Source organism: Bombus huntii, chromosome 4 (assembly GCF_024542735.1).
Source record: "Bombus huntii isolate Logan2020A chromosome 4, iyBomHunt1.1, whole genome shotgun sequence".
NCBI classification, from domain to species: Eukaryota; Metazoa; Arthropoda; class Insecta; order Hymenoptera; family Apidae; genus Bombus; species Bombus huntii.
The window spans coordinates 1,855,306-1,916,914 of NC_066241.1; the positions used below are offsets into that span (position 1 = coordinate 1,855,306).

Below are 61,609 nucleotides of genomic sequence, written 5' to 3' on the forward strand. Positions count from 1 at the left end.
TCAGATGCCCGCTCGGAATCCTGCTAATCCCGGGAGCGACTATCGATAACCAAGTTATATTTCGCGTGTCAACTCCCAGTTTCCTTTTGGACCTCATTCATCTCATGACATCGGTCATTGCGGAACAATATCTCTAGACAGCTCTCGCTGATATTTAATTAGATTCTTACACATGCAAAAATATTAATAAACATTGATAAACTGTAAAAGATGGTGACAAATATTCGTTATGTGTTAATTTATGTATAATTTGGAAATATGCAATACGTAATTTATATAAGTATAATTTATATACATGTATGCATATATGTATAATAAGAATGTGCAAGGGACAGGTAATAATTAACACAAATTATTATCACTGTCCTACAGCCAATCGCCGTTCCGATCGCTATTATGTGTCTCTTATAATGTTTCTGACGCTAATTACGAACCTGCAAATCGTTCTTCTCCGACACATCTAGATTTTGGGACATGTGATTTTGAAAGAAATCGAATGATATCACGCGATAAAGCGGACTTTTGTCTTGAAGAAACATTCAGAGAAAGTTGCGTCACAGATTTTTTCGTCAAACTAGAAAGTAAAATATCTCCGCGAACAGTGAAATGCTGAGAATGGTATTCAAAAGCAAACTTAGCCACTCAATGTTCCGTTTAGCACCAAATAGTTTCGATGGTATATTTATTATTATTATATTACTTATGGCTATATTTCTATTATTTAATTACCAGCTTGTAAACTGACATTTTTATTAGAAAATAGTTTACAAATAATGCATAGCACAGTAACGGATTAACTAGCAAAATATACAACGCAGTAAAAATCGAAACATTTCTGTTAAATTAAAATAACTATAATCGAGTTACAAGATCCTCGAAATGTTAATTATCTTTGTGTAATAAAAACGAGCCATTCGTGTATATACTTACGTAGACGCACATTTTCGTAAATTTAAATATAAATGAACACAACTCGTAACAGCGAATAATTGGACACCTACCAAATGAGACAAGACAACGTAAACTCCAAACTAGAATATCGATTCCACGTAGTGCAATCCGTTCCGAAAGGATTTAGTGCAGCACCGTTTATTAGCTTCTCCTTATCTATTGGTGTTCATTCATTTAGATTGGAAATGCTGAACGCGCTAGCCGAGTATAAATTACGATAGCTATCTGCTACCTTGTCACTATACGTAGTACTCGGAGACCCAGTCGGAGCCCTACTAACCCCAGCAGCAAACTTTATCATGTGAGAATTTGTTATACGACGCTCGATTTGCATACCAAGGCTTGTATTATTGTAATCCTGGAGTCATTATTTAGGAAATTGCTTTTTCCTCTATAGAATTGCAACTGCTCCCTTCTTGCTCACTCCTTTTTCGTCATAGTCATTATACTGTATTCGCTAATTTACAAATATAGAATTTATTCATTTTGTGTTATATAAGCACGTCTCGCTTTGCTAATATCATTATTGACATATCTTTCATTATTAAACGTATGTAATTGTATTTTATTCGTCACATTGCATCAAATGCAATTTTAGATACGCGTTGTGTATACTTAAGAGAGGTTTGTATTCTAATCATATACAGGGCATTGAATTGCTAACTAGCATTTGCTTTCTTGAACAGAAAAGAAAAAAGAGGAAAAAATCATTATTTTTTTATAACCAACACGACATGTACACTTTCTCCATTCGAAATAATTTCTTTATCTTTTAAATATTTATATTTGATTTGTGTCCAACAACGATGCTTTTCCTGAAAATGATACCTATTTACTTTTTGTTGATACATATCGATATTTTCATTTGCTTTGAATGTTAAATCATTCACTTCATCTCCTTGTTAGTGAACATTATTGTTATATACTAATAAATAATAGTAAATGGTAATTAATAAACAGCTAATAAGTAATAGTTCCAAAACTTCTATAAAACTTAATCAAATGATTCGTGTATATCATCTATCGTAAAATTGTATTGATATTGATTTATGTTTAAATAGCATGCCAATGATAAGTACAAACAGAAGTGTAATTTTTGCATTTAAAAAAATTCAGCGTTCGGGGCACGAAAAATGATGTAAAAGAAATGTAATAGTGAAATACGTAAAAAATGCTGGCAAATTGATTTCGTTGATTACACCGACAGGTTAACCGTTCTATCAGACTCAATGAAATAATCTTTTTGTCGACCTTTAGCGCCATCTTTTTCGTCCATAATTAATGCGAAACATTAATAACAATAATGTTCGGCAACGACAGGAACTATCCAGCAAATTTAATTTTTTTGCACCACGCTGTGCCGTCATCTCAACATCGGAGAACTGAATAATTTATAAAATCTGCACGGAGGTCTATGGCCCGGTTCAGAAGTTGAAACGATGCCGCTTTAAGCCTCGAGGGCTTCGGCCTTTATAATTAGGCAACGAAACGAATTGTGCTTGACGTCCATATCGACTACCTAACCCAAACCTGACTAACGAGCTTTCGTTTCCTTCCTACACACGTAGACAGGTATACACGCCTGACTACTAATAAATCTTCTAACCGTATCTTCGTCATTATCGGCAAATGTTTCACTTGAATAGAATCACGTGGTCGCGAGTTTCGTACACATTTGTTAAAGTCACTTCGTTGATTTATATTTCTTTAGTGGTCGTTGCAACGAGTATTATTTGATAAAACAAATCGTTATTTCAATCGTTATTTGGATCAATATCAAATGTAACGTTTCTGACAATTGCGTTTCATAAGAGAAGCAAACAACGTTTCGAAATTATACATGACTTAACTGCGTTTCTTTATGCGAGTAAATGAAAAAAAGCTATCCATTAAACGTTAAACGTTAAAAACATCTACAACGAAAGTAATATCGCGCTATTCAAATTTTTTAATGGAATATTCGGTTTGTTAGAGTAATTACATATAGTACCCTTATCACTTATATTACAAAGTTTAAAACTACTTTGCAGAAGATAGAATGGCATCGTTATTACTTTCAACTTGTAATAAATTATAGCATATTATTGGCACTTTCGCGTTTACGTAATGCTTTCAGTATACCGATCGCAGCAGTTATTACATACGTATCTCGAAAAGTATTACCTTTTATCTGAACGTTACATAACGCAAACATTTTACTTTCTAATCTTATTAATCAGCTCGATACTCGGTAGAAATATACGAAGTATAATAATTAGACGACGTTTGAAAGTGACGACATCAATTTCAAGAGATTACGTGGAATTGAGAACGATGGAGGAACAAAAACTCTTCAAATAAAGTATTTTGCACGCCAAACGTATTGTTCGATTTCCGATAGACAATACAGCACGAACCGCAAAGCGTCCAACAAGGGAAGAGAAAATCGTGCGATTATTATTTGCAAAAGATATATAAACCAGTGGTAAGCAGTAATGCGGGAGAGTTGTTACTGACAGCAAACATGGCCGCCACCGCGGGAGCCTCGGGCTAGCTTAACAACTTCTCTCTTACTGGCGATGCAGCACCTTTTTGTGAATCGCTCGAGCATTATTAATCGCTTGATGTGAATTTCAAACTTATTACGCCGGCTGACATGACAGACACGGCCCGAGGCACCTTATCTCTCTGTTCCTCACCCACGAGCACATCATGAACCTGCCTTCCCTTGCTTCTACTATTTCATTTGATGTCCGAACCAGGTGCTTGTCCAATTGTACGCTCACTCGTTTGCTTATACCGCTTCGAACAAGTTATATCGTTCGGTGCTGCTTTACCGATACCATAACTTTTTCTGAAAATTACCACTTTGGTCGAGGGAAATAACCTACGTCGGCTGATTCCAGAAAGCCACGAAAAGGTGTATGGGAACATCTGCGAGGTGCGAATAAAATGCGTTTCCGTACGAATACTATCACGGTAATTAATCGTTATCGATACTCTCATATGAGTGCTGATTACACGATGTAACGTAAAATTAATGTTCACACATTGTAAACTTCCTTTTATAAAATGATCGCAACAGCGTTAACTGAACATGTAGGTTATTGTTTCCTGATTCACTGCCTCGTGACAAGAATCCATCTATCACTTTCGGGGTTTAATCATTAGCTAAACACGATACTCACGATAATCGACTAGCATTAATATTAAAGTCGTCTTGCGCTATTTTGTTTTCTTTCGGGGGGGAGGTGGAGTTTGCATTGTCACGGATTTACCGACAACGCAGTAGAAACTTAGCCTTGCCTACGACAGATGGCAATGCAAGTAAAGAAGACAGCATTCTGAAAAAATACCATTAACTACACGTAAAATAAAAAATACAAATCTACAGATTGTTGGGTAAATTTTTATTAGTAAGCTAAGTTATAGTAAAACTTTTCAACTACATTAGAAGATTATAAATACAATTCTCCATCTTAAAATTTCAGGAATTTATTTAGTCTGCTACAACGTAAATCTTCGTGAAATTATAAAATACAAAAAATCTATAAATAATTTTACTTTCAGTAATTCCACTTGAGTATTCAAATTTAGTAAAATATTATTATTCATTATAATAGACGTTATATTTTTTTTAACTTTCTCCTAGGAGTTTGAGTTGAAATATTTTCTGTACTATTAATTATATCGAGAAATGTTTCAAATAAAGGTTGAATGGTTTGAAGGGGGACATATGCTGATGTTATTGGTTTTTTCTATATGTGAGAGTATAAAGTTCATGTGAGGGTCTATTATATTTTTTAAAGCAGAATCATATATCTTTGTAATACATAAAAACTATTAACCTATTAATATCGAGAAGCTACAAGTTTAGTAGAAATTTTAATTTTTACTTTGTAAAACTTCGTATGAAAGACGAGGTACAAAAGTACAAAAGTAGTACCTTACGTCTTTCGTATTTGATTTTTATCTGAAACATCTTCCGACATAATTGATAGTATCGAAAATATTTCAGCTTTAACTCTTAAGTAACTCACTCTTTATAATATACTTAGCATATAGCACATATAGTAGTATAGCACAAAGTATAATACACGTAATAAAATTACAAAGACCTTCAAGTAAGCCTAGAATAACGCTACAAATAACGTTCCATTAGCGAGAGATAGAAATAATGAATTTTTAAAGGCTAGTAACTCTTCAATATAAAATTTCATATGCACGCTCATAAAATGTTATAGTAGGATTAAGTTATTGACAACACGTTTTATAGCGTTGTTGAAGAGAGTAAATCGTTGGACGATAAGACGAACAACACGAATCAATAGCGTTGAAGGAAATTGGAAAGAGAAATCATTAGGCTAAATCGAACTGCCAAGACAAGCGAGAAGTCATACGGCTAACTGGAGCTGCCACGACTCGACAGGACAAAGCAGGATACGAGAGGAGAGTAGGGGACATCCCAAGAGACGTGTTCGTAGCAAACGCCCACGAACGGTGACAGCCAGCGAAGATTTATGACGCTATAAAATATCATTTGTATTTGATGTCAGAGCGAGGGCTTGATTAATGCACTGCCGGGCGCACAATGAATAACTGACGTGTTGTTATAGTAACATCAATCTGAAAGAAGCGCGGGGTGAGTCGGTACCGTGTTGATAAATTGTGTAGATTGGAGTTGCTGTTGCTGAGATACGATCAGTGAACCTTCTACGATTCAATCATTAATGCTCTTTCCCTTGATAGAATCGTCGTGCATTTGGTAAATTGATCGCGTAACAGTGGTTCTTATTGAGTTATACAGAGTTATCGAAATCAAAATATGTACGTACATAGTCGTCCTAACGTTCGGTGGCATCCGTTATACGAACTATATATTCGTTTCAGACTTGAGGATCGCAAGTTATTCGCGACTGGCCGTAAGAATGGCGTAACTTTTTCTACAAGGAATCCAGATGTGGAACATCTATAAAGTTCCTCAACATTTGCGATGTCCATAGCATTATATAACTGATCAATAACTTTGAAGCGTGACTAGCGTAAAACGAAAGCGAAAGCGTATTTAAAAAATATCATCGGTAATATTTCTATTTCATAATTGAATGGCGTATCATTCGAGCCGACATCCCGACAAAATTATGGATTACCGATTGGTTTACTGCGGTATGTATTGATCACGAGAACAGCATGAAAGTGTCGCGAAGTTTACGATATTACCGAGACAGGGGACTGCATTCAGGTTGCCCCTTATAACACAATCATTAATCACTTACCAACAATGATTTTATTCGCGGCAAGCGGTCCGGGTGTAACGTACCATGACGCACCCCGAACGTTGGGGACGATACATCACCGCGATATGTAATATTGCTCTCGGCTCCACAAAGAAAGAGAACAGAAGAGAGCTGTCCTGGCTCGACGTAGAGCCATCGACCGATCGCCCCATCGCATCGCCCTGAGCGATGTCAATCGATCTTCCCGCGCGCGCCACTTTCAAACCGTGAAAACACTCTTGCCACGGAACGCCAACAAGAAACTATCAACCGTGAAAGAAGATTGATTTCTTGCGTGTATTGTATTGCCGTGATTTATGCATTTCCTATCCACGACATGTTGCCACGCATATCCAACATCGATAGTGATTTTTAAGTGAGAAAGAGAATGTCACGCAACACAGATAAAAATTGCAATTTCTCTAGCTTTTATACAAAATGGCCAATGTAACTGCAATGCCTTTTCTACAAGATTTAGGTAACGGAAATATACTTTAAGAAACGTGGAATTCTTTTAAGCGAGAAGTCTAAGTACGTAGTTGAAACTCTGCACAGTTTCGCATGTAAGAAAAGTTATTTATAATTCATATAACTTTTTAACGTAAGAAATCCAGCCGTAGAAGCTTATGACAGTAATGGAAATCATCGCATAAATTCGCTTCTTAATTCTACTTATCCATGCAAATGTCATAAGTCGAATCGAGTAATCAAACAGCAAAGACTCCACGTTTCTACGTTTCCCATATTCGAATCGTGAAAATATTAAAAAGCTAATGTCAGGCGATAAGCATAGCCCATGAAGAGATGAAAGTAGTCGGGAGTTACTTTATCGTATATGGGCTGATTATATACGTGAATATTTCACCAGTGATGATCTGGGAGTGGGGTGAACGAGGTTAGGTGGAGGGGCCATGCGCGAGGGGTACAAGCCGATGGGGAAAATGACGGTAGGGAGAGGACGAGGATTTACGCGTGCAAGCCTGAACGCCCTTTATACGTCGTCGACGCCGTAATATATGACACCTATAGATCACAATTACGTGTAATGGCGCTCACTCTTGTATTCATGGCGATATTATTTCTGGTTGCCTTCCACGGTCGTCGTCGACTGTACCCTCTCCCCATCTTGTTCGTACGAGACTTCGGTCCGTATGCTAAGCAGCCGGTAATTCTAGTTTGATTTACTTTCCCGTCCACCCCAAAACTTTGCAGCGAACGGCCTCAGCGCACTTCCAACCCCGCCGGGAAAGTGATTACGCTGAATTGGACGATAAGTCTTTTATGACCTTTCTTCCTTACCAGTCGCACAGTAGCGAAACTTACACGTTCCCAGATACGTGCGCAACGATTATTTTATCAAACGTCCTTTTTTCTCTACAGTGAATTTATTTTCATCTCATCCCTCAGAACTAGAAGAATTTTTTAAGGAGTAATATTTTTGACCCCTGTTTGCTTGATATAAAAATGCCATTTTGTATAAATGTTATATCTGTAAAAGACATTACAATGGTGTTATTGGTGTACAGCAACATTAATTAACAAGTATTTTAAGAAATAATTTACAAAACATAATTTATATCTAACAGTATACAATCGATACAATGTATACACAATTTACATATACGTATACATACAAAAATTTGAACGTACATATTTATATATAGACGTACATACATATGTAGCCCACTTTGGATACCACATTTTACAAAGAAGTTTGAATATCATTAATAAAAATTACATTCATGTTAATAGAATTATTTGCATATATGTTTTCTGTATGTAATTATCATATAACTTCTTACGGAGCTTTAACAATTGCGACATAATGAAATCGTTTTATTTGTTATTTAGTTGGACTTTGTATTTCTTATATTTAAAATGAAAACTTATTTCAAATACTTACACAAAAATTAATATTTACCACGAAACTTCATGTTGCATTTGATCGAAAATATCAAAGTTGGCTATTCATATAAGAAATAATTTTCGTAAATGAAAGTCTTTATAATCTCGATAAAAGTAGTAACTCCGATCTATACCGGCTACAAAATTACAACGTACAATTTGTAAATAGTCCATTTTCATTATGATTAATTGTAAACAGATAAACGTATAAGATTGCTTCATAGTAAAATATGAATATTTTACAAGACATATCTAACGTGTAGAGGTAAAAGAACTGGTAACAGGTAACCTTGGATGTCATATTACACATGATCTCAAACTTATCTTATGCATCGAATAGAATCATCCAGCAAGTAGTTAAGGTAGTGAGCGAAATCGCGAAATAGGATCAAATTTCTAAACTTCGATTATTTGATATTGATAGTGATCGTGTATTAGGCATTGCACGAGAAATGAGAAGTGATGCAGCCAAAGCCCTATGGACACAGGTAACATAACTGCGAATATGTTAACGCAACGAAACGTTGCGTTAAAGATCGTTATCCATTACACGCAACGGATGTTCATCGAACATTATGACAGCCAATGAATATTTGTCCCCTTCGTTGTAATTCACAGAGATATTCCGTGATACCGAAATGAAATTCACTGAACAGAAACTGAATTTTATTCAACAAAGAACGTAGTACGACACGGGCGCTTAACAATCCTCCGGCCGTTATTTAGAACAAAATTAAATTTAAATAGGGTTCCAGTGTTATGAGAGTAGCGTTTGTAATTTTTGCTTATTGATTTAAATTTTATTTGCCATTGCGAACAATTGCATTACACTTCATACTTCCACACATTTCCCTTCGGTCAATATTTATAATATATCGATAGCGGTATTAATTAAGACGATTGTAATTAACGAATTGACAAATTGAACGAAACATAAAAATGGTATATGAAAAATTCTATTCAAAAAGTGGTATTGGACAAACGCACGTGCATGTGTATAACATAAAGCGTTCTAAGCCATCACGGAAGACGAGGGTTCACTCGTGAATCACTGCGCGAGTGCATTAAGTGGCAAGGTAATTGAGTGAAGCGCCGTGTGTCGCGGTGCTTCCGCAACGGCTACTCGAAACTCGCGTTTACGGGGCTGCGTTTCAACCAGCACCAATGGCGCTACTTGTCGCCGTCGGCAGTGACACGTGTGCGCGTGCGAATAATAACCACGTACACGTTCATACAGTCCGGAGATAACTATTGTCCTGGTCTCGGGGTGTAATGCCCTATTGTGAATTGGTCACAGTGACGTATCGCCTGTCGTCAGGAAAACGACGGTTAGTTTATTTCATTTCAAATAGTCACTCGTTCTATTCGTATTCATGACCGATGCACAATCAGAAATTCGAACTTGAATCTCATCCGTCGTAACTTTGCATCGATACTTTAAATCTAGAAGAAAAACGTTAACTGTGAAAGCCTAAAATTCTATATACTTTTTATATATCGTTAATCATTATCTTGCTTACACATTATTATACTACGTTAATCATAATTAAGAGTAGATAATATATAAGAAATTATGTTATATATAAGGAATTATGTAAACGAAGAATCAAGTAATTTATGTGCTGAAGAATACACGATTTCGATGAATCGTTTGATTAAACGTCCATTAATTTCAAATTGTATGCAGTAAATGTGATTTTAGTGCTAATCGAAAACACCTGTTTACGGTATAGGTATTTAAAAATATTCGTATTACGCAACGATTGTGAAAAAGATGAATAAATAATTCCAATGTACAACAGATTTTATATTCTTGATACTGCGCCATTCGTGGAACACTTATTTTCGTAATATTTGATAGTTTGTAATCACCTACTAATAGATCCGTATGATACTTGCGTGATGTTTCTGTAAAATTGTGAATCATATCCATAATCTAGAATTTTATAAATAACCAGAGCTCACACTTCGTTTTTCTAAATAGCAAAAAACTGCGATTTATTTCATTTAAGTACATATTTCTAATATAAATTTTGTTTCGCTGATATAGTATCGCGATTTCGATATCAATATTTAATCGACAATACTTGTGTCATTTCATATATTCTATATAATAATCAACGTGCAATAAAAAGCAACTGTATATCGTGTTTTATTGAAGATAAATACATCGTTTAAGATTATTGGCAATAACTTCGGTCAAATCAAATCAGCTCATATTACATATTGATTTAATAAATGATGTTTGAACGGAAACTGTATTTCTTTAATTTGGAAAGTACAGCTACATATTATCTTTAAATATCAATTTTGAATATTGCAGACATACGAGTATGTAACTTTTTATTTTCTTTATTTGACTGAAACCGAAACATTTTATCAATTCATTTCATCAATTACATAGCTTATTTTGAAAAGTACTATTTCTAAACTAAAAAGTATCAAGTACGCGTAATTATTGTTCAAATATTACATTGAAAATAGCAGGCAACGCAAAGTAAGATATGTATAAAATTATAAGAATCAATCTCTGTAAACTGTTAACGAAATATATGTTCCAATGTGGACACTAAAAGCATATTTACCATTGCACGTGATTACCAGTGATATTTATGTTTGCCGTTAACATTTGTTGCGTACTGCAAAACATTTCAGGTTTATTACACAGCCAGGCGTGCGTTGAAAGTGATATTGCCGGAAGTTCAGGCAGGTTAAACGGGCCTTAATTGTTACATCGGAGAAGGTACTATGAAAAAAGGACGGTAGGAAGAAAAAAGGTATAAACTTGACGCGTTTCTACGCGTTATGTAGATCTAGCGGTACGTGCGGGCGCACAAACGAATCACTCACGTTTCCTGTAAATTGCGGATTCATGGTTTATCGGCGCACAGCCGAAACGTTTTACTGCTCGGCGATGCGCGATAACGCCGTGCTGACAGCGGAATGTCCCGACCAAAATGAATCCAGCGAGTACACGCGAGACGCATATGCGGGAAACGTATTCCCCTGTGTTTTGTTTTTCGCGGCCGTGCCTGGAATATCGGATATAGCCAGTGGCGTAGGGCAAAAGGAGACCAACGTGCCTGGAGAATTTGCGCTGCACCCCCAGAAACAGCAGAAACGTCTCTGCTGACAGTGTACCGGCGCGTTCGTTATCGTGACATTCCTACTAATGTAACTGTGTAACCTACGACGTATGAAGATAGACGGGTATGCATGCCGTGTTAAATATTCTTTCTGCGGGCATGCCGTTGCAGCGTACCGTGTTAAATATTCTTGCATATTCCGTAGACACGTTGCGACGACACGCACGCATGTTACTCTTAATACAACGTTATGGAGAAACGACGCTCCGCGATTTTATCTTCATTGAATGTAATGGTCTAAATGCTGCAAGAATCTTTGTTCTTTTTACTTCTATACAGACATAAATAGATTTCTTTCGGAGGATCCATTTTCCATAAAAGAGGACGATTTCTCCACGATACTTTGACTAGATTGAAGGTACGGATCAAACTAACAAACGGATACGTCTGCTCTGTTTTTGTAGATTAATATTCAAACTGTAACAAAAAGATGTAAATATTAAATATATCGTATGGCAGTAAACCGTAACAGTAATTATTATTTATTCTTCACAAAGTGCTCAAAATATATTATTATGTGATTACTGTTCAACTCAATCACATTGACAAATTCCAGCATTATGAACATTTATACAGCTATTCTTTCACTGCAGAAATTGATTACATTCTTTTTGCACAACGGAAATTATTTTGGTAATTATCTAGAAATTCAGTCTCCTTACTTGGGTATTCTTGAAATATATTGTCAAGGTCATCATTCTGAACAATTTTTTTTTGTAACAACCGCTCAGCTTTGCTTTTCAAGTTATAAAACAATTTGTGTTTGATATTACATACTATTATTTAACGATTTATTTTATAATTTTTTGTCCTGTAAACAATTTTTGAGTGACGGTAGATATATTGATACTTATATATTGATATTTTTGAGCAATTGAAGATCAGAATAAAATGCAACATACCACATATTAATCGATTCATAGGAAATTATTTTACACTATTCTACCCTAAGTCATAACCCACTGGTTTTTCTTTGTTATTTACATGATATTAAAATGCGGCCACCTATGAAATGTAATCGTAATCTACATTCAATTGAAAATATTTTGGAAATTAAGTTCAAGCGGCGGTTATTTGTATAAGAAAAAATTGTTCAAAATGATGATCTTGACAACTTATTTTAGGAGTACCGAAATCGGCAAGAGCCGACGAAGACGAAACTCCTAAATAATTATTTTTTATACATGAATTTCTTTATTTCTAGTGGAAATAAATTTAATTGTAATAAAAACAAAGATCAATGTAGGTACACAAAATATTTTTGACTTACTTTTTGGAATAAAAGCGCTAACACGTCATTGGAAACGAATATTTTCAATTTATGTACTCTGTATATTAAATATTACTGCATATGTATTCTAGATTTTGATTACTACTCTATCTGACTACACGAATTATAAACAATTTCCTGTTATTAATTACACCAAGGATAATTATGAAAATTTATTGAATTAAATTTGCATATGGAAAACAATTTAAATACCAAAAGACGTAACTGATACATATCTAACATCTAAAAAGGGAAAAGAACGGAGAAAATTCTCTTGTATATCATTGAAGTCGTGCTTTAAAATTTCGTTATTTTATTTACATTTCAATAATTAATTTAAGCCATATCCCTTTATTAACCGATACGCTATTTATCAAAGCACCAATAGATTCCAAATCAAAATCTCCGATTGTGATATAAGACAGGTGCTCATTAGTAATAAATCAATGAGATATTAATAATATACATTATATCGATAAATTATAGTTTCGGTCCTCACTGTTTTAATACAAAAGAAATTAATATATACGTATTAAATTATACGTATTTCAAAGTGTACATGTCAGTGGGGCATTAAAAATATACTGTCATTTATCATGGAACACACCACCGTCTAGCGAAATATAAATTACAATTTCCCTCCTAACCGGATTTACAGTATTTTGTTTGATTCACACGTAGTGGTCATTAATTTAATATCCAATTAAGCTTGTACTGGTTTCATTGAACGCGTACCGTGACCCATTAAGTGTAATTGCCTGATATTTATTTGAACGATATTGACAAATGCTCACGAATTTAGAAAGTACGATATGAATAATGTTAAATTGCCTTTGTTAGCAATAGTTTCATTTTTACATGCCTTCAAGAAAGTATCAATATAGAAAATATTCTATTCTCTCTTGATCATTGATAATGAACGGTAATTATACAGTATTTTCAGTTAATCATTGATTATGAACGGTATTTAAGAATGTGTATGTATATATAAATATCTAGGATAGGTATCTACACTTAGAAATATCTATTTTAAAAGATATCGCAAAAGGATATAATAGCTAAAGAAAAACGCAAAAAATATCTATTTATGATCTTGTTCCACTTACGAATATTTCCTACTTTTATGATAAAAAGATATACAATCTCCCAGGTAAGAAACTACTGTAATTTTATTGCCTGACAAGAAAGTCGAATGATTGTTTCACGATTGTTTTGAAATTTATTGGCATACACACCTCTCGTTAACGAATACTAATAAACTTTCCGTTTCTCAATAATCAACCCATAAATTAGAAATGAAAATTATAGCAGAACCATGACGAAGTAAAAAACAAGTGGGTCGGCTCTATCTAACACTGATAATTGCATTGTCGCATTAATATCTACGTATCTAACATAATGCAGTTTCGAGTCTGAAGACAAACGATCCAATCTGTTAAGAGTGTGCCACCCCTTGATGTGTACGCTTTCAAACCACAGTTATAATATATTCCCCGAGGTCAAAATTTATTATCCACTAAAATACCTGTATTGCTGCAAGAAAGCGGCTGTTGACTAGAAAAAGCCACTGTTATTAATTCGCATTAACTTAATAGCTATAAGAGAGAAAAGGAGAGGGCGAAGGAAGAGGGGCGGGAGGAAAGAGGAGTGTAGACAGAAAGAGAGAGAGTGCGAGGCCGTAGGGGGGAATAAGGTCACGCCAGAAAGTGAGTAATGAAGGCGGTTTATCTCCGAGGAGTAACTAGCGGTGTTCGTGTAATGGGGGCATTCATCAACGCGATCTCACATCGCCTTTCCGTTCGCGTTTCAGAGTCTCATGACGATTTGCACTACGAACGGACGGTGAGAAACGGAGCTGAAACGATTTCTTTCTGCGCGCGTCTTGGAAAACCCGTTGCCACTTTGCCACGTAAGATTAATGTCGTCGAAGCGGAGTTTTCGGCACCATTAATTTTTCTGGCACATTTATTAATTTTCCGTACTCGGCAGTCGTTCAGCACAGAGTTTAAGATCTTGACGTTAAGCTGACGAGCAATCGTCTTTCTTATTCCTATTTCCTTTTGCATCTTTCTTTCAACGTTTTTTTATTCCAACACACGTATAGTCATAAGATTGGATCATGTACTGTGTGATATACGATTACAATTAAAAGTTACATTATTTCTTCAAAATTTATCGTAGGTAATGAAATAAGAAAGTTTATAATTTTGCTTAATTTATCTTTCTTACATATTCGTTATCACTTAATCGTTTTTTATTCTATTGTAATCGTGTGTTTAAACGGTTCAAATTTATTTTATCGATCATGCAGAATCTATGAAATTTTACGTTGTACGTTTAATCGTAGAACGCACATTGTTGTATATGATACAACGCGGCACTGCCACTATGTGACATCAGGAGGATAACGGCAACAATAACAATAACAACAACAGCGAAGCATCAACGACGAACACGATATACACGCGCTGAACACGCAACAAGCACAGCGGGCAGCCATATTATTACCGTCTTTTCGCAGTCCGCGCCTCTGTAATTATGATTTTATTTTTATGGACATAAATTATACAGGCTGCCTAGCTGTGTCATTATACGGCATTTTAATTCAAGGTTGTAGACATAATGGTAACCCGCACCACGGACTCGCTGCTCACCTGCCCAGTGAAGAGAGGAGAAGAAGGAAGAAACGTGCACGTCAGGGGTAAGGAGGGAACCTCGCTAGTGGGGAGACGGCCACTTTGCCTCTTGTTACCTGTACGCTCCTGCGTTTATTTTTCTGCTTCCTTTGCACTCTCATTTCCTTGCTTTCCGAGCTGACGATCAATCTACATAACGCTCGACCTTTTTTCAATTTGAATTATTGCTCGCGAATATGTTCTACGAAGTGGAAATACGTCATCTGCGTTCGTTTATTTTATATAAGATAAGATTGAAGTTCTACCGTTAACGGAAAAAGACTTTCTGCTTTCGCCACTGATACATCGTATTATATATATACATCTATATTATTCCACATATATAAATCTTTTATAAAATTTCAGAAAAATTCAACAAGGAGTAGCTTGCAAACAATATGTTTGTTACTTTATAATAGAACTTGGTAAAAAATTAGAATAAACATATCGTTTTCTTCTCCTATAAAATTAGTTAAAGGTAAAAAATGTTAATAATGCAAACAAATCATTGTAAACTAATTACAATATTTTACTCACGTCAAAATGGTAATAGATAACTTGTGTAATATAAAATTATACTAAATCGTGTATCTTCTAGTTTATCCAACTAAATTATGGCTTTAAGTATATATCATATGTTCGTGTTTAACACTTTAATTAATATAAGATGAACTATTTTTTAGTTTCTTTTTGTTTAATGAACGTGATGAGTATTAAATTTGCTTTATCTACATAAAGATCGGAAGGATATTTATCATACTAAAACACATAACTACATAAAGTAAAAAATAACTGAGTAAATTATGATATCTAATAGTAATCTCGCATAATACCTAAAAGAAAGTATAAATCTATTTTTAACGAAAACCAAAACACGAGTGGAAGGAAAGATGGTATCGTTTCGTATGGCCTGCATGTTTATCTCTATAATATGCGAGTTTTTTGTACTTCCGTTTCCTTGTAATTCTAACAAGCGTGATCACGGACTGATTAAATCGTGTGACGCTTTGCCCACGTACGTAATTATATAACTTTTTAGTGAACATTGATTAATTATTCTCACTCGCGTCATTAAGGGAACTTCCGTCAGAGTCACTAAAAAAGTTTGCGCAAACATTCTACTCCGTTAAATTTGTGGAATTATGAGATCTTATTTTTTAATGACATTAGCAGATATTACGAATAATCTCAGAAATTTTTCGTAATATTAATTTGCAATGGTATGAGATTACTCATAACTTATCTATATAATTCAAAATGAAAGAAATAACATTTGTAACTTATAAACGGCTTGCTTATAATACAGATTATATTATTCGTAAGTACAGAAAATTGCAAGAATTATACAAAATGTAGCAATCCGAATCCATTTTGTAAATATTTAAATACTTCGCATTTAATTTTTAACTGTACAATACATATTACGTTTTCATCGATATCCCGAACATCTCTTGCCTAAGAGTTTATTCAGCGCCATACACGTGAATGATATTCCTCAAATATTGTATGACTGTAATTTAAGTGCAATTTTAAAAGGCAGTACAGTGCTTCAAGGTCCTGGTGATTACGTAGAATAATTATGTAGCGGTCCGTTGTTACGTTATTACGGCCGCTGGAATTATACTTAATTTGTAGTCATAAGTATACCCTACTTTGGTTTACTTTTGACAGTAATTCGTACTTTCTTGGAACTGCCGCTCCTATTCTGAACAATGACGCCTCCCTAAGAATCCGGTAATTCATTTCGTACGATTGCGTCAAGAACTTTTACCGCTTGTCTCGTAGACTATAATGCTTCGAATCCTATAGGTAGAATTTGAAAACTTAACTTTATTCTTTTAATTACTAAATATCTTGAAGTATTAAATTCGGTAACGTAAGTAAATAAAAACTCAAACAAAAATATTACTTTTTTAAAGTGTTTGTAACGACGAATAGCAAAATCATACACAATAATTTGATGACATTGACATATAACTGGGTAATGAACTAGTTTTAATTACGCATTTTAGGGAAAGTATTGAATTCAGTGTCACTCTTGTTTTCCATGAATTCAGGAAAGAAACATATTATTCACATATTTGCGTCATTTTAGTGTTAAATATACTTCTCTCGTATTTACAAAATTATGAAACTATGAAACGACTTCCATTTTAAGACGATTAAAATTAGTGTACAAAACGAAAAGGTTAGCATTTATAATTTCAATTTGTTTTATAGAATTTGATCAATGATGCATCACTACTCAACAAAAATAAGACGATATTTTATTTGAAGGACGATACAATTTTGTTTCAAACAGATATGTACATATATAAATCGCTTATAACACATAAACGGTGAAATGTCACTGGAAACAAACATTAGAATGATAGATATTTTCGAAAATTCGTAAACAAATGCTGACATAAAAAAAGAAGAAAGAAAGAAAACAGAGGAAGTGGGAAGAAGAAAGAAAAGAAAATTGGCTAGAGCGACTATTATTGATAAAACTAAAGTGAAAGGGTAAGGACCAGTGACTCTTGTTCTTTCAAAAATGATCATCGATCCTGTCAGTTGAGATAGAACAAAATCGGGGGTTCGTTCGCTTTTTGTCGATGAATGGGACAAGGATCAACACGTACGGTAGTCGGTAATACTCGATGTTGCGAACGCTCGGCAGAGTGGCAAGCTGTCAGCCCGCCGCCGTGCTGTCAGTCTCCTGTCTGGTTGCTGTCTATCTGTCATTCACTCACTCAACCCACTCATTCGGACAACCCATCTCCCGGACTTTTTTGGCGTTCTCCTACCTCTTTTTTTTAATCTCTCTTTTTCGTGACTGATGTTCAAACTCGTTGGCCCCGTTACAACGCCGCCCGTACGCATCTGCCTGCGAAAATATTTTTTCGGCTCGTGCTAAGCCAACCTCCAACGATATCCAGCCGCGTTGTCCTGCGAAAAATTCATTCCAGATGCGCGACGCACTCACTGTGGTCCGAAATTGTTTTCGCTACTCTGCCAAACCAATAATCATCCTGTCATATTAATTAGCATTGAATATTTTTAAAAGATCAATAAGATGAAATAAAATCGGTCACAAAATTGTAAAAGATTTTCAGGATTTAGTATTTAAACGAATTAATCGAATTTTTCGTTCCTTATTCATTTATTTGTAGTTCGTATCAAAAAAAAAAAAAAAACGGGATCATTTTCGTTAAAGTAAGAGTTGGAGTTTTTATCAAAAGAGATCAAGGAGAACAGATGTAATTAAATTAAACAGTTAACACTTCCTAATTCTGATCCTGATTTAGTTGATACTACGTCCGTAATTCTTGCCGATTTTTAGGTTATACAAGTCATTTGAATGTAATTATTTTTCAATTTAGAACATATGAAGGCACAATAACATATGAATTAATATCGTAATTACATTTCTCAATATTTATTGCAGTGGTAAATGTATCTGGACGTTCGTCATCATCGATTACGTAAATTAAACGGAAAACGGAACTGGCTTTTGTCTAGCAGGAAGAAATATGAAAATTTTGCGACACAATGCAACGATACACAGAATCTCGACCCCTTCACACACTTACAGACGGTTTGGATATAAATCACGCGGATTTACGGCCTCAGTTAAAAAGGGTAACGCAATATTTATAGTCATCTCGCACAGTTACATATAACAAATTGAACTTTTATATAAACGCGCTCACGTCCAAAGGCCTTATGGCAGGCACAGATTTTAATTATCGATATCGATTTATTGCCAATACATATTAATGCAGCAGCAAGCTACCTCACATACGGGTGTTTATTCATATTGATGGAACCAGATTGAAACATAAACCGGATATGCAAACAACTACAGGTTTAATCGTTCGATAGTGCTCGATAAAAAAAGTAATTTTACACACGAATTGACGCAAAAATTATTATTCTACATCATTCGCTTTCTACTTATTATTAAATTATTCCAAACCAAGTATACACAATATGAGATTGTGGAATTCCAGAAAAACAAAAAATACTGATAATTGGTTTCGCGAGGAAATAATTAAATTTGCTTGATATTTGAATATATAAATCAATATGCAAATATACATTTGTGCTCTTTGTGAAACTCTAAAGTGAGAGTAAAAGATACGAAGAAAATTATATTCAATGAGATAAAAACATATTATAAGAAAAGGCATAACCATAAAATCGTACACAATGTATCATATTACATATCATAAAAACAATATTGAAAGAACGAAAACCAATAAATCACTATAAATAATTATTTTATTAGGAATATCTTCGTTTAACCAAATCTTCTTTCAACAAAAGTCTGTACTTTTTTATTATATTTGTACTATGTTATTATATTTCTAATAACAGTGTTGGGAGCATGTTATAGAAGAGGTAATGAGTTTCAGCTTGGTACTGTACAAATTCGTAATTGTATAAAACAGGAAATCTCAGGCGCGTTAATTAATCTCTTGTTTAATTAACCAACGCGGATGGAGGTATCTAACAATGAGAGCAGTAAGTCATTTCAGCACAAGGAAAATCATGTAGCGAAACTGAATTATACCAATTTACACACGCGAAATAGTCATTAAAACATGATCCGGATGTTGAATGCACAGGACTGAAAAATACATGTATTGTAGATAATAAAACACGGTGCATTTGAGGACATTGACGAAGTCTCAATGATAGCTGGAAACAGACGCTACAAAGAAAAAGATACGAAGAAGCGGAACTCGTAACGACTAACGATTCCGTCCATTTTCTTTTATAACCTTCATTACAGCACAAAAATCAACCATTTTCAGTGCCTGCTGAATCTTTGACACGTACTTACACGACAAACTGTTTATCTTTAGATTGTTTCTTACTTCTCTCTTTGTACATGATATTAAATAGAACTTAAGAGGTTTAATTTATGTCTCGTATATTATTACTTGATAATGGTTATTATCTTTGTTTTCGATGCTGTAGCTATGTTTATTACCACCGTTATAAATGACATAAAATAACATAAAGCAAACTATATTAAAGTAGACGTAAAGTTGACATAATTTTTGTATAAGGGGCAAATGACGCAATCTTTGATTAGATTGCTTCATGAGTTTCATCAGTTTTGAAAAAAAAGTTTAATTATCTATAATTTGTTTACCTAATTATCGTACTCGTAATTAGATCTACGCATATAAATAAAAAAAAATCCGTATACAAAATGTCAATAAAAAGTATCTACATAAGAAAATAGATTTTCATTAATTTTATTAATGTAGAATGAGGAAATACTCCACAGGAATATGCAATTATTATAAAAGAGAAATCGTTCATAAAATTTAATGACTTACATCATAACATTGGAATAATCATACACAAAACATTTGTCTATCTACAAATTAAATAACTTACAGTCCCAAGTAAAAATTGTTAAACATAAAGTTTGATAGAATAATGATCGCTAGATTAATATTATGTTAAAATTTAGTAGAATAATTAAATCTGACTGTAGTTCTTAATGGCCTAGGCGTTGAGTACACTAATTTTTTTGTAAGATTTGACAGAATTATTTATCAGTCTTGCGTAATTATCAGTTTTAACGAGTTCATATTTTTCAGAAATGCTTCATAACCTCTTTCTTGTTTCTGCCAAAAAATGTTTTATTGAATCTTCTGTTAAATATTTGAAAACTGATTAAGAATAGAGTTTATACATTTGGAAACATAATACTATTTTCCTTTTCCTACTATTTGTATAATAGTGTCATATACCCCTATTAAAGTTTCTTCCATTTCTTCTTTCAAATAACTGAATTGAATGATTTAAAAAATTCAATATACAACAAACGAAAAGAGAATATTTATTACATATTTAGATCAATAGTATACGTATAGTAAATGCTTTCAGCTGCAATAAAGGAAGCAGACATGGCAGAGTAAATCAGTGAGAGATCGCGAAATACATACCACCATCGCTGCAACAGGGCGTGAAAAGAGCTTTACCAAATCTCTGGCAGAATTCCCAAGGAAGTCTGAAGGAGAATGATCCGTAGTAGTACAACCTTGAAAGCAGTAAAGTGGTCGAGTAATACCAAGAAAGTAAAATAACTACTTAGTTGAGTAATAAATCGATTTTCGCAAAGGACAAAATTAATTTTATGTTTTTAGTCAATGTAATAACTTTATTTGAATAATATTTGATTAAAGATAATTTGAAATAACATAGAATCTTCATATATCGAAAATTAATAAATTGTTCGGAAATAATTAATTATGATACAAACTATTGTTTTATATTGTTATTGATATTAAAAAGTACATAATTATTAAAATAAATTAACAGTTTCTGTATGTGTGAAACATATCGTATATTGTTGATTTTTAAGCTTGCTTAAAAAGCTGATATCTATGGTAATACATGGATTATTATCTTAGCTTGAATAGATATGAAATTGATATTGACTAATATGGAATATACCTACATATTTATCGTTGGACGCATTATTGTGATGTTGCTCAAAATAGAAAATGGATGTCCTCTATGAACCGAAAGGCAAGCATTGACTGTCAAGAAGTCAAGTGCAGACACTTTCGGCATACTTATACGGTAGGATGCAGCGAATCCCTTCGAAGTGCCATCAATTTCTCGGTTTCCCGGTAGCTAGGTAGACGAACTCGGCTGAGTAAATCGCAGCGTATCATCGTCTCTGCAACAGGGCGTGAAAGGGGCTTTACCGAATCTCTGGCAGCATTCCCGGAAAAGTCTGAAGGAAAAAGGCTCGCGGAAGGACGCGGCAGCGGGTGAGGCGAGTGAACAGAAGCAAAGGAAGGAAGATGACTGCTCGGTTGAGTAATGGATCAATTTATTTGCTGGCTGTAGGTACCTACCGGGGGTAGTAGATACGTATATAGGCGGCGTATAACAGGCCAGAGAAATGGCTACGTTGGATCCCCCGTGTGTCGGGTAGAAAGATGTGCTGCGGGATGCGGGCCGCTAGGAGACGATTTTCCTATCTCTTTCCGACCCTCACTTCTCAGCATCTTCTTCTTCCGTTCCTACTGCCGTCACCTTTTCCTCTCGCCCCTCTACCACCTATTCCTTCTCTTCGTCTTCTTTCTCCAACGCGTTGCTCAGCAGTCTCTTTCGCCAAGAAGATCGTATTTATTTCCACGGTGGTGAGAATGGATAGCGTTCCCGTGATCTATGTCTCGGCGCAGACACATCTCATTTACTCTGCGAAGCATAATTCCTTAACACTTTTTTGGGGAAAAGCGCTCATATATCTTGGTTACGCCACCAAGTCACGCGAACTCCAACGCCTGGCACACTCGTACCAGCAATTCCGACTCTTGCTGTATCTTTCTCCGATATTTTATATTCGCCGTTCCTCTTTGGATTTGCTCGGCTCTCGGTTTGATTTAGGCTTTACGCTGTACCGTTTTGGAACCACCGTTTCGTTGTTCCTTAGCGGCTAGAACGAACTGTGGCACCGTTAAAAGGTGTAACGCTTGTCATCCCATGATCTTTTTACCGTAACGTCGCTCTTTTGTCTCTCGAGATACATTAACCATACATTATGCTTAATATAAATATCCAATATCCGATTTCGATATTTCTTGCTTGATCCAATGATTCATGGCTTACCCAGTTTCTGTACGCTGTTCACAAATAAGGAATCTCACAGATAAAGTGACACGCGATACGTTATATTCATGAACAGGTTTTCGTGTTTATAGTTGCAATCTTCCTTTTCCATGTACTAAGATAAATGGCTGTTTCTGATATCGATATATAATTTGCGTAACCAGGAAGCTGATGCACGATATTCGTGCGAAAACCCGTATACATATTAAACTCGTTGACATATATCGTTTCGTAATACATAATGGAAAAAATGGAAAAATCATTTATCATATAAGAAATTTTTACCGCAATTTTATTCATTGTGTTTGAAAGAATTTGTTTCTATTCTAAATGGTGTTTTTAAATTTTCGTATGACTATAAAATATTCTAGCGCTAAATAGCGTAGTATACAAAATAATAACTTTTATTTGCCAAAACGAATATAAAAATTACTTCTTTAAACACTTACTGAAAATTAACATGAATCCTCTGCTTTGCATATAAAGTACCTACTATAATCTTAAGGCATCATACGGGATTTGCAAATTACAATTAGTTATATGGTAAATTTGTCGCATTAAGCTGACCATGATTGCTATTTAACTGCCAAGCATGACTATTCATTTTTTTAATTGCAAACATTCGTGCATAAAGTGCAAAATGTGACGATTCATATACAGATATTAAAAAAACTTTCTTCAACGTTTTGTAATAGTCTAACTGCGTTTCCAATGAAATCATATGCACCGTATTAAAAATAAATAATTACAACTAAATGCCAAGCCAATCAACTTTTTGTTGATTATAAGTAGTAGCAAATAATACGTGTGGGTACGGAGTTCCTAATTAAGAATCATATGTGTAAGTAGCAATAAGAGAATTATAATTGTCAACACAAAAATGTACAATAAAAATACGTATTTTTTAGCAATTAATAATACAATATTCATATAAAGATAACAAAATTTATTAAATATAAAAATTGACAATTTTTTCAGTAGAATATTGTTATAGTATGCGAAGATAATAAAAAAGTAGCGCTCTTCTTTTATATCTCTTATCTAAATCGCACATTTAAAGTTACAATAATATACCAAATAGGTATATTATTAATCTGTCAATTTAATGTAGCGATAAAGTAAATAATTGCAAAATGATGTTTGTCGAAATGTCCGGGCAAATTCGTTACACGGAATTTCGAACACAAGAATTAATTTCAAAAGGGTTGATAATACATACTCGTTTTACGGCTTGAAATAATATCAGATACGAAGCATATATAAATCGTTCTGTGGAGAACGGCAAACAAGTGTCGAATTAGAAGGTTGTCGATTGGCGGACGCCGCAGGTGGATATTTATACAGCATCAGAAGTACCTGTATCGCAATCATTAATAAATAACGGCATTATGCAAATGAGCAATTTGTCTCTGGGCGGTAGGGCCGCACGAGCCTTCTCCGGTGTAGTCATTTTAAATATAAAATGAAAGTACAAACGTAACGCATGGCAATTTATTTTGGCCGACTGTCACGGTGCGGTAGAGCGGTGGCTCACATTTATAATGAGAAGACAAATGATGCGTTACGATGTGTCCGCATGCCTGTACAAGCACGTATGAGCGCAATGATGACCGACCATTAATTTATCGCACGGCGCAACACGACGAAACTAGGGCTCCCGTCAACGAGTTTTTCGTGTTGATGCCATTTTCGTTGTACCTTTTCTCGTTGTACGTGTTTTATTACACGCCTAAATGGAGACACCGAACCTTTCTCTTTCTCCATCTACACAACATCAGATTATCGTTCGACTCTCGCGAGTTTCATTATTCCCTTTTTCCTTTTTGTTCCTTCGATATTTATTAATGAACACCAATTTGTATGAGTTTCAAATGAATTTACACTCTATCGATAGAAGAGCTTTATCATTCTTTGAGTCCTGCAATCATTACACCTCAGCTACCTACTTGTAAATATCTTATTATGCATTTTCAATGCTGTAATGCAAATTGTTTATAAGGAAAATTAAATGCGTATTTAATTTGTTTGCTAGTTAAATGGATTAATTAGACAAATGTAAATACTAGATGCAAGGACAGGTAGTGTCACGATCACCGCAGCAGAATTCTACGCTTTTAAATTAATAGAAATCTGTTTAAAAAGTTGTAGCAAAATTGTTCTTGACATTAAAATTCAAGATCCAATTTGTTTGCTTGCATTCTATTTTACTCATCACGAAGACCAAACTTGTCAAAGGAACTATGAGTTGTAATTCTATCATTCTCCTCAAATGGTGTTAAAGTTCTATTGCCTTTTACATTGACATTATGTATTTGCAATATGTTTACATTTTGTAGCCAGATGAAAAGTAAATACCATGATATTAATGAGAACGCAGCAAATTATTCCTTAGCACACGAGGTAGTTTACCCCAAATACAATAATGAAGCAATTAACTTCATGATTTCAAAATATTACAAAATTACTTACTATATGGTGTAACTTTCCAAACAAAAATTGAACGGCATCGAAGATACGACTTGATGCCATTAGATTTTTTGCAAGTGGATACGTAGAATACTCACTAAATAAAATATGTTTTTTAAAAATAGAATCACATTTCCTTATATGTTCATCTCATTATTCCATACAGAAAAATATCAAGTCGTCCATGCCAAAAGAGAATTGATTCAGGAGAAACTTTAATTGATATTTTAATAAATTATGGTTTTGAAGCAACACAACAAAAATAATGAACGAATCCTCTGATCTAGTGTTTTGATATGACTAACATATTTAATATTATTATGAATAAGTAATTGTTATACATAGGATGTCTCAAGTCTTTCTCGTTAAACCGTGTTAACATATCCTATAAATAAAAACAAAAAAGAAAATATTGTGTAAGTATGCAAGTTCATAAATGCCTTATTGTATATTATTAAAATAATATATATTATATATAAATATAGTATGTATATAATATATATAAATAATACTATATATATTATTAAAAAGTTATAATAGGAAAAGTAATATACTCCGAGATAGTAATATACTCCTTTTTCATTCGATACATCATGGAAATAGATTAATCACGCTCACTCTAATGTTATTTCAGAATTTTTACGAACACTGATTGATATCGATAAAATGTTGAATCTATCGGACTATGTTTGATGTTCTACCATTCCAGTGGCCGTACTCTTTAATCCTACAGTGTGTACCTTGGACCTGGCAGGCCTATTTCCCTTTCTCCTCAGTGTAATTATTATTTCATCAGCTTTCATGTGGAAAATAATCATCAAGATTCAAAGATGTGTATATTTGTATTAATATTAACAATTCAAAGTACTGTAGTAAAAGGGTGTAATTAAAGAAATGTATATTTGACAACATAAAACATAGGGGCATAGGCCTGTTAAGCTCAACGTGTGTCCTGTAGGGTTAATCCTCGCTCGCCACGTCAAAAGTTTTCTTATATAATGCCCTAGAAGTAAAAATTCAGTGTCACAATATATGATTTTGTGGCCCCAAAAATTGCTCTTTAATGACTTATGATGACAAAACATATAATTAGTTAACCATTGTATCGGTTGAAATACTACTTCGTTATTATTTCCTATTTCTACTGATGCGATTTCATAGATCATTTATGCAGCTATATTTAATATAATATTCTTTGCTGTTCCTACTTGTAGATTATGTTGGCATCGTTTGGTATATAAATCCTGAGTCTTCCTACATATGTAATCTGAAATACAATTTTTGTATTTTTTATTTTTGTATTTGTATATCTTTTTTCAATGCTAAGAAATTATAATTGTTGAATCCGTAAGAATTTTATGATAATTTATAATAAATTGCAAAATATGATTAATATGCAAAAGTATTGTATTATGAAAACATAAAGATTATTATTGTTGGGCATAATACCATACCACAGATTCCTCAAAACTGCTTTTATATTACTCAATTGCTTTTATATTACTAAGTCATTCTTGGTAATAGCAACACACCAATGTAGTTGTTGCATGTCTAATTATTGTAATATATTCATACTGAAATTTCTATCTCTTTAGATATAGGTATTTTTAATCAGTAACAGGCATTTCTAATTAATAGTAATAAAATTTCCAATCGGAAAAACCGCCATGTTACGAGGATAAATGTTTACGAAAGATTTTGTAACACGTATGACGCATAGCACGAAATGAGTGATGGAGCCACGAGGTTTTCGTCGTGATACCATCGACACTATCTGTCCACGACAACTATATCAAACAATAATGGTAAATAACGTTCGATAAATCTCTTTGTGACATTTTCACCATTAATGGCCATATGTAATACATCAATGTTGGCAAGAACAAATACACTGTATCTAGAAGAGTATTGTTTAAAAAATAAAATTCTGTCAAGGTATCTATTGTGAAATCAATTAGGTTTTTAACAGTAGTAATCTTTCATAATTTATAATTAATATAGCTTCTATTTCTTATCTTTAGTAATTACTATAGCATCTAATATTAATTACATGCTTCTGTGAATTTTGAAATCATAGTTTTAGGAACAGTAAAAGTTGTCAATGAAAATATTACAAATAATGCTTCGAATTACTATATCCAATTTATTTACGTTCTTAAATATTTGTACAAATATTAATTCGCAATGTTACATTTGGTTCAAAGATATTTATGGATTGTTACATGAAAACTCTTTTTATAAAATTTAGGATATGGTATGCATATGAATAAGCAACAATAAATGGCAGTATGCACATTTTATTATGTTAAATTTTGAGGATTTTGTAAGCTTTATTTTTTTATTGTATTGTGTTTATTGTTTCTAAATATTATAATTAAATGTTATAAATATATTGTGTCTAAATTTCTAAATTCCTATTAATTAACATATAACTTGTGTATAAATATCTACATATAATTAAAAACTACACTGATTATTGTTCATAATTCGATATCATAATAATTATGTAAGTTGTATTAATTTTATACGTGTACATTTGCAATTCTATAATGAAATCGTTTTCTTGAGGAAACATTAAAAAGACAGAGAGGTACATGTGTTTGATATATACGCAGATAAAATAAAATTAAATAGACCTTGAACGAAGTTGAATATTCCTACGAGTAATATTGAAAAATTAGTTTTTCAAAGCAAGGTATCCGTTATATGTATGAACTGGATTAGACCTTGTATATACATGTATCTGTTTCATGAAGCAACTTGTATGCAGGTCTAACCTGGCACATTATTCCAGACTGTAGATTAGTTGTTACCCAGAGTTTAGCACTAACTTCATGCGTGTGATAATCTCCAGCTTATACTACAAACCACGTACGATATGATGTAACGTAGTTTACAGAAATATGTGAAGGTTATTTCATTTACGAATCGTATTTGTAAAAGTGTGTTATATGATGTTATTAGAAATGAACATACAACTTGAACATCTTATATATGCACTACCGTCTAATATGATTTTATCTTCGTTTTTACGTTATAATACCATCTAATTATTTATGCATATATATTTTCCTTTCTATTATAATGATTTATAAACAAAAGAAACAATTCTGTTTTCCTCTATGCGATTATTTTATTTGTTTTGCATGCGACTATTGAAACTGTTCCTTTTTGTATTTAATTTATTGATATAACAATATAAATTACAATAACATATATATGAGTATTACAATAACCCCAATCACGATAAATAATAACAAATTCACAGAAGGAATTCTTCGCGTTTTAACTTTTTGATCACAAAGAAGAATAGAATTCTAATAATATAAAGGAATTATGGTGAAAATAATGAACATTATGTAATGTTTCTCGATCTTTATCTTTCCGTTAAATGTATTCCTTGTGCAATTATGTTAGTACGAATGAATCGACGTCACGGAAGCCAGTGATTAATAGTAGTTAATAACAGGTTATTTTAAAATTTATTCATAATTCCTGTCATGGTTGGCAGCATAAATGTATGATGATCTATTTATTTATAGTATACGAGAAAACTGGTGTGCTTAATGAAGATTTTCAAGAGAAAAAAACAATTGTGGAAATGAATTACTGCTTTTAGCACATATCGGGCAGATATATCATTATGAGTCATGTAATACAAGACAAGCTATCTTTTCAGAATTAATAGAGTGTAAAATATAAGACACGTCACATAAAATATTTTACAACAATACAAAATGATAATAGCAAATAACAAGCTGCAAAGACAGGTTTTAATTAAAGATACTATATGCTATACCGTATATATGTAATATACTTGCGAACATGTAATTAAGTATTTCCTCCTTACATTTGAAGCAACAACAAAACATCACTCTACACTACTGCATGTAAATTTTTATTATTTCGACATAATGCAAACATTTCTAATTAAATATTTATACAGAACGAAAAAAGATGATTTTATCATTGATCACCAATTCAAGCCTTGCAATTACGTTACTGGTTTTAACTTGTCGATGTTCGTAATATCTTAATATCTCTTAAGTATCAAATATTGCGTAATATGTAGAGTATCTAAATTTATGGAAAAAGTTAAAATATAGAAATATGTAGGTGTCTTCTTCAGCATGTAACAAAGGAAATCGGAAAGTCCCGTGCCATTTTATACATAGTTAGGAATTTTGTTTTCAAACAAGCATCGGAAACGCGATTTAATTCAAGTTTGCAACATAAATATGACTATTTCTTGTAATTTGAAAAATATTCAAGAAAGAAAAAGAACATAGAAACAGAAAAAATCAAATCTACACCGATTACCTTGCCTTTCATGTGTTTAACTTATCGCTATCATGGAATACCTTATCGTTGGTTATAAAACTAGAGTTACTTACCATCTGACATATAATTATCGCTTTGTAACGCCTCTATGCTGCGAGTAACGATTTCATGTAGATCATATTTTCAATCTTTACGTGAACAAGCGAACATAAATTATTGTTACCTTAATGGACAGAATACATTGTTAATTCCACACGTATCATAGTAATTGCTGCCTTGTTAATAATGTAAGATATCGCAATGTATTCTTTATATAATGTTATACAGCTATATCAAAATATATTGTGAAGAACCATCTGCACTGATTTTACAAATTAATTGGCGCAGATAAAATTTACCTTTATGTCAATCGATCATATATTTTTTTAATCCTTTAAAGCTGATAAATGGAAAAAGACGTTAAATCGATGGCTTGATACAAAATATCACTTTATATTTATTTATGAATAGAGTCTATAATTCAATGAATGATATATGTACATATTTGCAAGAATATTCGCTCACTGCCTTTCCTATTGCAACAGATGCTCGAAGATATTGTGCTAGATAAACTTGAATTCATTTTAAGAAATATCGATCACTATTATATCATTTCCAAAGTTCAACTCCACAACTGGAATTTTACACATCGTATAATAAAAATAAAGAAATGATATAGAAAATCAGGATTTAATGTAAAGAGATTGCATCGACAATGTGTAGGTTCTTTCTTTACTTTCAATCATTTCACTAAGTAAATATATACATGATAATTATTATACCTTAAATGATTCAATTGATACAAACGTTGAATAAAAATACGGTATGATTACCTTTATTTTAAGTTTCAAAATTCACTATATTGTTCCTCTTGACTCTATTTAGTTATGTATCATTTACATACAATTTTTAATACGATATCATTATTTTGATTATATTTTCGTTTATATGTATGTTGCTTTAAAATATTTATAGAACTAAAAAAATATAAATTTTACAGATTATCAATTTGTTGAATATACAGTATAAAGTAACGTAGAATTAAAACGGCATTTTCTACAAAATTATAATAATATTTATAAATGTGTAAGTAATTATACAAGTTTCATCATACCTGATACATTGGTATTTTGCATATTTTAATGGAGGACAAACACGAGGAAAGAATGGTTTGCATCTAGTAATCGAATAAACATTTAATTTCTATATGCCGAAAGTGGTAAATCTCAAATGATGTAGTATCATTGGCGATGCGTGACGCATAGAAATCAATCGTGAGTGATTTAGATGAATTTTATACCGACGTCAAACATTTATTTCACGTGTGTCGAGCATAATAATTAATTGCTCCAATCGACATGCATTAAGAAACCGTGGTATTGAACCGCTCATTAAGTATGCATCGTCCGACGTTTCCCTCTAAGGAACTGTGCACCTTCTGACGGTAACGGTTGCCAACGCTGCAGAACTGCTGGATTGCATGTACTGAAAGGTTACCGGCAATAAAATACTCCGTGTCTAAAGGCTATTAATGTCTCGGTGCAACGCCAAGCATCGTTTCCATCGACACTTTATTTCTATGCGTACTCGCGTCAAAGAACTGAGGCCTTTCTACCGTAGTCTTGTAGCATTAGTCACTGACTGATTGCCGGTTTTACGGGGAAGCATTTCAAAACCCTGCGGGAAATAACCTGTGTAGAAATATTCTGCACGCTTTCTTACAGTCTCACCACTCTACAGTATTCTCATTAACGCATAAGAAATTAACATTTTTCAAGTTTCAACATTTTTTCCTCTCAACAACTAGCAACTTCTGCTAACCAATACACTGTAAGTGAAACAGAATGTAAAGAATATGAAATAAGTCAAAGAGAATATGAAGCAGACTACAATTTGAAATTTGTACGGAATTTCAATTTTAATGAACTAATGCTGACATATATGTTAAGAGTATACATATAACAATTTTTAAACTTATAGATGCTATTGTCAGTAGAAATATGACGTTGTTAAACTCAAATTTCACCTAACTACAATAATGTAAATAGATATAAACAGCATAATATGTATTAGGGGTCGTTGAAATGATCTAAATATTCTCTATTCTACCAGTAATAAAACAGTACGACAGGCAATTTAAAAACATGTAAGTGACCGTGAAATCTTCGAAAATTCTTCACCTCCACAAAAATTATTACTACCATATTATGGACCCTCCGATTACAACATTCGCAAGTAAAATTTCTCTATATCTCTGAGAATAACAGAAATATTCAAGATAAAAGCTAATACCCCAATCGGTATACATATACAAGCGAGTAGAATATTCCTCAAGACTATAGAATATTATTTAAGACTTACAGCTGATATATATCTGTATCTTCAATATGCATTATTTGTGAAAATACTACTAATTTCGATAGTATAACATATATATTTTAACTTTTTACTTAATATATTAAAAATTAAGAGAAACATTTGCACGATAAGTTATGGAACTGATTACATAAAATTGATCGTTTCTGAGTAAGTGCAGAAATTTCTCAAATAAAATATTAAACATTTAAAAATGTAGCCTTGGGCGGAGAAAAGACAGATTATAGAGCTCGTCGAATTTCACAACCTAGTGTTGGTGAGCAACAAACAGCTTTTTACGATGGTGTTGAGTTTTACCTACGCGTTGCATATAGTTCGTTGAGTGATTCATAAGGCGAAATGGACTCCTTTGTGGAGAAAAACAATTTCGTGTAAAACAGGGAATTAAGTACTTATCTTTACGAGCGGCCGTACAATTTTCTGAAAGAAGATACACCCGCCACCCTCAGCGGCATCTACTAGCCGAAAAAATGTATCGCGATCTCGATACTGCATTTCGACTGCATAACGTGTTTGCAGTTTGTTGGCTAAAGTTATTTTTGACGCTGGAATAGAAGCACTGAGAAAAGCGGAGACCCGATAAGGCCACAAGAAGAAACTTCAAAGATGTGTCGTGTCATTCTATCATTCTCAGGTGCATTTAGATTTTACGATGAAGCAAACGAAAAAAACGATATTTCGCGATAAGCATTATACAGGTTGCGATACATATTTGAGCCGGGTTATATCTCAAAGCCGATAAGAAACCCAAAAGAGGCTATAGAGGAAAAGGTTGAATGGTATGACAAAATCTATATTCGTAAGTGCTCACTTTTTTTTCACTACGTAACAATGCAACGGCAAGTGTAATTGCACTCTTTTATTAAATAGAAGTTTATAATAGCTGTTCTGTAGGTTCCTATTAACTATTTGATACATTTCTTAATTCTCTACAAAAATGTATTGAGGTACTTGAGTCGAAAACTGCTTGGCTCAAAACATATTTAAATTTCAATTTCATCAAATTTAGTGCATAAAAGATAAAGCAAATATGCTTGTTTCTTATATGTTTTAAGTTATCTATATACCAAAATTTTACAAATTTAAAATTGAAGTATCTTTAATACTTTTTCGTAGGAAATTGAAAAATTCATCTAATGATTAACAGAAACTTATAGAGTCCCATATAAAGAAAAGAGAGCAATTGTACTTTCCATTCTGTGCATCGTTGCATATTAAAAAAATGAATACCTGCAAAATTATAGATCTTATCATATCACTCAATTTTTCCCTCTGCAACTTTTTTCCATCTCTTAACGATTTCGAGATATAACCTTGTCCAATTACGTAACGCACCCGGTATGTGTCGATTTAAATATTTAAATATTTTACCTAATCTATAAACTAATCGATATTACCTATTCGTTCTCGTTTCATTAATATTTTACTTGCGTCATTTATATGAATTTTGTTTCGAAAATTATACGTTGAGTACTTCATAAACATAAATTCATGTCGCACCTTGTCGTGTTCTATGTCGTTTCCGTGATAATACAGAGTGACAGATGCTTGTCTATATCCAATGATTAGAAACTTAGAATTGACTATTAATTATACAGATGTCCTATCTGACTCAGTCTCCTCGATGATCTATGAATCTATTGATGAAATATCTTTCAGAAATAGTTTCAAAGAGTACACAATTTAGTATGGTTAGGGTTCTGATAGATGATCCCGTACAGCACGCTACAGACTATACGCAAATTAACTTTGTTTTCTCAACCGAAATCATATGTTCTTAATAGGATGCTAGGCCATTTATGACAAGAATCATTAATTTAAGTAATATTGTATATTCAGTATTGCAAAGTATATACTTGCATATTACTTACGTATTGCTTACATTTACATTCTTTGATATCATAATATAATAGAATTTCATTTGTCTGAATTTGTCAGGGGATAAACAGTTTATACATTACGTCATAAAATTAAAGGACTACTAAATTTTGACCGAAAAATCGTCCATATTTAAACTGCTGTAACTTCGTGAAAAAAAATCGTACGACTTTCTACTTAGGTTCATTTTAAAGGATGAAGCCTCTAGTTTAACACCTTTCAACTTAGTTTTTCCAAAGATCCTTTTCTGCTGCAATACGAAGTAGGAAACTGAAGTTACTTTCCCTCTTTTCAAGTTTTACAAATTCAAACAATTCTACGGAATTTAAAAAATTATTTTTGGGATTCGTATAAAGATGACCTTTTAAAGGGAAGTTTCCATTTTACAACGACCTCTCAAAAGTTAATGTACGATTTTTTAGCGCCATTTTATCGCACTTTAAATGAATAGTGAGTCGTGGGTATTGGAATAATACAAATATGTGCACAGTCGGGTTTGTATTTCGTATGTGGTATGTGTGTGTATGTATATTTAGTGTGTTTCTTTAGTTAGTAGATATTAAAATAATTTTATCATAAAACTTTTTTGGTAATAACTTTAACATAGTAATGACCTTGACCATATCAAAAAATTATCGAAATCGGAGGTGGCTCCCTTTTTGTGAATATTTACCAGTATCTTGCTGCAATCGGAAAGTATAAAGTGTGTCAGTTCATTTTTAATTTAATCTTATTGTTAATGACCTGCATACATTCCTACTGTATTATTCATAACTTCGTAATAGCGCATTTTTTATCAATAATATACAAAAGTGATACTTCGAACTGTTTGATTCTACATTCTACATCAATGCATTACTCAGTCGCCGACAATAAGTGGCATGTCAGCGAACGTAATGGCTATTATATCCTATTAATAGGCCATTACATAGGCACACTTGGATTTCATGAATGTGATTAATGGAGAGAAATGAACGCTAAGCTAACTGAACATCGATCCTTGCATATAATGTTCATGTTGTCGCGTTAACAAATGACCATTATTTATTGTGTCCTATAAACAGTTAACTGTCATATTTAGGTCGTTTACATTAATACGTCCTACAAATTTCATCTCATATTTCACCATGACCAGTAGAATTACGTGGTAACAAAAGATAGCTTGAAATTACTTTGTCGATATTCAAAGGAAGACAAATCCGTCAGTTTTTCAACATTCAAATTCCTCTCATATTGTTTTAATTATTTTTAAAATAAGTGATACGGATTTTCGGAAGCTCTACATTTTGTACATTCGCTGTTTTCTCCGCACAGCTAAATATTGTTTTACAGAGTATTAAACGTTGTGCTTTGTAATAATTACCTTTCATATACAATGTACAATACACATCGCGGGCCGAAAGAATAATAGCACAACTACAAGGTTGTCAATTTTGAATTAAGTGCATTATTGGTCTCTGAAATCGAAATACCCACTCGATCTTTCTAATATAACAATTACATAATTGTAAAAATGTGGCTCATTTTCACATTTTATCAATTTGATAATACATTAATTATAGTATTATAATAATTATTTATTATATTAATCTCTATTATAATTATTTTAATCACGATATTTCGAAATATATTACTTTCCCAATGTTCATCGACATGTAATACACTAGACTGCAACATTAAATACAGACGAAAGGAAGCGATCGGATTTTCACTGATCGTACTAGTACAAATCAAATCGATGGGTATAATGCGAAATGCGCTTTGTTAGAAACGATTCGTTTGAGACGCAACCAGCTTTTATACGATACATATAAACCTGAAACCGTTTGAGAATAAAAGCCGGAGACGTATGCTAGCTGCGACTAAAGCGGATCCTCGATACGATGCGTTGCACAAACCAGTTGGCCGGAATAAACGTAGTGATCATAGGTTGGCGGATCGCCAAAGCACCTATCCGCGTAAGCATTCGTCTTTTCATCGCGACGCACCTCGATTGAACCGAACAGATTGATGCGCGGCTTAAAACACGTTGACGACTGATCTGGATGATTTGAATGCCCCTAATGTGTAGCATGATTGAAATTTTCACGACCCAAATCGCTGCCAAACGGCTGCCAGTTGTTTCGATCGTTGTGTTATCGTCGAGTGATATGCGTGGACAAAAATAAAGCTCCAACGCAACGGCTCCGTAAATTCTATTCAGAGCTCGCGCTGAATAGCAAAACTCTGGAAAACGCGTTGAATAATTGAATTAAGATTTATTTATATCTAGCAGAGAATAGTTCTTTTACAGAAATTACCTATCAAAAACGATAGAACGTAATCGATAAAATGAATACATCACGGAATTCACATTTTGCATCGAACATACCTCGAAACATATTAATATTTGACATTCTGCAGAGTTTAACTGCTATAAAATACATATTAACGTTGATCACATTAACATTTCCGTTGTCTCTGTTGTTCTACAACGATTATCCCTATTATCTATTCGATAAAAAAGGTAATAATGTATCTTTACAGTATACTGAAAAGCATTATACATATCGTTTGGTTGACGAAAGCAGAGAGCTAAGAGATTATCTTGATAAACGGATTCTCCAAGTAAATACAGTGGCCTCGTCGAAACGTTTTCAGGCACCCTATAAATTCTAATTTAAAATCAGTGTCGCAACAAAAGGTCCTCGAAAGCGGCACACCATTTCTCAGAGTGTTCCTCGCATAGCTCATTCGTTTTATCGTCTTGAACGGCACGAGCGTCACTCTGACACCGTGATAAACAGCCGCTTCTGTCGTAAGTCAAGTCACCGTAAAATCTTGGGCATTACTTGTCGTGGTGTTTACTAAGTCAGAATGACTTGACAAGGTGAATATAGTTAGCGCTAGATCTTCGTCGCTGGTTCGCTTATTCGGCATCCAGTGACATTTATCATCGTTCCAAGCTGTGACTCAAAAGATTGAATAATTACGACATTTATACATACGATTTAACAAATATCACCAATGTAAAACGATTCTACCGGTTCGAATAACGTACTCGTATAGCGTCCTACAGAAATTCTTTGCTACTAGATAGACATGTAATAAAATAAATGGTTATCCTTTTAGCTCGTTATTTATTATAATACGTATATAATATTTCGGAACTTTATACGAATTCAATGATAACCGAAAATTAAGTATAAATTCTAAACATGATAATATATGTATACATATAAAAAAACTTGACATCAATTGTAGTGAATCAGTAAATAAAATACACAGACGTATCTATCCGCGAGAAACATTCCTGTAGTCAAATAGCGAGAACCTAACGACGCGACGCCAAGATACCATAAAATTTTGAAAACGCATAGCTTCGATGAAATCGCAAAGTTCACGTGCGTAACCCTCGGCTGAGGTTAATCCGACGGTAACGTCGCGACGCCGGGCTAATGGCATGCACGACGTCGCCAACATTTTCAGCCAACCAGTCGTCGAGCATCCGTTCTGTCTAACGACAAGAAGAAGGGGAGGCGCATTGCTGCTATCGCGGCTCGTTCGAGTGATGAAGTGAGTGCAGAGTGAGGCCTATTTTTGTGCTCACCGACAAACAGCCTCGTAGATCTCGTGACACATCGTTAGAGCACCACGAAAATATCTTCCACGCGGACGAAAAGTGTTGCGGCATATCCAGCTATCGGCTACTACGTTTATTCCAAGGGATTACCAGCTGCCTTCCTTCGAGGCAACCGTACGCATCGTTTCAACCATTCAAACGGATGCGATGCAGCATACTTTCATTATTTAATGATAATTCATATCGTTGTAGATGTACAATATTTATTACTTTCATTAGGAAGTACGCGTTTCCGAATACTATATATTTAAATTATATTTGAAGACTAGAGTCACGATTTCATATTTAGTTCGCTTACTTTTAAAAATACACGTAATATATGCAGGGTGTTTAACAGGCATAATTGTACGTGAAAAAACAAGTTCAGAATATAGAATAAAATATTTTCACACCTCGCTTCATTTTCGAGAAAATCGAGTTTGAAACAAATTTCTCTGTTTAGGGCTTCATTTATAAGAAAATAAAGCTTACACATTTCGATTGAGAACTGCCCTGGTATGCAGGCACGATAAGTTCTCAAATTTATTTTTATCAAATACACAACATCTCACAAATTCTACATTATTGTCTATTATTTATTTCTGTTCAATTCAGAATTAGCCAAGTTTAAGTCTATTTGACTACAAACTCGATTTTATCGAAAGCGAAAAATTCTATTCCATATTTTTGACTTATTTCTTCACGTAGAATCACCTTATTACCAATCATACGATTCCTGTGACACCCTGTATAATTTGAGACAATTAGATTAATTGTATTTACGAAGAAGAAACATGAATTTGAACATTTTCCGTTAATTAATGTACAGGAAGTGAGCTGAGACATAATTTGCCATAGTAATTGAATTTCATTTTCTTCCAAAAACTATGTTGCGAAAGATATTCACATGACTATAACATTTGAAAGTAGTCGCAAGTAAAATTGAACACAGGACAATAATAAAACGTAAAATTAAAAATTTTAGTCAACGCAAGGAGTTTCAACAGGTCACGCACAAAACTGCTAACATATTGCATTACATTATTCCTCGTTATTTTTAAATTAATTGGCGCTCACCATCGGTATTAAATAAGACAAAGGAGGAAATAAATTCTATTATGTATCTAGATACTTCTGTGTCAACTAAATACATTCTCGTTTCTAACTCTAACCATCAGCCAGTCACGCATCGTTACTTACAGCGAATAAAATTAAGCTAACGATGTACTTCATCGTAAACTCTCTGGGTTATTAACTTTGGCTTGCCGTAGATTATATCGTGGAATTTATTTAGTACCGTTAATACACCACGAGGTCACGTATCAACTAAGTTGAAAAGGGAAAGAAAATCTGACAGGAAGTATAGCGAAGACTAGAAATATGTAGCATGTAGCATAATAAATTGTCATCCTTAGCAACCATAAGATTTACAACGATCTAACAATTTGTAGTGGTATACTATAAAAACATGCAAGCAAAACATTTATATATATAAATCACCGTTCGACCATAAGTTTAAAACAATATAAGTATATTTTATATATCTTCAGGAATATTACAAACCATAATACTTTAAAGCTTTGCATTTACCATTTGCAGTTACTATAATACGTAGTAGAAAAAGAAATCGAATTAATTGTAACTGAAAAATTGGTAATTACTTATACACTTTTTTATAAAAACAAGAGATTTTCAAGACAAATCGAAACAGACGTACCTCTTATACCTCTTATATCAGGCTTTCCACCATGTCCCCTCTTGACAGTTATTGCAACGTTTGAAGATACTTTACTCGATGAAATTATGGCAAGCAGCTGCGCGCTTTTTTCGATCATTTGGTTTCCAGGCTCAAAATTATTATGTACCATGTAGGCTTTACACTTACGATATAGGTATAACCTGCTGTCAGAGGAAGCCTTATATATGTACATTTTCCAGGACTAAGTGGCGGGGAACTAATGATAAACACGACTCTTCGCGGCTATAAGAGGAAATTAATGTTCCGGACGTAACGGTAAATGGAGTAGAAAGAAGACAAGAAACTGTGAGATAAATGATGCTTGATTTGTCGAAGAATGGTATTGCCTTTTACAAAAGCTTGACGAATCAGGTTTGTTGAAAGATTTCAAATTATCATTTAATCATTTCTCCGAACCAACAAATTGAGGTTTCTTTAAAGAAGAAGTAAAACATTGATTACATTTATATATATGTATATTCATTACTGTTAACAATATAATTTTAACTGTTAACATATATTACTATTGATAAGTAATTGATATTTTATTAATTATTATTATTAATGCATGCTTGTTTATTTGTATAAAAATTGATTACAACTGATTACATTGTTTACGAAATATCAAATAGTTATCAATTACAGCAATTCAACATAAGATAATTATTATATTTTATTTATTATTATATTATTATTTAATTATTATATTTTATTATTTAACATATGTTAATATTTAACATATTGCTTCTTTCTCTTAATGTTTGACGCTAATATCTATATAATTATTAAGTAATATGTCTTTAAGTGCATATTATTTAAAGAAAGTATTTATATAATTTAGCAACTAATAGTAAAATTATATTCCATGGAAAATTGAAATATACACGGATATGTTTTTATCTTTGCGACTTTATTGCATATGTTAAAGAATTAAAATAAATTATTAATAAAATACTTATATATTTACCCTCAGTAAATTATCGCAATACGTTTCTCTTACTTAATTAGCTACATTTTAATGTTATTACTGCATCATGTTAACTGTAATGATTTAAATATATCAGAGAGAAGATACTTATGTAAGCTGCAATATAAATACTTCTTTGTAAGCTTAATAATAATAGTAGTAATAGTGTTTAATCTATTCTTAACTTTCTTATATAAAGAAGATACTTAAACAAAACTATGCAGTGAATAAATCTATAAAGGTATCAAACGTAAAAGTTACATCGTATCTATTTCTGAAACAACACTTTACGTGTCAGAAGTCTTAAATAGAGGAAATAATAGCATAGAAAATGATCCGAGTTAATTAATGTGTCAGTTAGCAGCGATATACATAATTTCCCACAGAGACGTCACCAACGCAGTCAGAATTTATCAATCTGATGTAAATGAATTTCATTTGTCTTAGCATATTTTAGTTAAGAACACCATGTATAAAATTTAATAGTAAAACTACTGAACTAAACATTATAAATAAGTATTTATATATTCAAAGTTTCAAAAATATATAAGATAAAAGTTGAAATATGGACAATATAACGTATATATGCTCTAAGTTTCTTCATATGCTAATAAAATATGCGTATTGATTTAAAACATCTATATCGTTTCATAGGTAGACTACTACAAAATATATTTTATTTATAACTACTGCTACACAATTCTCTGCATCCTTTAACGAAAACAAATCTAAACCTCAAAAATTTGTTAGATTTATTCGTCATTCGTTTATTAAATTATTCGTCAGATTTCTATGTCTCACTCTGTATATGATCAACTTTATTTGCATTAGTTATCCAAAAATAGTTTGTTTACATAAATCATTATAACAATCAAATCTTTATGTAGATTATAAATATGACAGTTGTATCAATCTTGTAAACATTATTTTCAAAATTGTACATATATTTTGCAAACGTACGTTTCATTTGAGTATTGTAAATCTAAACTTCAATAATTATTGTTAGATTTCAATAAGGATGTTACGTGATTCTGATTGTCAAGGAGCTTTCAGAAAATTGAAAATGGTTGCAACTTGGAAGATGTGCAGCGAAACGAAATTTGAATTGATCGCCTCACCTCACGGAGAGTAAATGCGCAAGGAAGTGATTGCGAATGATGGACGGTCGGGTGCCGAGGGATGATAAAGTAGTAGCGTGTGGTAGAGCATATCGACGGGAAGCACCCCCATCTATCAGCCCCTTTCCACTTCACGGATAATCACCGGCTGCCAACCAAAGTCAGACTACAAGTAAGATCTTACAGCGTGATCTAAGTCTACTTTGGCCGATCTAAAAAGATTACATCGTGTTGTATCGAAGATGTTATCGCGTAAGAAAAATAGGAGATCGAATCAAAAGAATTTCTACTATCTCACAAATAACAAGTAATATTTTAGGAACGTAGATAAATGAAATTATCTTACAAGTATAACATATAGAAAGTGTTTACAGTTTTAAAACCCTATCATCCAACTCTATCAAGATATTCCATTAAAATATTAGATACTAAAATAAAGAATTAAAATATTTGTTTTCTGCAAGCCACTTTCATATCAAAAAGTTAATCTTTTTTATTAAGTTATCTTGTCATAAATATCTGTATGACTTATCTACATATAAAATAAAATATATGCTACGTTTTGGAAATGTATTGGTACATAGAAGCGATCGGATTGTATCTGAACACAGATGCAGTGTCATCCATCATCCTCGAAGGTGTGCATTCGCTTGTGCTTAGAGTATACGATCGCGTGGGGAAAGTGGGGAACATATACCGTTATGGTATGTACGTGAAATCCAAATGCTTTCAACACCACGGCAATATGCAGGAACCAAAAATAACAGTTATTTGTAAAAATTTTATGAGAAAGGTCATTGAGAAGAAAGTAATTTTTGTTTAAATGGAAGACAATGATCATTAAACCTTAAAGAAATATTTCAGATAATTAAATGATTAAAGAATATTAATTTTTTGATATTCTGATTTTAAATAACCATTCATTTTCTTGTTACTAACAACAATTATCAATATTGAAATTCTTTTAGTTGCCGATAGCTGTTGTTAACAACAGAATTTTTTTGCGACACTGATAACCATTGTCGATGATGAGACATTTCGGATTGTCATTTTGGTTACTTTTGATCACTGTCAACTTTCATTAATATTACTGACACTCGATCCGTAGAAGAACCGTACTAATTCTTATACTGCAGCTTTTTTTAATCTTGGTTATAACTTATGGTTGTATGTCACCTGGTCGTAGAGGGTAAAAGATAGAAAAATTTCATATCTGACATTGCTGCAACATCGAGTTGTACGTCTGATCCGGCAAAATTTCCATAAAAATGCTACTCGCATACAAACACCAATTTTTATCTCAACGTATATACGTACGTATGTACAAACCAAGTTTTTGTTTTCGCCGTGACACCTTCTAAAGTTATACGATTCTTTTATAATAATTTTCTTGCGTTCTAACAATTACCTTAGTACGCAGTAATTGCACATTTTAAATACCAAGTCAAACCAGCTTGGTTCAGAGCGTTTAACGTTTAACTGCAGATTGGTTCTTCTGACAAGAGGCTTTCCTGCACCTTGTCCAATTTTATGACTACGATAATAAGGTAAAAATAGCGGGCAACAATTTTTGAAAGGTATAAACATTAGAAAGCGCAAAGTTGATGTAACGTGGCCGATTGGATGAAGTACTCATTTCTTGGATGGCAGCAACTGAATTTACCGATCTTCTGCAGGGCTGAATTCTTAACGTCTACACGCCGGCTGTACGCGCGTACGTACATCGTGCCGCACCGCGCCGCGGCGTTGGTACGTAGAAACGGAGATCAGCATATGTCGCGTATTATTTACAATTGGCGGCGATTTATGTCTTTGCGCCGGATGAGGGCAGGCAAGCAGGCATGGGGAATGTAGAAAGAGAGAAAGAGAGTGACCAAGAGACAGGAAGAAAGAGAGGGAAAGGGAGAGGGTGATAGGGAGACAGGATAGAAAACGAGAGAGAGAACGCGGCCGCCTTGCCAGCCAATTCCCGGCGGCCCGCTATATTTACGAGGACCATAAAGTAGCGGGCACGGCCGCGTATATTGCCGCGTAAATATCAGCTTATGGAAATATAGAGCTCAATATCTGCCTGCCTGCCTGCCTACCTGCCTACCCAACGCGTTCCGCAGCTTTCCTTCCCTTTCCATTCAAGGACCATCCGATGTCGATGTCGGTGTCGGTGTCGGTGTCGGTGTCGGTGTCGGTGTCGGTGTCGGTGTCGGTGTATGTCGGGGTAGTTTTCGTTCAGCTCGTTGGTAATCGCATATCTTGCCTGGAAAAATTATTTTTACTTTCTCGACACCCCTCGTTGCGAAGCAACTTTGACGTGTTATGAAATTTACTTCTTTTTCCATCCTATGTCCCGGAAGATATAATTTTTTCTTTCTTAAGATCGTTGTTACGCCTATTGCGCAGTTCAACCTTCCGTTCCCATGTACTCCGATGTCTTTGTTATGTTCCTTTCTACACCTCTTACTATTCGTAAAGTTATAAAAGAAATCGTTCCTACCAAAAAGCATCGACAAATGTCAGGAACGTTTCAAATTATAGCTCCGTGTTTTCTGTAATAAAATATTGCAATTTTTTTTCTTTTAGGTGCGTCGTTATTGTCATATATGGACGAACATTCAGTTTATTATAGATTAGATTCGTTTATCAGCACTATAACACGAACTACGTGTATCTATATATGTTACTAACGTACTATTGATTCCTATTATCACTCATTTTTACACGTACGATCGTTGGCTGTTTGTAATAGGCTTGTACTTAACATCGGACAAATTAACTTATTACTTTCAGATATGTCTAATGTTATTCAACGGATACAACAGAACACAAGCAATTAATCAATGAAATCTCCAATCTAGCACTCATTAACATTAATTACCATTAACCACTGTCTATGTCAATGATTGTAAGCTCAACTTGCCGCTAACATAATCACCAAGCATTAAATCAGATAGATCTTTCTTCCAACACCTTTACTTACGTTTGAACACTTATATACGTACACTATACCCTAAACCCTGTAACTCGAAAAAGGGCTTTATCTATTTAAATTTATACATACATTCAAATGAATAATTATACGTGATTAATTCATGTAATTGTTAATGCTGTACAAAGAGGAATTTCATAGATAGGTGTTATCGAACGAAATATATACTGTTACGTACGTATTACTACTAAAAACGGGTATTATAAAACTTTTGATTCATTATTTCCTGGTATTTTTCATAGACATATGTTTGAAATTATCGAAGAAAGTTTCTTTGATTGACAGTGTTCTCGAAAGCTCTGCACGAACTGTCAAAGTAACGGAGCGATGCAACGAAGCGTGTGATTAATCCGTGAAATCTTCTAATCCCGAGGAAAGTGGATGGACGCGATGTAAGTGTAGTTTCAATCTAGCGAAAGAGCCGGTCAGGAGTCTATAGTCAGCAGAGGAGAACGCGACGAGAACGCCTGACGCTGGCTGACACCATTAGCGCAGCCATCCGTCACCATTAACACAGATGTCCGTGTGTTTCCGCGAACATCGCATTAATCACACCTATCCACATAAATTTCCGCCAGTCCGAGCCGAGCAACGAAACCCGAGCGCGTCCTGACACCTTAATGGATGATAAATCAGGAATTCATTAAGGGAGGGGACAGATGCAACGTATTTATTAAATCGAATTCGACGCCAGCAAATGGCTGTATTTTAATCTGTCCAGCGAATGTCTGCCAGCTAAGTCATAGCTGGCGATGTCGAGTCAGATTTCTTGTGTCGATTAAATTCACCAGTCATCCTGCTGTTACTTGCTTAATATTAGAATTTAAATAATTTTATTGGAAATTTATTCCACTTGCTGCATCGACTTCGAATTTAAATAAAAAAACAATCACTATATTTCGTCCTTTTAAACAAATTGAATAAGATAATTATATAACAGTTATAGCACATATCTTAAAAAAAAAAAAAAAGAAATAGAATTTTTGATTGCGATATTTTTAACGAACTGGAATTTTATCTGATATTATAATCTTACCATCTTTTTTCTGTTTTTATATTTGAAAGCGGGAAAACGAAACATAAACAACAATAAAAAATGTGTTTTACAAAACGATTTCTAGGTTCAAAATAAATATTAATTTCTCTAGTAAGTTACACAAAAATCAAATATTTCGAGATATTTGTGTATGAAACGAATAAAAACAGTGATACAATATTAAAAACTAATTTTTTTCTACATAGAAAGTTTGGATTATGAATCATCAATCTGTCTCTCGTATCCTTGTTAAATTTTTCTAATTATCACATTTTGCTATGAAATAATGTTAAAAAACAAAACATGTTAAGAAACAATCATATTTAAAGTAAAAAGTATTTAAAATGCATTTAATGTAGTGATATACCGTGACTACGTCCGTAAATTTAAATACTACATTTTAATACTATTTATCGGAAAGATTAAATCGCAACAAAAATCTTATAGCAACTTCTAGAAAAAACGGTTAGCTTTCATTAACTATTACCGAGTTCCTACCTTCTTAGAATTTCGATGAAAAGTCAGAAGTTTTCGTGTGTTTACGAGATCCTGTTGGTAATTAGTTAAAATTTATAGTATACTTTTGCACGCTGCGCGACTTCAGATGGATTTATCTTAAATGCCAATGCTAACAGATAAGTTTAGATCCGGTTAGCAATGGTTGCTGTTCCAAGCACTGTAATGCCGCATGGTTTTTGTCAGAAACAGCTGCTGGGCCTTCAGTGACTTGTGTCTATCCTATACGGGAAATTTTATATGATTTTCCCGATCTAACTATCTTATTCTTTAGAAACAACACATGTTCATGGAACTGTTTACTTTTAAAACAGGAAAAAGAATTTAATTGCGTGGCTGTCAATTAGATTAATGTAGAGGATACAAAATTGATTGAGCATAACTCCGATTTAATCTCACTTCATGGAAGGAAGGAAAGTTGTAGTGGTATAGACGGAGTTACATGGGTACAATGAGAAATCGAGAAATCCTTAGGATTGCGGTTTTGATTGAAACTCGGGCACATATTTCCCAAGTGTGTTGTCGCGTGTACCGTTTTAGCCACCGGTTTGCTGAAGGTGTAACGAGCAACCTCCCTTAGCGACTATCAAGCTTTACCCAAAATTAAACCTTACTGAACTTGAAACCCCAACAGTTATTATCGCACCGTTGCTCTTACTAAGTTCGTATGTACTATAAGTCTGCTTACACTAAATAATTTGCTTCTTCCATTTAAAACGCCTGCTGAATGTTTATTCAATTAATAATTCATTTTATAGTAGACTTTCATCATGCCCTGTACATTTCTCATAAAATAATACTACAAAGGTTAAAAGATTATTAAAATATCCCAAAGTGCACGTCGGAAAATTGGTATTCATGATGTCACAATTTTCTGTTTTATATAAAAAAAAATACAATACATATTTTAAAATACAAAATTGATAACTACAATACTTAAAATCTCTACGTTAATAGCTACGTTTTGCATTATATTTTTAATGTTTACAGAAGTTCATAATGGATAATTGTAAGAAGCGATAATATAGGTTAAAACAATAAGATTTACGTTCTTCCTGAAGATTTCAACACGCCCCTTTCACTTCGAGTGTTTCCGCGCCCCCCAGAGGCTTTCCTTAAAGTTGCCACTTTCACAAATGCTCCGCCCAACAATTATTGCTGACAGATAATGAATCGTTCAAGGAGAACTTATCGTTGATTTCTCTTAATTACCTTCACTACATTTGAAGATATTTTACAATTTGTCATTCAAGTCAAGACACTGAGACGAACAGTTACATTAACTGATTAACTTGAAGTAACACTTGAATTAATATTGAACTACCTAGAACTGTTTTTAAAGATTTTGTAAAATTAAGAGATGCAAAGCAAAAAATAAATAAATAACGTGAAGATCTAATCGTAAATATAATAAATAATTAATTAAAAACCATAAAAAATACCAAACTCCAAGGATTTTCACATTATTCCTTTCCTCTGTATCTTTATATAAAGTTAAATATTAGTGTGTTATTAACATGTTATTTTCTATCATAAACCCCAATTAGGGATAAATATTTAACAGAATAACGATTAAACGAGTGAGTGTAATGGCATTTTTCGATTATTTATTTTCCTTTTTGTTTTTTATAAATTCTGACTGCCGTTCACTAAAGTAACCATATATATTTTCCATATTTTTCGAAGCCAATAAATAAAATAAAAATTATAAGTTCTGAATATGTTATGCTCTAATATACCTTCATGCTAGCAATAAATATACATATCCCATTATACATATTGTATATATATATACAATATATATATACATACAATTACATACATGTATGTATGTATATATATATACATACAATTACAATAAATATATACATACATATTGTATATATATATACAAAAGATTATACATATATGTATATATTATTAATAATAACTACATAATTTATTTATTTGAAACAACTTAATTTATCTGTGTATATGTATATATATGAAATAAGAGATATAAATAAAGTTTTTGTGTATGATATGTATCTTACAATTACATAATTTGCGTTGTAAATGAAACGAGTTCCTTTAACGTAACGCGTTATATAAGGCTGAAATAGAAGAAAATGTTGAAAACGGCAAAATGCTGAAAGTTAGAATATCCGGATTTTAATTCGTCGGATGTGGAAGCATATCTATACAGAGGTCCATCCGGTACTATAATGACCTAGACGTATACAGGCTTGAACATAAATATGTTTACGCGGCGTAGGTGCCGACTGATTATAAAGGTTTAATATTGCTCCTCGGGCATTTGCAGTAAAGTAATGCAAGCCGCCGCGTAAGACGTACGAGGCTGACCGCGAGAATGGGAAAGATAGATGGTGAACAAACGACTAAGAGAGGAGGAGAGAAAGAATGAGAAGGAAAAAAGAAAGGAGCACGAAGCACGACCAGGTGAGTCGGACAACCGGTGGTAATGGAGCCAAGAGCCGACTGTAAATAATGCGGCTTATTGTTAAATCGCCGCGGTCCCAGCATCATTAACTCTATCGCAGATCTCCGTGGCGCAGCGGGTGTCGCGGTAACTCTTACCTCAAGTGGGTATGCGTGTTGCGAGTACAATGCCGGCTAATGATGCCTCGACGCCGGTATGTGGAGCGACCGACCGAACACACAACGACTCCGATGGAACCGCAAAAAGAGACCGAGCCACTATGGACGAAGACGGATGAACCACCAAGTCGAACGGGGATCGACGCGACTCAAGTCGACTCGAAGCGATGCGGTGCGACCAACGAGGAAACCGAACAGACAACGTGTCGCGGCTTAACACCCAGACAAAACAACACCGGATCAAGTTCGATGAACACGCAAAAATGTACAGCTTAACGTCGTATTAACCGCATAAATGAAAGACATACTTAATGATCGTTGATAAGGAAATGTCGACTTGTAACTTTGATAAAGTAAAGACTCTTGTACTTAAGTCCCAGAAAAAGATATATGTATATGCCATAGTGGACAAGTAGAATCGAAATTTTCGGTCAATGCGAAGGATTCCAAAATAACATGCAACAATAAAGCAAAAAATAGAGGAATAAAATCTTGGACATAAAGAGCAATCGCGTGAAATTAAAAAGACTAAAATTAAATCCAATTATAATCATTATTAACTGGTTAAATAATTAGGTTTGAAATAATGTCTCTTGCACGTAATAGCTAATTCAGACGTGCCCCCCTCGTGGTATGACCTTTTTACTTTAGAGTACTTTAGTTACTGGTCTTACATATTTCCGAATGCCAGAAAAAATACCTTAACACTAAAAAAATACCTACCGAAATACCTACTAAAGCATCTAAACTTTTTTTCTATGCATATTTGTTCTTCTAGTATAAATACTTACACATTATATAGTGTTGAATTTCAGTAAACCATATTTGTTTGATAATGATACTCAAATGTCGATGGAATGAATACTCTTTTATTGTGATAATTTGTCTTAAATAAATATCTTTTATTATTTAAATAGTAGACTTTTGTTTATTTTGTATTCCTTTCAATTTATTCAAATAATTTGTGTGGGCCACGGATTTCTATCTTATGTAATGTGAACGATTAATTCTAAGTAATAAAATGTTCGCTTTTATGCTACTATAATAACAAAAACAATAAACATTTAATTTTATTATTTTATTCAATATTTTCTTCCATTAATTACTGAAAAATTGAATAGACGTCTGTGGCTCGTACAGTCGTGGACTGTAAATAATTCCAACCCAAGTGGTTAAAAAAGTTAATTGCAAGTATATCAGTATCTTAATTATTAGACCAGCGATTAATAAAAGTATCGATTTCATTGGAACATCGATTAACGAAAAATTTTATGTATCCTCTTATAAAAAAAGAATTCTGAAAGAGGAACAGAAACGAAGAATTATTACATCCTTATTCAAATATTTTTATTTCTATTTACTGTTAATATTAATAAACAGATCGAACTAAATAACTATTTGTCATGCGAAAAGAAAATCATTCGATTATTCGAACAAACATGATTTATATGAATAATGAAAGTTGTACGTACTCAATCTACAAATAAGACAAAACTATAGAATAAAAAGAGAAACGTCGCACGTAATATAAGAGAAAATAAACTTGACCTTTGGTAAGATTCAACAAGCTTGAATATCACTTGGTGGAACGATACCATGTGTACGTAAAGTCACCACAGGGGACAACCTTTCATCAACCATCAATGGTGGTTCTCTTCCCCGTTCTCTCGCATGACCACACGTAACGCCATCGTCCCTATTGCCTCACGCTGAGAGCATACCCGCCGCTAATGAACGTCTCAATACCCATGCTGAGCACCTCCATCTTTCGAACCACGCACCCCATGAACATCAGTCTAGTTTAGTACCGTGTAACGTGCGGTGGTTAATCATTTTTAGACCCTGTCATCGCTCTCATTTTAACTTCTTTCTTTTACGGTCTCTCTTCGTTCGAACGATCATGTTTATTTCATGTTTATGAACGATCATTGCTATGATAAATTTTGCTTCATTATACTCTTAAACCGATGTTCGAAAAAGATTCGTACTATGAATGATTAGCATAAAACGGTAACGAGTTGAATAGTTGAATAGTAATTTCAAATTTTGTCAGTTGTTTACTATTTTCAAACTTCTATAATAGTTACATTTAAGAAGAAGCGCATGAAATTTCATTAGATTATCAACTGTAAATTATCTGTCACAAAATTTCTTAATATTAAAATTATTTAAATATATATCTTTTTACATAAAATATGCACCACATTCTGATTATATACTTTTATATTATTATATTATATTATATATATATATATATATGTATTAGGAATTAACTATTTGTATTATACATGTAAATAATTTAAAAAGAAAAGTAGTTTCATCCAGCCTAGGTATTCAGGTTTGACGATACTCAACAATAAAAGCAAAAGAGCAAGGATACTACCATCCCTTAAGTTTCAACGCTAGAGTGCATCTCAAGGGTGCGTTTCTACTGCGATACCATGTCTAGCGGCATACGTGGCGTTTATTGCCCACGTTTGTTACAATAGCTCCTTCGAGGATTGAAAGTTTTTCGATTTCGTTCGGATGTACCATCATAGGCGATATTGCTTCTTGGCTCGGTACAACAACGGAAGAAAATATATATTCGGAATCTTTCGGAGATATGTGAACTAGAAAGAAGAAGTTGGAAGAAAAAAAAATTACACAACTTTTAGTTATAATCGTAATCTTCCATTTATTGAAAGTTGTATTACAATTAATTATAAACATTATTGGACAAGTATTTGTAAAATTTTGCATTTTGTAGATAATGCATTTAATAATTATAAGTACCATGATGAAAACATTAAGAAACATTAAGAATACTTGTGTCGCAGACTATGTAAATGGACGTAATAGACAAATGGCTTCTATTACGTATTATTACTTTGATCGTATACTTTTAAAATTACTTTTAATATATTTTAAATATAGTTATTAATAATGTAAAATTTCTAATTCCTTTGACCTTTAAGATAAATGTCGCAATATATTGTTCAAAGAGTCTTTAACGATATACAACGATGGCGTAAATCAATCCTCTTTTTATTACATTACGTGTATGAAGCATATATATATGTGTGTATATATCTTTTTATACAGAATGAGCTTTCTAAATCTCGTATATCATTTTCTGCTTTAAAATCAAAATGGTAGAAAAGAAATATGGTAAAAGTCGCATAAAGGATCTCACTGCACTAGAATAGGTTATAGTAGAATTTGTGTACCTAATCTCCTAAAGGGTTATGAACTCACGTGTAGGGCAAAGGTTTCATATAACAACGACAGACCTACTGGGCGGATAATTAATTTTAGTTAGATAAGTCTTGACGTAGGGTGAAAGACAATATGTATTGAACGCATCCCCTGCAACGACAATGACACTTCGGTATCCGTAAAGCATAGCTGAAAAGATGAATGGATTTATGTGGTCCATGTGCTACCAGTTACGCCTAAAGAAGAAACAAATATTTGTGTTTCCTCGCACATAATCCCAACCCTGTCATTAATAGCACCGTTTCATCCTACCCTCTTATTTATTTCGTATTTTTTTTCCTTAAATGTGCGAAAAAAGTGTTTTGTTTTTCATATAATACTTTGGGGATCTTTCATACATATTGTATAATGATTTAATATAATTTTTTTTCCGAAAACATATTAGTTGATATACATACGTACATACAAAGGCATATTCCAGTTCTACAATATGATTATTACTATACGCATACAATACGATGATATAATTGTAAAATAATATTGCTTAGAATGATTCTACTATAGATTAATGCAACGAATGCTGACTTTGATTTTTCTGGTTTCAATTATTAATGTAGAACATCATACTTCTTAAATATCTGCTCTATTAACAATGTAACCTGAAATTAGAGTTTCAGACACTAAATAGTTTCCTACATAACAGCAAGAATTAAATATATTTTATTATAACAAATTACGTTTTATTATCATCATTCATAAAATAAAGTTACAAAGAAAAAGCATTGAGGTAAGTTAACAACTTATCATACATTATAATTATTAAAATAATTAGATAAATCATACTCGGTGTAACAATATATATAAAATAAACAAAATGTAATATATATGTATATTAATTGTTTATAATATTATGATTTATTATAAAAATATCAAATCTTATTTAGGAACATATAACATAACATCGAATCTTTTTAAAAACAACAGTTATTAATAGAAGTTACGTCGTATTAACAAGTAAATAATATAATTTTTATTCCAGTTGAACATTTCGCGGGCAGGAAGGACATGAGGAGAAAGAAAAATATCGTCAACATTTCGCAAAACATTTGACAAGAACAAAGTACTAAGAATTAACAATATAACATTTCACGTGGGAGTATGACAATTCTTAACAAACTAAATTTTCATAGAACGGTTAATAGTTAAGATAATGTTCAATGTTCAGGATTCAAATCTTGAGCAGCATGAAAAATCGAAAGACGATATTTTATAACTTCTATTATCAATACAATGGCATTGTAATTAATTCTATAATAACCAAAATGAGGATTTCATTTCAATACGATCTAGTGAAAAGTGGCTTTCGAAATAGCGTTCACAGATTCTCAGACAAAGTCATGTAAAAGTATTACAAAGTTTCGTAGAATAGCAGTCGTGGAATTTTGCCGTGGGCGTGGTATGTTATTAATATTTCGGCCGGAAAATGTCCGCTCAGTCGTTCCAAGAAATTAAACGAATGGCATCATTTGGCAAAAGTTGTACCGTTACGTTTGGCCAGCATGTGTAAGGTAGTCTGGTGATATTACGTCGAGCTATCCGGTCTTTCTCTGTTCCACCACCAACTGCTGCCCCGTATTCGCCAAACGATGTTCGCCATATATGTACTCCAACACCCTCGAAGAAAAGTGCTTCTACTTGGCGTTAGAAAAAGAAAAGACGAAGGTGCCGGGCATAGTCGATGTAAAGAGGACACGAGGAGAAAGAGCAACCACAATTTCGCCGCACAATCGTGTTACTGCGGCAGAAGAGGAGGTAGGAACGTCCTAGAGGAGGGGGAGGGAGAGTTTTTGCGACGGCCAAAGCTGACCGCAGCGCTGGACACAGCAATACCGAGTTCCCAGTTTGGCATTTTACGAAGCCATTCGAACAAGATGGTGCGTGATAATGGCGCCTTATAGGGGAAAAGCAATTTCTGCCTGCAGACCTGTGCTGTGCCCGCTTGCCTCAAGCTTCGTGCTCGATGTACGTTACGACATGCCGCGGATACGTCGATTCTCACCTCTTAACGGAACGTCTAATATTCCAGCCAGTTCCTCTTTCTCCAATTCTGTGGCCATCTAGCGATTAGTGGTCTGTTATCTAAAAAAGAAAACTGCAAACATATTTAACGCGTTCGACACGTGCCCCCGATTTTATTTTCGAGTAAGGCCCTACCCCTCAAACAGTATGCGGCATGCTTCTTGAAATTCGATTACCGTCGATGTAGCCGAAAAAGTGACTTGGCACCGGTGAAACGTGAAATAAATCTGGTACCCTTCAATAGGAAAGAAAGGGCGCAGAAAGACGACGAAAGCTTTTAGCGTGAGTCTAGTTTACGAGTGTCCATACAAACATTTGTTACGCGACAGCTCTCGGCCGTCGTCGCACGGAAAGAGCAATGCGTAATATTTCTCTTGCAGTCGACGGTACGACGCCTACGCTTTGGTTTCCGCCATAAATTTGTCGTTTATATCGTGTAGATAATGTGTTTATCTTTTATCGACAATATAAATATTCAAATTTTGCAGATGCAACTCATTGCCTTTCAATGCAACGAAAACCTTCCAATCGCAAGTTCATTAAAAATAAAAGTAGACAAATTTGTTAAAAAAATCTCATTATCGTTGTGAGAAATATATCCATATTGATAAAGAATAAATCTCAATAGAAAACAAATTAAATATCTCAAACATTGTATATACGCGTACGTTACTTCTATCAACAAAATAAAGCTGTTCCTTCAAAATGTTAAAAAAGAAACAATGTCCCATTATGTTTGAAAATAGAACGGAATTTCTAATAAAATAAGTAGAGAGAAAAAAATAAGAAAGACAAAGAACGAGAGAAACGAAAGTGATGACTTTTGAACGTAACCGAACAAATTGGTGTAATCGAGTAGGTAACAGCGCCGGTTGGCCGCGAGCACGTGACCACCACTTCATATCCGATCGTATAAAGCAGAACGCGAACATAACCTACAGTTTCACTATTATAAGGTCCTTCACGAAAAGTTTGCCCGACCTACCCAGCGAGTTGCTTCCACGTTTATAACCTTTTCCACTTTGCACGATATGTCTCAGAGGCTCCTAGTCGGCTCGATCTCCAGGACTCGCGCTTGGGTTCGACGAATGGGACGAAGAAGGTGGTGGGTCGACAGGAGCAAAGAGAGAGGGTAGGAGGGCGGAAGAGAGCGAAGGCTACCAGATATAAATTTCCTGATATTCGACCGTTCGTGTCGTTTGAAATGGGGCAGTTTTCTCGGGACCTAATGGTTATTGCCTTTCTCGGCGGACATATTGCGTTCCATCCAGTGCAATGTGTGCGGCCGATATATCAGAGCTCTTCGCTCTCTCGGCTCGGGCTCTCTCGGATAAGGGTGGTTGTCCGGGGCGTGGGTGTGGAGAAGTGAGAGGAAGGAAGAAGCTGACGGACAGAGAAGAATAGATTCGGAGACAGAGAGAAAGAGAGAAGAGTAGATAGAGAAAGAGAGGAGAGAAGAGAAGAGGAGAGATGTCGACCGCGCAGTTACCGGAAACCCCTCCGCAGCGGAGCAGCAGTCCGTTCGGTGGTCGTGCCCTGCCAGACTGCAGACGGGAAGTGGCCGAGGTGTGGCCGCGGAGTTGAATTATTACAAGCTGCCCCGACATTCATACAGGATGCATGCCCCGGCCCGTGCCCGTAAATCTTCACCGCTACGTCAGCCCTTGACTTTGCACGCCGCTCGCCGTTCACCGCTTGCCGCTTGCCGCCTACCGCTTGCCTCTACCTCCTGCCTCCTGCTGCCTGGCCGTTGGCTGATGTTATTATCGTTGGCTTAAGCGCGAATTGAATAACGCGCATTCGCCTCGCATCGACCAGGGGTTAAGTGATTTTCGCCCCATTAGCTGATCTTTTAACTGTCTTTGCCAGCGCACCGAAATCACAACGCTGCCGATATTTCTCTCGGCTATTAACTGCTGTTATCCACCGTTATTCGTCATTCCTGTGATAATAACTTTCTACCTATACGGATTGCGCAATTTGTTCAAACCCCTAAACTGCATACTCGTATATTTCCTGAACTATTAACCACATTTTCTGTGACTACGAAGAAAGTATCATTTTATTTTAATATGAATTGTATTATCCATTATCTGACTCCGTTGAAGCAATCACAGTAATTCAGCCGTTCTATCGTTATCCTTGATCACATATTGTGTATCGTATACAGAGGTTATACCTATAAGAGGTTATACCTATAAAAGTTTATGTCATTTTCACTCCATTAACTAAAACACGTTATTCCACCTTGCAAATTAATTTCACTCTTTTTCCCTCTTCCTATCATTACAATATTCGAAAACTTGAAATTAAAAAATCTGACTAATTTGACATCTCAAAAAGTTAATCGGAGAGAAATAAACTGATGCTGATTACGTTCATAGTTAAAACCTGTAATGCAAGTATAAAAGGCAATTAATTTATGGATGCTATCGTGTTCCAATCATAACTGACATAAAGGAAATTAATTGCTACCTAATATTAATACTACATTCAACACTAATGAAGTATTAATAACAAAACACAAATGTGCAGCCGTTTCATAGAAAATGAAGCTGAATATAATTTCAATCAAAATTAATAGCTTACTACATACGATCTTAAATACTTGCTGATTTCGACTATTAGCATTTATTAAATAGGTACACTTTATTTTCTTAACATATGCATGTAACTTCTGAATATTTTTCTCCGAGATCATGTTTTGGTTCATTTAAAATACGTTGTCTTAAGCTAGACATTATTCATGCTAATTTACCTTATGTTAGTGGACTGAGTTCTTGACACGTGAAAAATTATCGACTATCACGATTGCAGTTTTCAACGTAGAGAAAATAAATTGCAAAGTGATTGTATGACAGGCAATTAGATACGTCGACTAGTTTTAATCAACTTCGTGAAATTATTGCCAACCTTATTGGCATAGACCTACGATCGAGGGTATTTGGCAACATTACTGGTTTATGCAAACCGTCCAACGTTTCATTTTGTCATATAAATCAGTCAAAACTGTTTTTCACGTTATTGTGTTATTTAAGATTGCGCAAAACATTTCAAATACCATGTACAATGACAAACATATCGTTTGTAATATTCTGACATTTTTTGAATTTAGTGTCTTGGTTCAGAAACCGTTTATTTTCATTATTTTAGATGTTGTAACGTCCCATTTTGCATTGTATTAATGTAGGGCACATAATATCGGACAATGTAAGAGATGCGTAAATACAAGTGACCTAAATTAATTAATAACCAAATGTAATAAATAAAAACTTGTATTAATTTCTTGTACTTGTATATATTTATCAAATTTACCGAATAGAAACAGCATAAGTCGGTACGTTATTGCTAGCGACATTCGCATTATCTTGTCATGCTGAACTCGATTGGGATTATTTGTTTCAATATCTCACTTCAACTTTGTTCATGGGCTAGAATTAGATGTCTCATTTACGCATTATATCGCCTTAGATTACTGATTTCTATCATGATATACTTAATCCTTCTGATTTTTTACTGATTTCATGCTTGAAAAGATAATGTACAGCGACTAATGAGAAACACAATACTCAGTTTTGGATAATTAAATTTTATTATCCACTATTTATTTCAACAAACCAGTATTTAATCTGTTATCCATTTTATACATACATGTTCCCATATATTTATTTCCGTTTCATTTCTAACTAAGTCAGTAAATAGATTATTATTTAACTCGGCACAGGTATTTCGAGAAAATTCATTTTGGGTTACGCTTTATTGTTCAAATAATATTTGATTCGCTGATATTGCGGCATTCTAAACAATAAATTAATAGATAAAAATGAATTCCTGAAAAAGGCATCAAATAGTAAACTAGCATTATTAATCTTTATCTAGCTGTATTCGACAGGCTTGTCGATAAATACGACAACACCGATAAAACCCGAAATCAAAAAGCGATTTTAGAAAAGAGAAAAAGGAATCGAGTTAGGCAGATTCTAGCGATCCAATAGGAAATAGCATATAATTTCGAGTTTTACCGTGGAATAGGACGAGAAAATCGAATGGGGATGCCAAGCACGTATCGACAAGCTGGTCACCAACGCGTTCAATGGCAACCCCAAATAGAAAGAAAGGAGAAAGACGTTACCTTCTCCGTATCCTGACTCGCAGCCTCTTGATTTCTTCTTTCCCTTTCTCTTCTCTACTCTTTTCTTCTTTAGCAAACCCCGTATGAACGCTTTTACAACGGTCAGCGCTCTCTGATGCCCGAACAAATCTCACAGACAACTCCTCGCATGCAGTCCAATTTAACTAAATCCTTTCCGCTTTTCCTCGACGAGGGAACGGGCGTAAGCGAGAAGGATGTGTAGGACAGGAAAGGACAGGGAGGAAGAAGCCATACGTGAAGATAAGATTGGAAAAGTTGTATGAGGGGCAACTTTAACAGCTATATAACCATTACGGTGCCGATAAAGTGGAATCTAGTGTCTTAACGGTCTGGAACGAAATTCCGGATACAGCGCAGTATATTCCAATGGAGTTAAACACGACGTTCAGATACTAGTTTTCTACTCGCTGCTGTGAAGAGTGTACATGCTGCTTTATTGTTCAATACATCCAAGAAATGGCAGTATCCCATCGACAGACCTGTTTTATACGTATTCATGAATTCTTTCGCAAAACGATATAACCCATAACGTATGTCTTTTGCAATAAAAGACATGTAGCAGTGAACAATATTTACGCATGGGCGATTAATAAATTTCGATATTCACGTATCTTTCGAGAAAATCATTTCATAGAAAACCAGCATAATATAGTAGAGATCCATAACATAGAAAAGTAAATTATCTACCGATATGTAGTCTCAAATATTTTCATTCAACGCAACTACGTAAATGTTATAATTAGAGAGTTTGAAATAGTTTTTAAATATCAAATCATTACGACTAATGCTACGATATTCCCGTACGAAATATTGTACACTCGTTATCCGTATAAATATTATGATTACGTATTTAATCAAAAAACTATTGTTTAATACTCGTAAATGTAAAATATTTCTATATAGCGATGTTGTTATGCTACAAAGCGGTGTTATATGAGTGAAATATCTACGTATAAGATAATAGGTATCCTAACTCTTCATAAATGTTTAACAAAAATAAATTGATCACGTATACGATACGGCATAAACAAGAGCTATTAATTTCGCGTCATAACGAGCATTGTTGTAAATATAAAAAATGCTGGCACACGGTAATACGTGTTTGTGCTGTAGGCTACGTTTGCCATAACTCACTTATGGGAGTGACAGCTTGCATAATACCCGCGAAATTGGTTTTATAAGACGACGCCAAGCACTGCTTCACAACAATGCCATAAACGCTCCGGTTAAATTACGACTCAGTGGCGTAACAACGCTGGAAAGGAAGAACGCTCGCCGGATAAACTTAAACATGTTGGTGCTTTAAACGTTTGGAAAATATTAAATCAACCAACGGTACATTCCATAATACCGTAATCTTAAACGTTATCTTTCGTTATTTAATATTTAATACCGTTTGGAGGTAAAAATATGAAAAGACGATATGACTTAAAAAGATTAATATGTATAATGCAACATAAATTATTTCTTTTACAAAACTTTGGAAATAGCCTCGCGTTGTTACGAACACATTGTTTATTGACTGAACGTTTGATGTAATATTAGATACGATGTAGGAAATTGAATACCTATCGCGTGGACAGCTATCATTTATACGCGTATGAACTTTGTGACAATATCTGTTATTGATCCCGTATTTAGCTTTACGTATTCATACACAGTTGCCGTTAAAGAAAATAGCTGCAAACACAAAATTAAATATTTATAGCGAAATCTAGAGAAACAAACAGGATGAAGCTGACTAAAAAATTATCTCTAAAGATTTCTAAATTTATTATTTAATTAATTTTTTATTATTAATAACTGACGTAGTAACTGAAATTGTAAATATTAACCATACAGATTGCAAAACTTATGTAAAAACATTCGTTAATAATTTTATAGGTTAATGGTTTAAAATTGTAACATTTCAACTTTCCCAGACGAAGAATGATTGCAAATCATATTTGATAAACGGAGGTGTCATAACTCTACGTAGGTGAAATCGTGCAGGTAATGCCTCACGCACAAAGAACTTCACTACTCGCTGAGTTATAATCTCTCATATCATTGTTTTATGGCGGAACCATAAACAATTCAGACGCACGGCACCATTCGCTTGCGGGGTAAGCAGGCTAGAGTCATGATTTACCGAAAGTCGTAAATTTTTTAACTTACTGTGGATTAGATAGCGCCATCTGAATGTAAATTCATCCTGACAAAACTGTGCCAGCTACGGTTACTGGACAAAACTTTATTTTCCGTTTATAATGGAGTTTCAGCCTTTTATGCTTCAGACTTTACGCCAGTGCGCATCATTTACATAAGATAAATACTTTTGGACTGCACCCCTGATCTATTTAGCCAACGGCGACTTAAACCTATTTCTATATGTTTTTCATTCATTTAATGATCTGACCATCTTTCACTTAAAATAATATCTTCTAAAATTACATACTTTTCCCCCTTATTTTTTTATACGTATCTATTAATTTGTGCATAAGATGTCGAGGAGATAATTTTTAAATAATTCTTTCTGTAAAAAGACAACTTAATATTGGAAACAACTCAAAAGTCTTATAGACATGGATGCTAGATAAACTTTGAAAACTTACAGCTAAATGGAGAATTTGTATGCATTCATTGGGAAATTTAAAGATGCAAAAATATACAGAATACACATAATAAACAATTATATATCAAACATCCGTACAATCAGCAATCAGTTTATCACACAGCCTTTGTTTATCTGCGTCCTTTTACGAATTGAGTATTTAACAGATTTGTTGGTAAACCAAACATTATGTGAACATTCATGAAATAACGTAAGTATTGTTTTGTTTAAATTACACTGAGGATTAAGTTTGATTAATGATATAAATAAGCCAAATAATTTTTACAGTTTATTTGCAAAATTTTTTAAAGTTAGGACATAATACTAAATTTGCACAAATGATTAATAAATTTTGTTGAAAATTTTAAAACGTAAATATAAATTTCTCTAACAAAGGAATTTTGGATTCCTTAGCATCGCATCTTTGAGCCACACACGATTATATATCTCAAGTTAAAATGTTAAAAATTTACACTGATATGTAATATTGAAACACGTGACTTAAATATACTCACATAACGGTATATATAACAGTCATAATATTTGTTTGCGACGCACATAGTTTCAGATAAATACATTCATTAAGCAAAGATTTGCGAATGATAAAATTTTTTTCGTAATTTTCCATGAGTGTAAGCGAATATTTCCGAAACATGCAAATAAACAATAGTATTACTACGTGATAAAAGCCTATATTGAAAATAATTGAAGAAACTTAAAATCGATATGAGGAAACGATTGCCGAACAGACAGTTCTTAGTCTATCGTGTTTCAATCACTAGAGTTCACCAAACGGTAACAATCGATCCTATTTCTAGGCCATTTGCTGGGTGCACGATCGTCATAAAACGGTGGAAAGAAGCGACGCAGTGAGGCGATGTGCCTTCAAAAACATGTCCACTTTCACAGGACACGAAAACTACCCGGAGATCGGTGTACAGCACAGTAAGTAGCGGCCATGATCCGGCTGTATGCGCATGGCGTTGTAAGTTCGCTTGCAAACGGCCGAATTATTCAAATGTTCGCGGTTGCAAGTGGTTCTGCGTTACCGTGGCGACGACAACTGGCGCGTTTGCGGAGTCATCCGCGGATGGCATTGCCGCAACTTTCGAGTATCCCACGGCGATAAATTGGCGTCGATATCGCGGCCAATTTCCT

At 33.7% G+C, this 61,609-nt stretch overlaps 3 long non-coding RNA genes across 6 annotated transcripts; 2 read left to right on the forward strand and 1 right to left on the reverse strand.

The window, feature by feature from the left end:
• The first annotated feature begins 14,340 nt into the window (after positions 1–14,340).
• Positions 14,341–15,656, forward strand: LOC126865300 (uncharacterized). Its single transcript, XR_007689483.1, has 3 exons — positions 14,341–14,369; positions 14,875–15,059; positions 15,138–15,656. It is a non-coding gene; the product is annotated as an uncharacterized LOC126865300 (long non-coding RNA).
• A 5,452-nt stretch (positions 15,657–21,108) lies between these two features.
• On the reverse strand, positions 21,109–23,552 carry LOC126865301 (uncharacterized). Its single transcript, XR_007689484.1, has 3 exons — positions 22,075–23,552; positions 21,669–21,893; positions 21,109–21,248 (listed from the first exon to the last, which is right to left on the reverse strand). It is a non-coding gene; the product is annotated as an uncharacterized LOC126865301 (long non-coding RNA).
• A 13,754-nt stretch (positions 23,553–37,306) lies between these two features.
• LOC126865298 (uncharacterized) lies at positions 37,307–49,347 on the forward strand. Of its 4 annotated transcripts, XR_007689479.1 has the most exons (5): positions 37,324–37,607; positions 39,411–39,582; positions 41,231–41,467; positions 48,133–48,269; positions 48,371–49,347. It is a non-coding gene; the product is annotated as an uncharacterized LOC126865298 (long non-coding RNA). The 4 variants fall into 4 exon arrangements; XR_007689478.1 differs by lacking the exons at positions 48,133–48,269; positions 48,371–49,347 and adding an exon at positions 38,744–39,340 and having other exon boundaries at positions 37,307–37,607; positions 41,231–42,193; XR_007689480.1 differs by lacking the exons at positions 48,133–48,269; positions 48,371–49,347 and adding an exon at positions 42,781–45,258.
• The last annotated feature ends 12,262 nt before the right edge of the window (positions 49,348–61,609 follow it).